This window comes from Pseudophryne corroboree, chromosome 11 (genome assembly GCF_028390025.1).
Source record: "Pseudophryne corroboree isolate aPseCor3 chromosome 11, aPseCor3.hap2, whole genome shotgun sequence".
NCBI classification, from domain to species: Eukaryota; Metazoa; Chordata; class Amphibia; order Anura; family Myobatrachidae; genus Pseudophryne; species Pseudophryne corroboree.
In genome coordinates this window covers 104,431,245-104,503,333 of record NC_086454.1, presented here as the reverse complement: position 1 = coordinate 104,503,333, position 72,089 = coordinate 104,431,245, and the positions used below count along the sequence as shown (strand labels likewise).

The 72,089-nt window shown below is 44.7% G+C and overlaps 3 long non-coding RNA genes across 3 annotated transcripts; 1 reads left to right on the top strand and 2 right to left on the bottom strand.

Moving 5' to 3' along the window:
- Positions 1 to 32,269: 32,269 nt before the first annotated feature.
- LOC134969005 (uncharacterized) lies at positions 32,270 to 33,474 on the bottom strand. The gene is made up of 4 exons (XR_010189371.1): positions 33,417 to 33,474; positions 32,863 to 32,930; positions 32,652 to 32,773; positions 32,270 to 32,485 (listed from the first exon to the last, which is right to left on the bottom strand). It is a non-coding gene; the product is annotated as an uncharacterized LOC134969005 (long non-coding RNA).
- Positions 33,475 to 37,437: 3,963 nt separating this feature from the next.
- On the top strand, positions 37,438 to 39,510 carry LOC134969006 (uncharacterized). Its single transcript, XR_010189372.1, has 3 exons — positions 37,438 to 37,494; positions 38,022 to 38,228; positions 39,298 to 39,510. It is a non-coding gene; the product is annotated as an uncharacterized LOC134969006 (long non-coding RNA).
- Positions 39,511 to 42,035: 2,525 nt separating this feature from the next.
- Positions 42,036 to 54,811, bottom strand: LOC134969004 (uncharacterized). The gene is made up of 2 exons (XR_010189370.1): positions 54,639 to 54,811; positions 42,036 to 43,177 (listed from the first exon to the last, which is right to left on the bottom strand). It is a non-coding gene; the product is annotated as an uncharacterized LOC134969004 (long non-coding RNA).
- Between the last annotated feature and the right edge of the window lie 17,278 nt (positions 54,812 to 72,089).

The window sequence follows — 72,089 nt, the reverse complement described above, 5'->3', positions numbered from 1 at the left end:
GCTGACAGTGTCCAGCAGGTACGTCATTATATAATATATACCTGTCCTGCAGTAGTGATATATATATATATTTTTTATATCATTATCATCCAGTCTATACTAGCAGACGCAGTACGGTAGTCCACGGCTGTAGCTACCTCTGTGTCGGCAGTGCTCGTCCATAATTGTATACCTACCTGTGGTGGTTTTTTTTTTTTCTATCTTCTTCATACTAGTAGTTTAGGAGTCTGCTGCTGACAGTGTCCAGCAGGTCCGTCATTATATAATATATACCTGTCCTGCAGTAGTGATATATATATTTTTTTTATATCATTATCATCCAGTCTATACTAGCAGACGCAGTACGGTAGTCCACGGCTGTAGCTACCTCTGTGTCGGCAGTGCTCGTCCATAATTGTATACCTACCTGTGGTGGTTTTTTTTTTTTCTATCTTCTTCATACTAGTAGTTTAGGAGTCTGCTGCTGACAGTGTCCAGCAGGTCCGTCATTATATAATATATACCTGTCCTGCAGTAGTGATATATATATATTTTTTATATCATTATCATCCAGTCTATACTAGCAGACGCAGTACGGTAGTTCACGGCTGTAGCTACCTCTGTGTCGGCAGTCACTCGTCATCCACAAGTATACTAGTATCCATCCATCTCCATTGTTTACCTGAGGTGCCTTTTAGTTGTGCCTATTAAAATATGGAGAACAAAAATGTTGAGGTTCCAAAAATAGGGAAAGATCAAGATCGACTTCCACCTCGTGCTGAAGCTGCTGCCACTAGTCATGGCCGAGACAATGAAATGCCATCAACGTCGTCTGCCAAGGCCAATGCCCAATGTCATAGTACAGAGCATGTAAAATCCAAAACACCAAATATCAGTAAAAAAAGGACTCAAAAATCTAAAATAAAATCGTCGGAGGAGAAGCGTAAACTTGCCAATATGCCATTTACCACACGGAGTGGCAAGGAACGGCTGAGGCCCTGGCCTATGTTCATGGCTAGTGGTTCAGCTTCACATGAGGATGGAAGCACAGCCTCTCGCTAGAAAAATGAAAAGACTTAAGCTGGCAAAAGCACAGCAAAGAACTGTGCGTTCTTCGAAATCACAAATCCACAAGGAGAGTCCAATTGTGTCGGTTGCGATGCCTGACCTTCCCAACACTGGACGTGAAGAGCATGCGCCTTCCACCATTTGCACGCCCCCTGCAAGGGCTGGAAGGAGCACCCGCAGTCCAGTTCCTGATAGTCAGATTGAAGATGTCAGTGTTGAAGTACACCAGGATGAGGAGGATATGGGTGTTGCTGGCGCTGGGGAGGAAATTGACCAGGAGGATTCTGATGGTGAGGTGGTTTGTTTAAGTCAGGCACCCGGGGAGACACCTGTTGTCCGTGGGAGGAATATGGCCATTGACATGCCTGGTGAAAATACCAAAAAAATCAGCTCTTCGGTGTGGAAGTATTTAAACAGAAATGCGGACAACATTTGTCAAGCCGTGTGTTGCCTTTGTCAAGCTGTAATAAGTAGGGGTAAGGACGTTAACCACCTTGGAACATCCTCCCTTATACGTCACCTGCAGCGCATTCATCATAAGTCAGTGACAAGTTCAAAAACTTTGGGCGACAGCGGAAGCAGTCCACTGACCAGTAAATCCCTTCCTCTTGTAACCAAGCTCACGCAAACCACCCCACCAACTCCCTCAGTGTCAATTTCCTCCTTCCCCAGGAATGCCAATAGTCCTGCAGGCCATGTCACTGGCAATTCTGACGAGTCCTCTCCTGCCTGGGATTCCTCCGATGCATCCTTGCGTGTAACGCCTACTGCTGCTGGTGCTGCTGTTGTTGCTGCTGGGAGTCGATGGTCATCCCAGAGGGGAAGTCGTAAGACCACTTTTACTACTTCCACCAAGCAATTGACTGTCCAACAGTCCTTTGCGAGGAAGATGAAATATCACAGCAGTCATCCTGCTGCAAAGCGGATAACTGAGGCCATGGCATCCTGGGCGGTGAGAACCATGGTTCCGGTATCCATCATTACTGCAGAGCCAACTATAGACTTGTTTGAGGTACTGTGTCCCCGGTACCAAATACCATCTAGGTTCCATTTCTCTAGGCAGGCGATACCGAAAATGTACACAGACCTCAGAAAAAGACTCGCCAGTGTCCTAAAAAATGCAGTTGTACCCAATGTCCACTTAACCACGGACATGTGGACAAGTGGAGCAGGGCAGACTCAGGACTATATGACTGTGACAGCCCACTGGGTAGATGTATGGACTCCCGCCGCAAGAACAGCAGCGGCGGCACCAGTAGCAGCATCTCGCAAACGCCAACTCTTTCCTAGGCAGGCTACGCTTTGTATCACCGCTTTCCAGAATACGCACACAGCTAAAAACCTCTTACGGCAACTGAGGAAGATCATCGCAGAATGGCTTACCCCAATTGGACTCTCCTGTGGATTTGTGGCATCGGACAACGCCAGCAATATTGTGTGTGCATTAAATATGGGCAAATTCCAGCACGTCCCATGTTTTGCACATACCTTGAATTTGGTGGTGCAGAATTATTTAAAAAACGAGAGGGGCGTGCAAGAGATGCTGTCGGTGGCCAGAAGAATCGCGGGACACTTTCGGCGTACAGGCACCACGTACAGAAGACTGGAGCAACACCAAAAACGCCTGAACCTGCCCTGCCATCATCTGAAGCAAGAAGTGGTAACGAGGTGGAATTCAACCCTCTATATGCTTCAGAGGTTGGAGGAGCAGCAAAAGGCCATTCAAGCCTATACAACTGAGCACGATATAGGAGGTGGAATGCACCTGTCTCAAGCGCAGTGGAGAATGATTTCAACGTTGTGCAAGGTTCTGCAACCTTTTGAACTTGCCACACGTGAAGTCAGTTCAGACACTGCCAGCCTGAGTCAGGTCATTCCCCTCATCAGGCTTTTGCAGAAGAAGCTGGAGACATTGAAGGAGGAGCTAACACAGAGCGATTCCGCTAGGCATGTGGGACTTGTGGATGGAGCCCTTAATTCGCTTAACAAGGATTCACAGGTGGTCAATCTGTTGAAATCAGAGCACTACATTTTGGCCACCGTGCTCGATCCTAGATTTAAAACCTACCTTGGATCTCTCTTTCCGGCAGACACAAGTCTGCAGGGGTTCAAAGAACTGCTGGTGAGAAAATTGTCAAGTCAAGCGGAACGCGACCTGTCAACATCTCCTCCTTCACATTCTCCCGCAACTGGGGGTGCGAGGAAAAGGCTCAGAATTCCGAGCCCACCCGCTGGCGGTGATGCAGGGCAGTCTGGAGCGACTGCTGATGCTGACATCTGGTCCGGACTGAAGGACCTGCCAACGATTACGGACATGTCGTCTACTGTCACTGCATATGATTCTCTCCCCATTGAAAGAATGGTGGAGGATTATATGAGTGACCGCATCCAAGTAGGCACGTCAGACAGTCCGTACGTATACTGGCAGGAAAAAGAGGCAATTTGGAGGCCCTTGCACAAACTGGCTTTATTCTACCTAAGTTACCCTCCCACAAGTGTGTACTCCGAAAGAGTGTTTAGTGCCGCCGCTCACCTTGTCAGCAATCGGCGTACGAGGTTACTTCCAGAAAATGTGGAGAAGATGATGTTCATTAAAATGAATTATAATCAATTCCTCCATGGAGACATTCACCAGCAGCAATTGCCTCCACAAAGTACACAGGGAGCTGTGATGGTGGATTCCAGTGGGGACGAATTGATAACCTGTGAGGAGGGGGATGTACACGGTGATGAATCGGAGGATGATGATGAGGTGGACATCTTGCCTCTGTAGAGCCAGTTTGTGCAAGGAGAGATTAATTGCTTCTTTTTTGGTGGGGGTCCAAACCAACCCGTCATTTCAGTCACAGTCGTGTGGCAAACCCTGTCACTGAAATGATGGGTTGGTTAAAGTGTGCATGTCCTGTTTATACAACATAAGGGTGGGTGGGAGGGCCCAAGGACAATTCCATCTTGCACCTCTTTTTTCTTTCATTTTTCTTTGCGTCATGTGCTGTTTGGGGAGTGTTTTTTGGAAGGGCCAGCCTGCGTGACACTGCAGTGCCACTCCTAGATGGGCCAGGTGTTTGTGTCGGCCACTAGGGTCGCTTAGCTTACTCACACAGCTACCTCATTGCGCCTCTTTTTTTCTTTGCGTCATGTGCTGTTTGGGGAGTGTTTTTTTGAAGGGCCATCCTGCGTGACACTGCTGTGCCACTCCTAGATGGGCCAGGTGTTTGTGTCGGCCACTTGGGTCACTGAGCTTAGTCATCCAGCGACCTTGGTGCAAATTTTAGGACTAAAAATAATATTGTGAGGTGTGAGGTGTTCAGAATAGACTGAAAATGAGTGGAAATTATGGTTATTGAGGTTAATAATACTTTGGGATCAAAATGACCCCCAAATTCTATGATTTAAGCTGTTTTTTAGGGTTTTTTGAAAAAAACACCCGAATCCAAAACACACCCGAATCCGACAAAAAAAATTTGGTGAGGTTTTGCCAAAACGCGTTCGAACCCAAAACACGGCCGCGGAACCGAACCCAAAACCAAAACACAAAACCCGAAAAATTTCCGGTGCACATCTCTAGTTGCTACAATGCACTTCCCTTGTGTACATGCTTGTAAATATGCAAGGATTGAGACTCCCACTGTCAGTGCCTACAGATACTGTAATCATGCTTTGTGTGTTTTTAAATGCTATGCTAGGTGCAGATCATCCAAGTATGACCTCCATTGTGTGTGATTCAGCATTTCTGTAAACAACCACTATCAGCAACATGCCCATACTACATTACCTTTTGTGTCTGGATATCAAACCCTTTTCTAAACGCCCAGGGAATTCCAACACATTTCTAATACATTTCTTGATGCATGCATCTGAATCCGTGACTCTGTACGAACAGCATCAGGACGCATGTGTGGTGCAACACAAATGCATGCACAGACTAAAAACACATTGGCCCCACAGAAAAAAAGCGCATTGGCACCCACAGAGAACAAAAAAAGTCTCCCACAGAGAACAATAAAAAAAAAACATTGCCCCCCACAGGAAATTAAACAAACATTATCCCCCACATTGGCCTCCACAGAAAAAAATCCACTGACCCCCACAGAAACCCCCCAAAACATTGGCCCATACAGAAAACAATAAAACACATTGGCCCCCACAAGAAAAATGTAAAACACATTAGCCCCCACAGGTTTACCCACACACACTGTTACGTGGACTACAGTGTGCAATAGGCTTTCCAATGGTTCTGGCTGGTGCTCATGCAATTACCCTTGCCCAGCAGTCTTTTAGCCTCCTGCAGCCAAAGACTGCCTATAGCAGCCGCCTCTCCAGGGCAGATTAGGTCCACCCCGTACGCAGATGCCCCCAGGTTTTATGTATAGACACGTTCTCACATGAGCAGACTGGTTCTCACGCGGGCTGACAGGTTCTCACAAAAGCAGGAACTATCACCAGTGTTTTGTAGAGATGTGCACCGGAAATTTTTCGGGTTTTGTGTTTTGGTTTTGGGTTCGGTTCCGCGGCCGTGTTTTGGGTTCGAACGCGTTTTGGCAAAACCTCACCGAATTTTTTTTGTCGGATTCGGGTGTGTTTTGTATTCGGGTGTTTTTTTCAAAAAACCCTAAAAAACAGCTTAAATCATAGAATTTGGCGGTCATTTTGATCCCAAAGTATTATTAACCTCAATAACCATAATTTCCACTCATTTTCAGTCTATTCTGAACACCTCACAATATAATTTTTAGTCCTAAAATTTGCACCGAGGTCGCTGGATGACTAAGCTCAGCGACCCAAGTGGCCAACACAAACACCTGGCCCATCTAGGAGTGGCACTGCAGTGTCACGCAGGATGGCCCTTCCAAAAAACACTCCCCAAACAGCACATGACGCAAAGAAAAAAAGAGGCGCAATGAGGTAGCTGTGTGACTAAGCTCAGCGACCCAAGTGGCCGACACAAACACCTGGCCCATCTAGGAGTGGCACTGCAGTGTCAGGCAGGATGGCCCTTCCAAAAAATACTCCCCAAACAGCACATGATGCAAAGAAGAAAAAAAAGAGGCGCAATGAGGTAGCTGTGTGACTAAGCTCAGCGACCCTAGTGGCCGACACAAACACCTGGCCCATCTAGGAGTGGCACTGCAGTGTCAGGCAGGATGGCCCTTCCAAAAAACACTCCCCAAACAGCCCATGATGCAAAGAAGAAAAAAAAGAGGCGCAATGAGGTAGCTGTGTGAGTAAGCTCAGCGACCCTAGTGGCCGACACAAACACCTGGCCCATCTAGGAGTGGCACTGCAGTGTCACGCAGGATGGCCCTTCAAAAAAACACTCCCCAAACAGCACATGACGCAAAGAAAAAAAGAGGCGCAATGAGGTAGCTGTGTGAGTAAGCTAAGCGACCCTAGTGGCCGACACAAACACCTGGCCCATCTAGGAGTGGCACTGCAGTGTCACGCAGGATGGCCCTTCAAAAAAACACTCCCCAAACAGCACATGACGCAAAGAAAAAAAGAGGCACAATGAGGTAGCTGTGTGACTAAGCTCAGCGACCCAAGTGGCCGACACAAACACCTGGCCCATCTAGGAGTGGCACTGCAGTGTCAGGCAGGATGGCCCTTCCAAAAAATACTCCCCAAACAGCACATGACGCAAAGAAAAAAAGAGGCGCAATGAGGTAGCTGTGTGAGTAAGCTAAGCGACCTTCGTGGCCGACACAAACACCTGGCCCATCTAGGAGTGGCACTGCAGTGTCACGCAGGCTGGCCCTTCCAAAAAACACTCCCCAAACAGCACATGACGCAAAGAAAAAAAGAGGCGCAATGAGGTAGCTGTGTGAGTAAGCTAAGCGACCCTAGTGGCCGACACAAACACCTGGCCCATCTAGGAGTGGCACTGCAGTGTCACGCAGGCTGGCCCTTCCAAAAAACACTCCCCAAACAGCACATGACGCAAAGAAAAATGAAAGAAAAAAGAGGTGCAAGATGGAATTGTCCTTGGGCCCTCCCACCCACCCTTATGTTGTATAAACAGGACATGCACACTTTAACCAACCCATCATTTCAGTGACAGGGTCTGCCACACGACTGTGACTGAAATGACGGGTTGGTTTGGACCCCCACCAAAAAAGAAGCAATTAATCTCTCCTTGCACAAACTGGCTCTACAGAGGCAAGATGTCCACCTCATCATCATCCTCCGATTCATCACCGTGTACATCCCCCTCCTCACAGATTATCAATTCGTCCCCACTGGAATCCACCATCACAGCTCCCTGTGTACTTTGTGGAGGCAATTGCTGCTGGTGAATGTCTCCATGGAGGAATTGATTATAATTCATTTTAATGAACATCATCTTCTCCACATTTTCTGGAAGTAACCTCGTACGCCGATTGCTGACAAGGTGAGCGGCGGCACTAAACACTCTTTCGGAGTACACACTTGTGGGAGGGCAACTTAGGTAGAATAAAGCCAGTTTGTGCAAGGGCCTCCAAATTGCCTCTTTTTCCTGCCAGTATACGTACGGACTGTCTGACGTGCCTACTTGGATAAAGAGTAGGAACTGGCGCTAGGTGTTTCCCCAATAATAAAAACTGTGGATGAATTTCAATAAAATAACATACAATTTATTAATGAACTAGACATCACATGCTAAAAGCAGGAATGAATTCCAATAAACACATTCAGTTAAGGGCATTGATGGAGCTCAAAAAAATATTCAATAATGGCTGCTAGTGAGTGTCCACAAAGGATCCCGGACTGAAATATTAGGCAGAGTTCCCTGGGGAGAAGAAATGCAAACAGCTGGTGTTACCCTTTTCGATGGAGGCTTCCAGAGAATTGAAATTGCCAGCAGGCAAGCTGTGCTGTTAGTGTGAGCACTAGGTCTCTCCAATCGGTGCTGTATAAAAGGAATCCCACAGAGGAAACTTTTCAAAGTAGCTTGTTCAAAAGTCCATATCTGGATCCATTTGAAGAACAGGACACTGATGTGGTAGCAGCATACACACTTAACGCGTTTCCCTAGGCTCGGTCACCTAGCTTCATCAGAAGTACTTCTGATGAAGCTAGGTGACCGAGACCCAGTGCTCACACTAACAGCACAGCTTGCCTGCTGGCAATTTCAATTCTCTGGAAGCCTCCATCGAAAAGTTTGCATTTCTTCTCCCCAGGGAACTCTGCCTAATATTTCAGTCCGGGATCCTTTGTGGACACTCACTAGCAGCCATTATTGAATTTTTTTTTTGAGCTCCATCAATGCCCTTAACTGCATGTGTTTATTGGCATTCATTCCTGCTTTTAGCATGTGATGTCTAGTTCATTAATAAATTGTATGTTATTTTATTGAAATTCATCCACAGTTTTTATTATTGGGGAAACACCTAGCGCCAGTTCCTACTCTTTCTTCACAATTTTTATTGGGATTGACAATCCCTACTGGCAGCTGTGACAGCGCGTCTGGGCTTGTCTCTTTGTTGTGCCTACTTGGATGCGGTCACTCATATAATCCTCCACCATTCTTTCAATGGGGAGAGAATCATATGCAGTGACAGTAGACGACATGTCCGTAATCGTTGGCAGGTCCTTCAGTCCGGACCAGATGTCAGCATCAGCAGTCGCTCCAGACTGCCCTGCATCACCGCCAGCGGGTGGGCTCGGAATTCTGAGCCTTTTCCTCGCACCCCCAGTTGCGGGAGAATGTGAAGGAGGAGATGTTGACAGGTCGCGTTCCGCTTGACTTGACAATTTTCTCACCAGCAGTTCTTTGAACCCCTGCAGACTTGTGTCTGCCGGAAAGAGAGATCCAAGGTAGGTTAAATCTAGGATCGAGCACGGTGGCCAAAATGTAGTGCTCTGATTTCAACAGATTGACCACCCGTGAATCCTTGTTAAGCGAATTAAGGGCTCCATCCACAAGTCCCACATGCCTAGCGGAATCGCTCTGTGTTAGCTCCTCCTTCAATGTCTCCAGCTTCTTCTGCAAAAGCCTGATGAGGGGAATGACCTGACTCAGGCTGGCAGTGTCTGAACTGACTTCACGTGTGGCAAGTTCAAAAGGTTGCAGAACCTTGCACAACGTTGAAATCATTCTCCACTGCGCTTGAGACAGGTGCATTCCACCTCCTATATCGTGCTCAGTTGTATAGGCTTGAATGGCCTTTTGCTGCTCCTCCAACCTCTGAAGCATATAGAGGGTTGAATTCCACCTCGTTACCACTTCTTGCTTCAGATGATGGCAGGGCAGGTTCAGGCGTTTTTGGTGGTGCTCCAGTCTTCTGTACGTGGTGCCTGTACGCCGAAAGTGTCCCGCAATTCTTCTGGCCACCGACAGCATCTCTTGCACGCCCCTCTCGTTTTTTAAATAATTCTGCACCACCAAATTCAAGGTATGTGCAAAACATGGGACGTGCTGGAATTTGCCCATATTTAATGCACACACAATATTGCTGGCGTTGTCCGATGCCACAAATCCACAGGAGAGTCCAATTGGGGTAAGCCATTCTGCGATGATCTTCCTCAGTTGCCGTAAGAGGTTTTTAGCTGTGTGCGTATTCTGGAAAGCGGTGATACAAAGCGTAGCCTGCCTAGGAAAGAGTTGGCGTTTGCGAGATGCTGCTACTGGTGCCGCCGCTGCTGTTCTTGCGGCGGGAGTCCATACATCTACCCAGTGGGCTGTCACAGTCATATAGTCCTGAGTCTGCCCTGCTCCACTTGTCCACATGTCCGTGGTTAAGTGGACATTGGGTACAACTGCATTTTTTAGGACACTGGCGAGTCTTTTTCTGAGGTCTGTGTACATTTTCGGTATCGCCTGCCTAGAGAAATGGAACCTAGATGGTATTTGGTACCGGGGACACAGTACCTCAAACAAGTCTATAGTTGGCTCTGCAGTAATGATGGATACCGGAACCACGTTTCTCACCGCCCAGGATGCCAAGGCCTCAGTTATCCGCTTTGCAGCAGGATGACTGCTGTGATATTTCATCTTCCTCGCAAAGGACTGTTGGACAGTCAATTGCTTGGTGGAAGTAGTAAAAGTGGTCTTACGACTTCCCCTCTGGGATGACCATCGACTCCCAGCAGCAACAACAGCAGCGCCAGCAGCAGTAGGCGTTACACTCAAGGATGCATCGGAGGAATCCCAGGCAGGAGAGGACTCGTCAGAATTGCCAGTGACATGGCCTGCAGGACTATTGGCATTCCTGGGGAAGGAGGAAATTGACACTGAGGGAGTTGGTGGGGTGGTTTGCGTGAGCTTGGTTACAAGAGGAAGGGATTTACTGGTCAGTGGACTGCTTTTGCTGTCGCCCAAAGTTTTTGAACTTGTCACTGACTTATGATGAATGCGCTGCAGGTGACGTATAAGGGAGGATGTTCCAAGGTGGTTAACGTCCTTACCCCTACTTATTACAGCTTGACAAAGGCAACACACGGTTTGACAAATGTTGTCAGCATTTCTGTTGAAATACTTCTACACCGAAGAGCTGATTTTTTTTGGTATTTTCACCAGGCATGTCAATGGCCATATTCCTCCCACGGACAACAGGTGTCTCCCCGGGTGCCTGACTTAAACAAACCACCTCACCATCAGAATCCTCCTGGTCAATTTCCTCCCCAGCGCCAGCAACACCCATATCCTCCTCATCCTGGTGTACTTCAACACTGACATCTTCAATCTGACTATCAGGAACTGGACTGCGGGTGCTCCTTCCAGCACTTGCAGGGGGCGTCCAAATGGTGGAAGGCGCATGCTCTTCACGTCCAGTGTTGGGAAGGTCAGGCATCGCAACCGACACAATTGGACTCTCCTTGTGGATTTGTGATTTCGAAGAACGCACAGTTCTTTGCTGTGCTTTTGCCAGCTTAAGTCTTTTCATTTTTCTAGCGAGAGGCTGAGTGCTTCCATCCTCATGTGAAGCTGAACCACTAGCCATGAACATAGGCCAGGGCCTCAGCCGTTCCTTGCCACTCCGTGTGGTAAATGGCATATTGGCAAGTTTACGCTTCTCCTCCGACGATTTTATTTTAGATTTTTGAGTCCTTTTTTTACTGATATTTGGTGTTTTGGATTTTACATGCTCTGTACTATGACATTGGGCATCGGCCTTGGCAGACGACGTTGATGGCATTTCATCGTCTCGGCCATGACTAGTGGCAGCAGCTTCAGCACGAGGTGGAAGTCGATCTTGATCTTTTCCTATTTTTGGAACCTCAACATTTTTGTTCTCCATATTTTAATAGGCACAACTAAAAGGCACCTCAGGTAAACAATGGAGATGAATGGATACTAGTATACTTATGGATGATGAGTGACTGCCGACACAGAGGTAGCTACAGCCGTGGACTACCGTACTGCGTCTGCTAGTATAGACTGGATGATAATGATATAAAAAAATATATATATATCACTACTGCAGGACAGGTATATATTATATAATGACGGACCTGCTGGACACTGTCAGCAGCAGACTCCTAAACTACTAGTATGATGAAGATAGAAAAAAAAACCCCACCACAGGTAGGTATACAATTATGGACGAGCACTGCCGACACAGAGGTAGCTACAGCCGTGGACTACCGTACTGCGTCTGCTAGTATAGACTGGATGATAATGATATAAAAAATATATATATATCACTACTGCAGGACAGGTATATATTATATAATGACGGACCTGCTGGACACTGTCAGCAGCAGACTCCTAAACTACTAGTATGAAGAAGATAGAAAAAAAAAAAACCACCACAGGTAGGTATACAATTATGGACGAGCCCTGCCGACACAGAGGTAGCTACAGCCGTGGACTACCGTACTGCGTCTGCTAGTATAGACTGGATGATAATGATATAAAAAATATATATATATATCACTACTGCATGACAGGTATATATTATATAATGACGGACCTGCTGGACACTGTCAGCAGCAGACTCCTAAACTACTAGTATGAAGAAGATAGAAAAAAAAAACCCCACCACAGGTAGGTATACAATTATGGACGAGCACTGCCGACACAGAGGTAGCTACAGCCGTGGACTACCGTACTGCGTCTGCTAGTATAGACTGGATGATAATGATATAAAATATATATATATATCACTACTGCAGGTATATATTATAATATAATGAATGACGGACCTGCTGGACACTGTCTGTCAGCAGAATGCGTTTATAGAATAAAAAAAAAAACACCACACGAGTGTTTAACTTTTTCAGGCAGACAATATACTGGTGGTCACTGGTCAGTCACACTGGCAGCAAAAGTGTGCACTGTTATGTACTCCTGCTATAACTGCTCCCCAGTCTCCCCCACAATTAAGCTGTGTGAGCAGTGAGCACTCAGCACAGTCAGATATACATAGATGATATTATCATGCAGCACACTGAGGCTGAGCACAGATATGGTATGTGACTGTGTATCGTTTTTTTTCAGGCAGAGAACGGATTTTAAATAATAAATAAAACTGGTGGTCACTAGTATAACTATCAGCAAAACTCTGCACTCTCTGAGTACTCCTAATGCTCCCCAAAATTACTAAAATTAAATTACTAGTAAATCAAGTGTCTCACTCTCCATCTAAACGGAGAGGACGCCAGCCACGTCCTCTCCCTATCAATCTCAATGCACGTGTGAAAATGGCGGCGACGCTCGGCTCCTTATATAGAATCCGAGTCTCGCGATAGAATACGAGCCTCGCGAGAATCCGACAGCGAGATGATGATGTTCGGGCGCGCTCGGGTTAGCCGAGCAAGGCGGGAAGATCCGAGTCTGCCTCGGACCCGTGTAAAAAGGCTGAAGTTCGGGGGGGTTCGGATTCCGAGGAACCGAACCCGCTCATCTTTAGTGTTTTGGGAGTGTACTGGGGAAGAATATAAATTATACTGCACCAATTACTGCTAGATTGCACAGTCCCGGCTCCTAAGCAATGCCCAGGATGCGTGCCTCTTGGTGCTAACACACACACTGGCCCTACAGAAAAAAAAACACATTGGCCAACACAGGAACAAAAATATGGTGGATAGTGTATGTCCCTGGGTTGGAAGAGAGTATTGTGTCTACAGGGGCTGACTCACAGACGCTGCCACACTGGCCCACACAGTAATAAAAACACATTGACCCTCATATAAAAAAACATTGAAACCCACAGAAAAAAATATTGCCCCCCACAGGGAAAAAAACACATATGGACACCCACAGAAAAATACAAGACATATTGGCGCCACACAGAAAAAAAACACATTGACCCTGGACAGGAAAAATAAAAAACTATCCCCCACAGGAAAAAAATAAAACACATTGGCTCCCACAGATAAAAAAATAAAAACATTGGCCCTCACATGGAAAAATAAAAACACATTGAGCTCCACAATAAAAATTTGGTGGATAGTGTACATACTTGGGTTGCAGGGGTGGGGTGGGATGGGGACACTGATGCTGACACACAGACTGATGCTGACACACTGATGCTGACACACTGATGCTGACACACTGATGCGGACACACAAACAGATGCTGACACACTGACACAAATGTATATATAGACAAGAGCACAGTTTAGGAGGCTCATAGCAGGAACCCCTGACACCCACTTAAGCACATACACCCCCCCTGTGCAGTAGACACCAGCAGGCCCCTCTCTCCCTCCAGCAGTGAATAGCAAACACCCTCTCTGACACCCCACAGCAGCCAGCAATCCCTTTGTGCCCCCCACTGTGGCTCTCTCCCCCTGCAGCAGCTATCATGCCCCCCTCTCTGCCCCCAGCAGTGTCTCTCTCCCTCCACAGTGTCCAGCAGCCTCCCTCTCTCCCCCCTCTTCCACCAATGAGTCTTAGTGCCCACTTATGGGCAGACTGGGGCACAATATATGAATTGGCCAGGAATGGGGGAAGCACAGCCAGTAAGGAGAGGGTGGGGCCTGGGAGAGGGTAGGGCCATGGGGCCAAGCCCACCAGCAAACCATTCCATTATCCCCATGGGCCAATCCAACCCTGCTGAAGGAACACATGCAAGGCACTCATACACCAATTGTAGTGTAATCATGCAAGTGGTTCATCCCAAAATCTTTAGTCTCGTGCAATAAGCTGTCCAGTAACAGCTAACAGCAGCATGGTTGCATTCCTCATGCAATCTTCTCTGCCAGCACTCTTATCACTACTAGCCTCCGAAAATAAGCCATACATCAGACCAACTTTCCTCCAGCCATCCAACTGACCAACTGGTCTATACAACTGAAAATGGTGCTTCACACATCTAACCAAATTTCTCATCCGAGTAGCCAACTAGAAAACGTTATTATTAAACCAGCCAACTTACCTCCAACTTGTGATGTCACAGAAGTAGACAGATAGGGGTATATTTACTAAGGTCCCGATTTTGACCGAGATGACGTTTTTTCTTCAAAGTGTCATCTCGGGAATTTACTAAGCAAAAATCTCGGCAGTGATGAGGTGATGAGTGATGAGTGATGAGGCAGTGATGAGCGGTGAGGTTACTTTCGGTCAACCGCTGACCATAAAGTTCCCACCATTGGTTATAATGGAGCGCATAGGCGCTACATTGTAACATTGCCGGGTGCTGCCTGTCATACAGTACAGGAGCACACAGCCAATCAGGAGGGTGCCACAATGTGGCGCTCCCTGATTGGCTGATGGAACCCTCTTAGACATAAGTCAGAGGGGGTTTCTGGCATTCGGGGAAAGGGGTCCCATGTGAAAACATGGGGCCCCTTTCAGTGCGAGGTCGGGTGTTCGTTTTGTTATTTTGCCAAGTACCTGGATTACAAATGGATTACAAGAGGAGCCTTCTACACTGGATTTTGTGAGTATAATTTTTTCAACAGGTACACCATGGATTCTACATGGAGAAGAGGACCGACCCTCATGTGAACATAGGTAAGTATGTGTATATGGAGGTGTGGATGTATGCATTAAAGTTTTACTTTCAAGGTGTGTGTCTTATGTTTTTATTGGGGTATTTTTTTAGTAGTAGTACTACAGGTACCAGCGGGCCCGGTTTTCCTCCGCATGCTGGTACTTGTGGTTCTCCAAGTACCAGCTTGCGGGGGAGGCTTGCTGGGACTTGTAGTACTGCTACTAAAAACAATATTCATTTTTTTACAAAAAGGCTATCAGCCTCCCATCCGCAGCCCTTGGATGGGGGGGACAGCCTCGGGCTTCACCCCTGGCCCTTGGGTGGCTGGAGGGGGGGACCCCTTGATTGAAGGGGTCCCCACTCCTCCAGGGTACCCCGGCAAGGGGTGACTAGTTGGTTATGTAATGCCAGGGCCGCCGGGACCTATATAAAAGTGTCCCCCGGCTGTAGCATTATGTATCTGGCTAGTGGAGCCCGATGCTGGTTTCAGAAATACGGGGGACCCCTACGCTTTTTGTCCCCCGTATTTTTGGAACCAGGACCAGGCGCAGAGCCCGGTGCTGGTTGTTTAAATATGGGGGAACCTCTGACATTTTTCCCCCCATATTTTTGCAACCAGGACCGGCTCAAAGAGCCCGAGGCTGGTTTTGCTTAGGAGGGGGGACCCCACGCAATTTTTTTTAGGATTTTAACACTGTGCACCTTTTAAAAAAATTAAATCAATGAAGCCCAGCACGGATCTCTCAGGACCGGCCGAGATTCATTGTATTAAAGTCGGCAGTGTTTTACAAGACACTCACGTAAAACACTGCCAAAAAACCCGAATGACATCGGCATCGGGAAAAGCGAAAATGCAGAATACGGCAGCTTAGTAAATTAAACGTACTAAATTCAAAAAGTTGCAAATTTACACTTTCGATGTCATTCGTGATTGAACTTTGACCTCAGACGGGAAAATACGAATTTTAGTAAATATACCCAATAGTGTCTGCCTACTTCTGCATGTTTTGAATAAATATTTTTTTTATTTCAATATGTGTGATTTTATTTTAATTTTACCAATTATATTTTTTATTATACCAATGTATCACAGCTTATTCTGTATTGTGTGTTTTGACTTAGCTGCAAAAATGTATAAGAACAGCACTTTGTATCTCACAATGTAAATGTAGCACAATGTAGCTGTAACACAATATAGATGTAAAACCAACCATGCTGAATATAATGGGCAACAAAAGACAGTATGTGTGTGTGTGTGTGTGTGTGTGTGTGTGTGTGTGTGTGTGTGTATACATATATATATATATATATATATATATATATAAAATATAATATAATATAATTTTTATAGTCTGCCGCACACAATTATAGTCCATGGTAAGAGTGCTGGTCACATAATCAGTTACAGTAGTCTCAATAAAAGAAACCAGCACCTCCAATTAATGCATAATAAATCCTTTATCAAAATATATGTGTTAATTGAATTAAACAGCAAAGGCATCAAAAAGGAGTATCAGAACAAGCACATGGGATACCTGCTGGAAGCAAACTGCATAGCTCCGCAGTGTAGCAGCTGATCCAGGATGAAGGTGCCTTTTTGAGCTCCGAAATGGCTGTTGACTCACTAACCTACTGTCACCGGAGGCTTGCATCATGATCAGCTGCTACACTGCGGAGCTATGCAGTTTGCTTCCAGCAGGTACCCCATGTGCTTGTTCTGATACTGCTCTTTGATGCCTTTGGTGTTTTATTCATTCAACACATGTTTTTTGATAAAGGATTTATTATGCATTAATTGGAGGTGCTGGTTTCTTTTTTAGAGAATATATATAGTCTTTATTTATTTATATATCACCGGCTGACTTATAGGGGTGTGGATTATAGGGCTGACAGTAACTAGGTCGACAGTCATTAGGTTGACCACTATTGCTCGACAGTGACTAGGTTGACACAGTAATTAGGTCGACCTGGAAAAGGTCGACATTAGTTGTTGTTGTTTTTTTTTTTGGGGGGGGGTTGTTTTCTTTGTAAAGTGACCGGGAACCTCAATTAGTGCCCCGTGGGCCTAATTAATACATGATCGTTAGTGTGTTTTTTTTTCATGCCTGCGATCAGGTAATCGTCGCCTACAGCGGGGGGAATTCTCTGTGCAGATGTGCGATCGCATGTGCGGAGAGCTGCACAAACAAAAGTTTGTGCAGTCTCTGTATAGCCCAGGACTTACTCAGCTGCTGCGATGATCGGGGTCGGAGCTGACGTCAGAAACCCTTCTTCCAAATGCCTGGATCCTCCTGTGTTTTTCCGGACACTCCTCTAATATGGTCAGTTACCACCCACAAATAGCCTCTTCCTGTCAGTCACCTTGCGATCGCCCATGCGATTACTTTGTTTGCACCATCTTGCCGGGCGATCCCCGTCACTGCGGACCGACGCACCTGCGCATTGAGGCAGTGGCGTAAGTTCGTCCCAGTTGCCCGGAGGCAAGATAAATATTAGCGCCCCCCCCCCCCCCCTATTTCCTATATTAAGATAAATAAATGTATGTATGTGGGCGTGCGTATATGTATGTGTGTGTGGTCTGAAAAAAATGTATATACTGTATTTATTCATTTAATTGCCTTTTATTTTAAATCACACAATTCTTAGCAGTCATACCCAGGATTAGAACCCATGACCTGTTACACTGACAGCAGACACTTTACTGATGGAGCTATTTGCTCCAGTACGGGAAGTGTGAGAATTTTCACTATATGAAGTTACATGTAATTGTCAGAGAAGTATCTTCATATAGTTAAAATTCTCATATTTCCTATACAGGAGCAAACAGCTTCATCAGTAAGGTGTCTGCTTCCAGTGTAATAGGTTGTGTTTTCTAATTCTGGGTGTGATACTTGTAAAATGTGTATATTCAGTATAATAAAGAGGATGTGACTTGTAAGGTGCAGGGACCAGTGAGGAAGTTGGCCACTGAAAAGACAGTGACAGATATCAATTAACTTAATTCAATGTTATCACAGAATGGGAGGAGAGGTGCCCCCTTCAGAGCAGGAGCCCGGCGGCAGATGACTCCATTGCCTCCCAGAGTTCTGCCTCTGCATTGAGGTGCATGCGCAGTTCAGACCCGATTGCCCACTGTGGGAAAATGCACAGCAGTAATCGGGTCTGAATTACACCCCGTGTCTCCTTGCATGGTTTGCTTTGCTCACCGTGCTTCGGGTTATTATTCCCAAATGTAGTTCACGTGGATCATAAAGTATGACAAAGTAAAAAAAAAATGAAGAAAAAAATGTGAAAAACTCATGTTGACCTTTTCATGTGTCGACCTTTGCCATGTCAACCTGATGCATGTTGACTAATAGTGGTCAACCTATTGAGTGTTGACCTAAGTGTTGTGGACCCAAAGACCGGACACCAACTTATAGAGAGGCTAGGTGACAAGTACTGGTTGTCTAAAGGGGGGATTGTACAGTGCTGGCTGCTCTGGGGTAGTGATAACTAGGTGCTATCACTGCTGCTGGGGGCTGTACTGGGGAGGGCAGTGTATGGTGCTGGCTGCTCTGGGGTAGAGATAACTAGGTGCTATCGCTGCTGCTGGTGGCTGTACTGGGGAGGGTAGTGTATGGTGCTGGCTGCTCTGGGGTAGTGATAACTAGGTGCTATCACTGCTGCTGGGGGCTGTACTGGGGAGGGCAGTGTATGGTGCTGGCTGCTCTGGGGTAGTGATAACTAGGTGCTATCACTGCTGCTGGTGGCTGTACTGGGGAGGGCAGTGTATGGTGCTGGCTGCTCTAGGGTAGTGATAACTAGGTGCTATCACTGCTGCTGGTGGCTGTACTGGGGAGGGTAGTGTATGGTGCTGGCTGCTCTGGGGTAGTGATAACTAGGTGCTATCACTGCTGCTGGTGGCTGTACTGGGGAGGGTAGTGTATGGTGTTGGCTGCTCTGGGGTAGTGATAACTAGGTGCTATCGCTGCTGCTGGTGGCTGTACTGGGGAGGGCAGTGTATGGTGCTGGCTGCTCTGGGGTAGTGATAACTAGGTGCTATCACTGCTGCTGGTGGCTGTACTGGGGAGGGTAGTGTATGGTGCTGGCTGCTCTGGGGTAGTGATAACTAGGTGCTATCGCTGCTGCTGGTGGCTGTACTGGGGAGGGTAGTGTATGGTGCTGGCTGCTCTGGGGTAGTGATAACTAGGTGCTATCGCTGCTGCTGGGGGCTGTACTGGGGAGGGTAGTGTATGGTGCTGGCTGCTCTGGGGTAGTGATAACTAGGTGCTATCACTGCTGCTGGGGGCTGTGCTGGGGAGGGTAGTGTATGGTGCTGGCTGCTCTGGGGTAGTGATAACTAGGTGCTATCACTGCTGCTGGGGGCTGTACTGGGGAGGGTAGTGTATGGTGCTGGCTGCTCTGGGGTAGTGATAACTAGGTGCTATCACTGCTGCTGGGGGCTGTACTGGGGAGGGCAGTGTATGGTGCTGGCTGCTCTGGGGTAGTGATAACTAGGTGCTATCACTGCTGCTGGTGGCTGTACTGGGGAGGGCAGTGTATGGTGCTGGCTGCTCTAGGGTAGTGATAACTAGGTGCTATCACTGCTGCTGGTGGCTGTACTGGGGAGGGTAGTGTATGGTGCTGGCTGCTCTGGGGTAGTGATAACTAGGTGCTATCGCTGCTGCTGGTGGCTGTACTGGGGAGGGTAGTGTATGGTGCTGGCTGCTCTGGGGTAGTGATAACTAGGTGCTATCGCTGCTGCTGGTGGCTGTACTGGGGAGGGCAGTGTATGGTGCTGGCTGCTCTGGGGTAGTGATAACTAGGTGCTATCGCTGCTGCTGGTGGCTGTACTGGGGAGGGTAGTGTATGGTGCTGGCTGCTCTGGGGTAGTGATAACTAGGTGCTATCGCTGCTGCTGGGGGCTGTACTGGGGAGGGTAGTGTATGGTGCTGGCTGCTCTGGGGTAGTGATAACTAGGTGCTATCACTGCTGCTGGGGGCTGTGCTGGGGAGGGTAGTGTATGGTGCTGGCTGCTCTGGGGTAGTGATAACTAGGTGCTATCACTGCTGCTGGGGGCTGTGCTGGGGAGGGTAGTGTATGGTGCTGGCTGCTCTGGGGTAGTGATAACTAGGTGCTATCACTGCTGCTGGGGGCTGTACTGGGGAGGGTAGTGTATGGTGCTGGATGCTCTGGGGTAGTGATAACTAGGTGCTATCGCTGCTGCTGGTGGCTGTACTGGGGAGGGTAGTGCATGGTGCTGGCTGCTCTGGGGTAGTGATAACTAGGTGCTATCGCTGCTGCTGGTGGCTGTACTGGGGAGGGTAGTGTATGGTGCTGGCTGCTCTGGGGTAGTGATAACTAGGTGCTATCGCTGCTGCTGGTGGCTGTACTGGGGAGGGTAGTGTATGGTGCTGGCTGCTCTGGGGTAGTGATAACTAGGTGCTATCGCTGCTGCTGGTGGCTGTACTGGGGAGGGTAGTGTATGGTGCTGGCTGCTCTGGGGTAGTGATAACTAGGTGCTATCGCTGCTGCTGGGGGGCTGTACTGGGGAGGGTAGTGTATGGTGCTGGCTGCTCTATGGGTAGTGATAACTAGGTGCTATCACTGCTGCTGGTGGCTGTACTGGGGAGGGTAGTGTATGGTGCTGGCTGCTCTATGGGTAGTGATAACTAGGTGCTATCACTGCTGCTGGGGGCTGTACTGGGGAGGGTAGTGTATGGTGCTGGCTGCTCTAGGGGTGGGTCAGTGTCCACCTACTTATCTTTCAGTTAGAGGGAAAGTTCCCCCTATACTAGAATGATTAGTTGAGAAAAATCAAACCGGTGTAAGTTTCCTGACTAGTTGGCCAGACCGTTTTCTACCTTATTTTTTTCACTTGGCAGCAAATGGCTGGTTATCATTTGTTCCTATGCACTGCCAGATTATCGTTTGGAATGATATTGTTCTGATGTATGGCTAGCATTAAGAACAGTAAGTAATCCTGTATCATGATCAAATGCAATCAGATCCATAAATAACAGAAAATAAGAAAGTATTACAGCAAGTAGAAAAACACTTTATGCAGGGTTGGTGCAGTCATTTTGGGTAATACAGTCTATGGGTTATATATTCAATCCAAGAAAGGTACCAGGAGAGGCAGTCATGTTGGGTGCACCCGGGGTAGAATCAGTCACACCTAGAAGAGATGACACAAAATGGGGTGATTGCAGTGACCTAATGCTAGGATCCCAACATAACCATCTGTTACATGTATTTTTTATCCCATCCACAAACATACCAGGTGAGGGGAAGCAGTTAGCTTTCCAACAGATGGGATCCCGGCGATTGATATACAGATGCCGGGATCCCAGAAGTAGGAGGCAATGCCGACATTGAGATACCGATGCTGCACTGGATGCTGGTGTCACATTACTGACAGCTGGCATTCCAATTGCACTGCCGCAGAGGGTTAGGTTTAGACAGAAGAAGGGGGTTAGGCTGCAGGGCCAGGAAAGTTAGGGTTAGGGACCGGGGAGGGTAGGTTATGCACATATAAGGGAAGGTTAGGGTTAGGGACCGGGGAGGGGAGGGTTAGGCACATAGAAGGAGAGGTTAGGGTTAGGGACCGGGGAGGGGAGGGTTAGGCACATAGAAGGGGAGGTTAGGGTTAGGTATCAAGCAGGGAGGGTTAGGATTAGGCAGCAGGGAAGGGAGGGTTAGGCACAAAGCAGGGAGGGTTAGGCACAAAGCAGGGAGGGTTAGGGTAGGGGGCAGATGAGGGATAGGGGATTTACTGGTGGGCTGTCGGGATTATGATGGATGGGATGCTGCTGTCAGTATTCTAACCACCGGCGTCCCGTCCATCGCAAATCATAGTGATCACCAGGTGAGCCAGCACATTGTAAAGGTTACTTTGTGGGAGGGATTAGACAGGACTTACTTCCACCTGGCAATTCACTGGGCAGAAAAGGCCATGCCTGGAATTGATGACACATAATGGAGGAGTGTAAAATGAAAACACTGCGCTGTGAGGTATCTATTTGTTATTTCAATAAACCAACTATAAACAATCTAAATATGTAAACATATATAGTGGCTGTATATATATCAGAGATGAGGTCGGAAGACTTCCGTAATTAGCACATAAATACATTTATTTCATAATACATTTTAAAAACAAAAACTAAAATCCTAATGTAATATGCATGCATAGCTTTCAAATCAAGAACAAGAGGAGATTTTCCTGATCAGCATGTGAATAAATATATTGTTAATTTATTATTGATTTAAACTCGAGGACATATACTGAAACTGGAGGGAGGCAGGTTCAGGGGATATTTAAGGAAAAATGACTTCACAGAAAGGGTAGTGGATAAGTGGAATAGCCTCCCATCAGAGGTGGTAGAGGCTAAGACGGCAGAGCAATTTAAACATGCAAGGGAAGCGATTTCCTAAAGGATAAAAAAAGGGGGCAGACTAGATGGGCCAAGTGGTTCTTATCTGCCGTCAAATTCTATGTTTCTATGTAAATTAACAATATATTTATTCACATTAGGATTTTAGTTTTTGTTTTTAACATGTATAATGAAATGTATTTATGTGCTAATTACGGAAGTCTCCCGACCTCATCTCTGATATATATACAGCCACTATATATGTTTACATATTTAGATCGTTTATATTTGGTTTATTGAAATAACAAATAGATACCTCACAGCGCGGTGTTTTCATTTTACACTTTACCTATACATGCTGAAGACACTAACCAAGTCTTGAAACACACGCTGCAGTGTATTGTATCTATTTGTATTATTCTATAATTAATTTTAAAATTAGCGCCAGGAGGGTGGAATTGGCATACCACCAGAGAACTAGTTCTCTATAAACTTTTTTCTGCATAATGGAGAAGATCAAATGCTTGGCATGATCCTTGCAAGTTCATCCAAACCATACATTTTTTATTCTACACAGAGCACCAGATGAGGAAGCCATGTTGTTTACACTATGTTACATAGAAACATAGAATTTGACGGCAGATAAGAACCACTTGGCCCATCTAGTCTGCCCCCTTTTTTTTATCCTTTAGGAAATCGCTTCCCTTTTTGAATCTTAATTCTTTGTAAGGATATTCATATGCCTATCCCAAGCATGTTTAAATTGCTCTACCGTCTTAGCCTCTACCACCCCTGATGGGAGGCTATTCCACTTATCCACTACCCTTTCTGTGAAGTAATTTTTCCTTAAATTTCCCCTGAACCTGCCTACCTCCAGTTTCAGTATATGTCCTCGAGTTCTAATACTTCTCTTCCTTTGAAGAATGTTTCCCTCCTGAACTTTGTTAAGAACCTTGGTATATTTGAAAGTTTCAATCATGTCCCCCCTTTCCCTTCTCGCCTCCAAACTATACATGTTAAGATCTTTTAGCCTTTCTGGGTAAGTTTTGTGATGTAGGCCATGCACCATTTTAGTTGCCCTTCTTTGTACACTCTCTAATGTATTTATATCCTTCTGGAGATATGGCCTCCAGAACTGGACACAGTATTCCAGATGGGGGCCGTACCAATGACCTATACAGTGGCATTATTACTTCTTTTTTCCTGCTACTGATTCCTCTCCCTATGCAACCAAGCATCTGACTTGCCTTTCTCATTGCTTTGTTGCATTGCTTTCCTGCCTTTAAGTCACTTGAAATTGTGACTCCTAAATCCCTTTCCTCCTCAGTAGTTTCCATTATAGTACCCTTGATGCTATATTTAGCCTTTGGGTATTTGAGACCCAAGTGCATGATTTGGAATTGTTTAGCATTAAACTGTAGTTGCCACATTCTTGACCATTTCTCAAGCCTACCTAGGTCATCAATCATTTGTTTTACCCCTCCTGGCATGTCTTCCCTGTTGCATATCTTTGTATCATCTGCAAAAAGGCATACTTTCCCTTTAATACCATTTGCAATGTAACCAACAAAGTTATTAAAGAGAACTGGTCCAAGTAGAGTTCCCTACGGTACTCCACTGGTAACATTTCCCTCCATAGATTGCACTCCATTTACTACAACTGTCTGTTTCCTATCCTGCAACCAGGTTCTTAACCATTTAACTGTTTTATAATCCACCCCTATGCTTTCAAGTTTATTTAGTAGTCTGCTATGTGAGACAGTGTCAAATGCCTTACTAAAGTCTAGATATGCTACATCTACAGCTACCCCTTGATCTATTATTTTCGTCACAGAGTCAAAAAAGTCAATAAGATTTGTTTGGCATGATCTTCCACCAGTAAATCCATGCTGTTTTGGATCCTGTAAGTTGTTTGATTTAAGATATTCCACAACTCTTTCTTTTAATAGTTTTTCCATTATTTTCCCTACTACTGATGTAAGGCTTCCTGGTATGTAGTTACTTGTTTCTACCTTGCTACCACTTTTGTGCTACATTGCTCTTTTCCAGTCCTTTGGAATGGCACCTGCATTTAGTGACTGGTTAAATAATTCTGTTAAAGGTGTCACCAGCACATCTTTTAGCTCTTTTACTATCCTTGGGTGTATCCCATCTGGCCCCATTGATTTATCCACTTTTTTTAGTTTTGAAAGTTCTGTTAGGACCTTCTCCTCTGTAAATGTACTTTCATCTACCTTATTTTTATGAATGTCCTTGCAACTTAACTGTGGCCCCTTCCGTTCTCCTTCTGTAGTAAATACTGAACAAAAATAATTATTTAGGTGATCTGCTATTGCCTTGTCTCCCTCCACCAAATGCTCACTCTCTGTCTTAAGTCTTATTATTCCTCCATTTGATTTTCTCCTTTCACTTATATACTTAAAAAAAAAGTTTTGCCCCCTTTATCTACTGACTGGGCCATTTTCTCCTCAGCTTCTGCCTTTGCACGTCTGATCACTTTCTTAGCATCCTTCCGTCTATCAAGATACACCTCTTTGTCGTTATTCTTTTGAGTCTGTTTGTATTTCCTAAAAGCCATTTTTTTTGCTTTCACAGTAGTTGATACTACTTTTGTGAACCACATTGGCTTCCTTTTCCTGGTGCTTTTCCTAACCCTTTTGATACAAAGGTCTGTTGCCCTTAGTATTGCACTTTTTAGTTTTTCCCATATCTCCTGCACTCCTTCCAAGTTCCTCCAGTCTGCCAATGAATCACTTAAACATCTCCTCATTTCTAAAATTCAACACCTTGGTTTTTGTGTGACAGGAGTTGGATCCTGTCTTTATACTATACCATACTGCTTGATGATCACTGGATCCCAGGTGCTCACCCACATATATGTCTGATATCCTGTCACCATATGTAAGAATTAAATCTAATATTAAGTCTTTGCGAGTGGGCTCCCTCACCAATTGCTTGAGAGAAGCTTCCTGTAAGGAATTTAGAAACTTGCCACTTGTAGCTGAACTTGCAAAAGACCTCTCCCAATTAACATCAGGTAAATTAAAGTCTCCCATGATTATGACTTCTCCCTTTAAAGCCATTTTAGTGCTGTCCAACAATAGGTTCCTGTCCAAATCCTGCCCCTAGCCTAGTGGTCTATAGATCACCCCAATGCGAATAATGTTCTTCTCTCCAGTTTCTATGGGGACCCAAAGGGCCTCAAATTTGTATTCAATTTTTTGTATTAAAGTAGCATTTATGCTTTTTTTCACATACATTGCTACCCCTCCTGCTATTCTTCTCATTTTATCCTTCCTAAATAAATTGTATCCTGGTATAGCTATGTCAAAGTCTTGATTCTCATTGCACCATGACTCTGTAATTGCCACAGTATCCAGGTTATCCCTTGTCATTATCACAATTAACTCTGGAATTTAGTCTCCTAAGCTCCTAGCATTTGCACACATAGCTTTAAGAATTTTGTCTGTGCATCTGTTATTAGTAGCCATGTCCAGACAGCAGGGCCAGTGCAAGGTCTCTCTGCACCCTAGGCAAAGCTTCAGCCTGGCACCCCCTAACCTGCAAAAAAAAAAAAAAAAAAACACCACCACCTCTCGGAGGGTAGATGCAGGTTGCGACTAGGTGGGCTGGGGTGAATTGCATCATTATACATATACAGAGGAAAGGGACAACACTCAAGGACTTTTAAGGTGAAAAAGTATATTGTAATCAAAGTCACAACATTTTGTGACTTTGTACGCATGTATACTTTTACTTTCAAATCCTTGAATGGCGACCATTTTTTCTGCCTATGTATACAAACTATCCGGCATGTTAAGGATTGTATAATACACTGATGCCAATTTCACATTTTTCTAAATGCTGAGATATGCATCCGCATATGTGGTCTGGTGGGGATATTTAATTATATGTGTATACATACACACACACAGATACATATAGTTGTTTGCTCCTTATTGTGTTCCATTCCCCATATGTAAGTTCATTACTGATCCCCCTACCTCCACATATACTGCATTGTGCCCCAGTGCCTGTGTTTTCCCTATTATGCTGTTTACAGGTGCAAACCACCCATCAGGCTGTAAGATCTGCACTGTCTGTGGTCCCGCAGAACCCCCATGAGTTACTTACCTAAAAGTTGTTTGCTTGTTTTCCCTGATAATTGGTTCCTCTTACAGGCGGCAGCAGCATTACAGCAATGCTGCTGGGAGCTGACATGTAGTCAATTGCTGCTTGCTGATGGAGAGCCGGGATCTAGGGGCCTGGAGGAGGTAGGTACATCAGGGCTATGAGAAGTGGCCGTAGAGGTGCCCCCCCGGATCCACAGTTACATCCTCCCCTATGTGCCTTCACATGACTTTATGTTACACATGTCAGCACAGAGGAAACGATGAGACATTATGTGGTACAGCCTGATAGTGGTGGCTGTACCTGACTAGACCCACAGCAGTGGCCAGCGCAGTGTAAAAGGAGGAGGTCACTTTCATATCATTCAGTTTTTTGTTAGATGAATTCAGTGGCGCCCTCCAATGGAAGGCAGCCCTAGGAAGCAGCCTAAATCTGCCTAATGGTAGAGCCGGCCCTGCCAGACAGTATAAGATAAATGACACGTTTAAAGTTGAAATTACCTGTTTGGTGATGTTGCTCAGTGTTTGGTATTTCTTTTCTTTTACTAATCAGGAATCAGACTCTGTCATATACACCATGACTACACCTCACTAAATGTAAAGATATAGTACACCTGACCATAAATGGCAAGACGATCAAAGGAGGTAAACACCAGACAGCATGCAATAATAAACTATGTTTCACTGAGCAACTTCTCCACACATGCAATGCCAATTACAAGCAAAGCATTACATCAAAAAACATACATGAGTTGCAAGCAAATCATGATATAACAACTGTTCTTAGACTGCATGAGGATGTGAGAAACATATGTACATATGTTTAAATGGACTGATGAGTTTGCATGAGGTTGAAAGGCCTGTTGGTTGCAGTGTTCAAATAAGAAATACATGGAACTGGTAAATATAAGGATAAAGTGAAAAGTGGACTAATGGGATAATCACTGCATAAAATTTCCATGAGTCGATCATCCTGCCCTTGACAGTACCAGGTGAGGCGGTTACAGTGGGCAGGGTGAGTGATATATAAAGGTGTAACATATAGTACGGAATTCCAGAGAAAGAAAGACAGTTGAGTTGGAGTCCATGATGCAGCAGATAGGAGAGAAGGTAGGTAGGACATCAGCATAGGGCAAACAAAATTCAACTAAATTTAAACAGAAGTAATTAATAGCTGTAGAATTTGCAAGCTTGATAATTCAGCAATACATTTTGGAAAATAAATTCTGTGGGAGCAGGGATGTGTGTGTTACAACGTGTGTAGTATGGTATGCCGGTGGCCGGGCTCCCGGCGGATAGCATACAACCACCAGCATACCGACCGCTGGCATGCCAACAGCTGGGCGAGTGCAAATGAGCCCCTTGCGGGCTCGCTGCGGGCACGGTGGTGTGCTACATGCGCCATGCTATACTGTGCACCGGGATCCCGACAGCCGGCAAAATTAAGACCACCCATTACAACATTATTAGAGTTATACATGAGTTAAACAAATGGGAAACAGCAAGATAAAAGTAGGCCTGAAATTTCTACTTCTCTAAAGCTACTTTGAAGGAACTGCTTTGGCTTCTCTCTAATTCAAACACCTGCTTTCTACATATCCTGGACACTACTTTCTGGGCACCCTGCTTGGACATTGCAAGGAGATGAGGCTTGCTACACCTCTGATAGTTTTAGGTTTTTCCCTATAGCTTCCGCTCTTCACCCTGGACCTGTTGGGTTTGTGTGACTGGCAGTCGGGAGACCACCGGTCACCATGCCAACGCCACTCAGAGGATTCAGTGGCTCGCTGCACATGCCACAGGTTCTATTCCCACTCTGAGTGTCGTGGACACCCACAAGTGGGAATAGTCCTTGTAGGTCAGCATGCCAACCAGTGGGCTATGCATTGTTCAGGATCCTGGTATCTTGACCGGCGGTCTCCCAACTGCCAGTCACATAACCGCATCCCCCCCCCGGACACTCCCCAGCTGAATCTCAGTGACCTAGCCATGAGTATCTGTCCACATACCCTCTCACCCTTATACTGTAACCCTCACCCTTAATCCTAACATTAATATCATAACCCTTAATCCAGTGGTTCTCAAACTGTGTGCCGTGTCACCCTGAGGTGCCTTGGGACACTCGCAGGGGTGCCCTGAGTTGGTGGTCCAGGACCAATTCAAATTATTTATGCCAATTTTAATAGACAAAACAAGTGCTGGTGGCTTCCAATCATAAAATATGTGGACAAATATAAGCAAGTCCTGTCCATCACTACATAACTGAACCTAAGGATGACATATAAACACAATTTACTGAATTTAATATTTCTTTCTAAATTTCTCAACAAGAAACGTTTGGCCTAGGGGTGCTGTGAAAAAAATTATGATGCTCTAGGGCGCTGTGATTCAAAAAAGTTTGGGAACCACTTCCTTAATCCTATTTCTCTAACACTAATACCCTAATCCTTACCCTTAATCCTAACATTATTATCCTAACCCTCACAATTCTGATTTTTATCCCCCCCTCCAGAAACTGCTTAGATATTGTCTTTTTTTTTTTTTTCATTGAAAAAAGTTTAAAATATATTTAGAAAAATACATTGAAATATTTTGTTAAAAAATAAGTACTTAGTGGGTGTTTTTTAACACACCACCGTGTCCATAGGCCCTTATTGTAAAATACTTCTTTCCCCCAAGAAGAAATTGTACATCCAGTAGCAAAATAATTCCCAGCATTATAACCACCACACCCTACTGGTAACAGATCCCCCATACCCTCACTCCCATGTTCCAATTTATAGAATATATATATATATATATATATATATATATATATATATATATATATAAATAATCAGCCAAAAAATTGGGGAGCATCACCCCCCCGCTCCTTACCCCACGCCCAGTGCCAAAAGATGTTCCCCCCCCCAATTCCCCCCACTTCTGTGGAAGCCAGTCCCCCTAATCTCTTTGCAGAGTGCAGCATAAACTGGGCAGAGCCAGACATACACTGTAGGTATTATAGGCAAATGCCTATCATTTGGAATGCCTAGGGGCATCCCTACTCTAGGACCAGCCTGTCTCTCACTGGTGGCAAAGTGTATTAAAAAGTTTTTTTTATTTTTTCATGAACAATTGCAGTGTAGCCTTTGGCTGATGCAGGAGTGGAACGGGGGTAGAGTAGGCACTGTGACTGATCACCTGCTCACCCAATTAATTACTTTGACATACTGATTTGACCACCATGGTGACCAGTGTGTGGATGCCGGGGCATGGCGTGGGTGGAGCAAGAGCTAATGAGGAGTGAGGGCAGGCTCCAGCAGTCATGGAGAACACTGTTCCTTTTACCTGCTGCAGGCCAATGGAGAAATAATGGAGGTTGAGCCTATGGGAGTGCCGGTAAGGACCCACATCTGTGAACAAGCTGCATCCTCTGGTCTGAGCTTCACCAGTGTGTACTCAATTTAGTCTTAGCAATGCTGCTTACTATATCAATGTAGCTGTCTCTTCTTTCCTCCAGGCTCCAGTAAACTGTATGTGTCACCATGTTGACCTCCCTAACAGCTACAGTGTGCGTGTGTGTCTTATGTGTGTCATTTTGTACCCTACAAGGCCACAGTGTGTATGTAACCATGTTCCTCCCCAAACTAGTGTGTGTCATTTTGTACCCAACAAATTCCCACTGTGTATGTATCCATGCCCCCCAACCAAGATACAGTGTGTGCCATATTGTACTGTCTTTGGTCACAATGTAGAGTAACCATTCCCCCCTGTTTCTGCCCCCCAATCTCCAGTGTGCCACCTTGCAACCACTCCCCAATATGTATGTCTTCATATCCCTGTCCAGGCTCCATTATGTATGCCACCATGTCCTACCAGACCCCATGGTGTATGTCATCGTGCACAAGCCCCAGTGTGTATGTCACCATATCCCCACCAGGCGCCTGTATATATGTCACTATTCCCCCCCACAGGCCCCAGTGTATGTCACCATTCTCCCACCAAATCCCAAGTATGTGTGTCACCATATACACCCAGGCCCCAGCATATGTCCCATGCCCCCATGCTCCTAGTGGGTATGGCAACATGCCCCCAGGCCCCAATATGTATGTCACCATGTCCTCCAAGACCCCAGTATGTACATATGTCACCATGCCAAGGTCACAGTGTCACCATGGCCTCAGGGTGTATGACAATATATCTTCCCAGGCACCAGTGACCCTCCTCCAGGCCCCAGTGTGTATGTCACCGTGCACCCCCATCCAGGCTGCAGTGTGTGTCACCATAGCCCTCCATGGTACTGTATGTATGTCATCATGCCCCCCCCCCCCTGGTTCTAGGGTGTATGTCAACATGCCACCCTATCTACATATAAACACTAAGGTTTGTGGTGGGATTATCTGCTAGGGGGCATTAGCCAAAGTCTTGAAGTCTTGCCAAATCGGTTAGGGCCATGTCTGAGTGTGGGTCATGGGCAGGACTGATCATCAGTACCCCCTGCTGTAGCGGATCTCTGCATATGCAGTGATCAGCATAATCGTGCTGGGAGGGGAGAAATGTTCCCATCATCACATGTTTACTTCCGGTGTATGATCCCCACTTTGAATTCTGGGGCATGATTTTGGGAGTGATGCCGGTGGTGAGAGACTGCCGCATCACTCCCAGGGGTGGCTACAGCAGGATGAAGTCTATTATATTGCCCCTCCAGGTCCACTGGGATGGTAAAGTATGAACAAGTCTGTTTTTGAGCAAAAAATTTTTAAAAACGTATGTTGGCATTTTGAACATGTTGGTGTAATGAATGTCTGTATTTTGACCATGTCCGTATTTTGAATGTTGATCAATGGCTGTTGGGATTATGACCATTGTTATTGTGTCTGTCTTTATATCAACTGCTACCCATCATATGTGCTATGACCTTGTCAAGTAATGCACTATTGGCTGCGGTCATATCACATACATTATTGCCAGTTAAGTGGTGAATCCAAACCTTGATCCTAACAATAATGCTCTAACCAAAACTTTAACCCAAACCCCTAATCCAACTGTACCCCTAACCCTAATAACCACACCCTAGAAAGATAGACAAGATGGCCAAATGGTTCTTACCTGCCTTCAAATTCTATGTTTCTATGACATAATGCAACCCGGGTGGAAAAAAAATAAACTTTTAATGTGTTGCCTGCCAGTCTCCCTCTTTCTGCCTGCGCCCTGCTGAATACAGCACAGTATGTGATCTGGAATACCAAGAATCTTGGAGCCCAGTACAATTGTCTTCCATGAACTCCCCTGTTGCCGGGCCAGCGTAGTGCTTTTGAATACCCTTGGACTCTCCTCTAGGTTGTTCTTTGAACTCTGTGGGCCTAATTCGGACCTTATTGCAGCAGTAAAATTGTTCTCCAATGGGCAAAACCATGTGCTCTGCAGGTGGGGCAGATATAACATGTGCAGAGAGAGTTCAATTTGGGTGGGGTGTGTTCAAACTGTAATCTAAATTGCAGTGTAAAAATAAAGCAGCCATTATCAGTGGCAAATGCAGGATTTGCATGGGGGGTGGGGGGGTTTCCAGAACTGGGAGTAGCCAAGCACGGGAGGTGACCCAGTATATGCTGGGTCCGTAAAACTAGTGTGTGTGTGTGTGTGTATGTGTATATATATATATATATATATATATATATACACACACATACACACACTTGTGTGTGTATATATATATATATATATATATATATATATATATATATATATATATATATATATATATATACACACACACACACACACACACACACACACACACACACCAATAGAAGAATTGGCGCCAGGGGGTCGCATCAGCTCCCACTATTCCAACCCCTAATTGTTAATACTTTTTTAAAAAAAATAATAACATGTTCCATCATAAAACATTTATTAAAAACATATTCAAATTAATACACAGGAGATATATTATTCCACACTTTAAGATGTATGACTCTTAGCGCTGAATACAAATGTTGAAGGATCACAACAATCTCCTCCTTCTCCTTATAGTTGGTTCGGAGTTAGCTTCACAACACAGACAACCCAACACGTTTCGTCTTATACAAAAGACTTCATCAGGGGTATCTCTACAATTGTAAAAAATCTTATCAGAACTAAAAATAATTGTTCCTTAATAAAAATGCATAATACATTCAATCAAAATATATGAGGAACATATCATAATAGAACAAGGATATATCAGAGCAGACAGAATGAAAAGGAAGAAAATTACAATTGAATCTTGGGTCCTACCTCAAGCAGCTGAGAAGTACAGTAGTTTATACAAACAGTATAATGCGACAAAACTTGTTCATACATGCATGATGGAAACTTCAATATAACACCGAGGCTTTCTGATGAACAATCAGTGTGGCCTAATTGGAAAAATATTGTCCTCATCATATATACTGAGTTTTCATTTTATATATGTAATAAAAATATATCATAATGTCCCCTCACATACCTTGTGGTGAGATAACTTGTACAAAAATTCGGAAACCAAGGTACTGAAGGGTCACTTAGAAAGGAAACCTAATAAAATCATATTTAGGGCAAATTAGTGAATGGTCATTATCGGATATTTAATTAGTCAATGATATCAGTTTTGACTTAGGATAATTGATGCATTTTATAATGAAACCGTATTTAAAGAACAACCTCCCTTTTTAGGTATAACATTTATTGGAGGTTTTTAAGACAAAAAACTCTATTGCTGATCACTACTACCATTCTGGCCCATAGCAATTAAATACTCTAATGAGTCCAGCTGTTTCATTAATTGACATAATGAAAGTGCTGACCTTTAAACCCAGACTCTAAAAAGTGCTGGAATGAATTATCAAAGAATACACTTTTAATTACATACTGTCACATAATCAAAAGAGATGTGAAAGTGAATATATCCAACCATTGAAAGCACTAAAGTGCAATATTGCAAATATACATGAATAAAATATACATAGTGACATTTACATATTTAAACAGAGCTTTGTTCAGAATGATGCCATATTCCCTCACCTTCTATATATCTGCAGTGGACGCTCAGTACCTGTGCAATGAAGCACCAGACTAAATGTTACCCCTTATAAAGGGAAAGGTGATGATGTCATCACATATACTATTTTGATTGGTGCACAAATAAAGGCTAATTATGGCCTGATTATTAATGGTATAAACTAACCAACCTATGAATTTTATCCTCTTATCATTAGGATTGATTCACTATAATAATCCTCACCCTTATATCCACCCAATATAAGTAAAAGTTTAAATGTTATATGACCCACAATGCATTGCAGTGTGAGTCTCATTGAAAGCTGCTTTTGTGAATGAATTACAGTATTAGTAGCCAATCACTGTGTAATAGGGGCGGGTACTTTAGCCTCTGATATTAGAATATCTGTGTATATCTATAAATAAACATATTGTGAGCACTTAAGAGACACTGCTGTGGGGAAAGTGCTTCCCTTCAGCCCCCTCCACCACCTCTGATCGTTAAAACGAACGGTCCAGGATGCTGCACGCGTCCGCTATAGCTGGACCTTATGCGTTCCAGCGCCATCTTTGTTTTGCGTTCCACCAGCCCCGTCCGGCGCTTCCCGTCATCTGACCTGATCACAGGTTATAGGCGGCCAATAAGGAGACTCTCTACCGATTACAGAAGCTAGAATACCGAATGACCGTTCAATAGATAGCCACTTGTACATACTTTAACCCCCGCTTGAATCAATCATTAGTGTCTCATCTGACAATAAATTCCATACCTACGGGGTATACTTATTTCTATTCCATACATTAGAGGAGAAATGAGAGGTCAGAACCCATCATATCCCATATAGTGTACTTATATGAACTATACAGATAGCCTCAGGCCCTATTTAAAAACAGGACTAGGACCCTCGTATAGTTCACAACTCCTATGAGCCCGTTTTGTGGGAAATGCATATCCCACATACGTTTCCCGTATAACGGAAAATTTCATTTGAATTGATTTATACTTCGACGGGACCACTAGTATACCCATCTTCTAAATAGTATTTGATTTAAATGGGTCGTGAATTCTTCCACTACCAGTGTAAAACCTTATAAACAGTCATGTTCAATATATTATTAAATTGTGCTACATATGATCAATTGATGCCCATACACATTCTTATAAGTGAAATCTCGTAGCTACTACACTAACGTGATATCATCTTTACCTCATAAATTAGTGATATATTATTACAACCCACACCCTTTACAACGCTATATATCAATTGATACTTTATTGTATATGAATCAACTCGTAAAAACTAATGGTTGATTCAGATTAATTTAAAACTTTAAATATAGAACCTAAGGTTCTGTTATACTATACTATCACCTAATGTGCTATACGTGTTACTTGAATCCATATTAACTCTATACTATCCTCCCTACAGCTTGAAGTGATGTACAGTATACGGACACCCCTATGAACAAAGCTCCATCTTTACAATAGTATAGTCATATAAACATAAATACACATACTGACAATTTATTAAATTACATCCTACTCTTATGGCCTAAAATACCTTCTTAGTTTGAACCGGTGGAAGGTATAAGCTAATAACTGAACCTGTCACTGAGCAAGCATAGTCAATACATCAAAGGAGGGTTTGTCTCCCTTAATGGAAGACTGCCATGTCTATGCTCTCGTTCAATCCATTCGGAATGAGGGTATTTAGGGTATAGATCCAATAAGACTCTTTTTTGGTTAACTGTTTATCTCTATCACCTCCTCTCTTATCTTCCTGTATATGTTCAATCACTGTAAATGTCAAGCCCTGAACATCTGAATCATGTTTTTCCTGAAAGTGGCGGGGGAGGCTATGATTCTGAACTTTATTTCTAATATTCCGCAGGTATTCCTGTATCCTTATTTTAAGGCTTCTCTTGGTTTTGCCTATATATGATAACTTGCAACTACATTCGATCTTGTATACCACATAGTTAGTATTGCAGGTAACCACTGACTTTAAGCTGTGTGTTTTATTATCCTCATCCTTCCAATGTATTGCGTGATGAATGGTCTCTCCGACTGACGTTTACTATTTGTGCGACCTTGACTATTCAAAATACTTTTTCTATCGATCTTTGAAGCTCGGACCTGATCTTTACGTAGTTCTACCTCTTTGTATCCCCTTTCGGTAAATTGTTCCACTAGAATGGATGATTGTTCCCAATAACTGTCCATGTTGTTACAGTTTTTCCTCATTCGCACAAACTGTGAATACGGAACAGTTGTCTTCCATCTGGTCAGATGACAGCTATCAGATGGTATGAAGCTGTTGGCGTCAGTTTCTTTAAAAAAAGTTTTAGTGTTGAGAGTGCCCCCATCATCAATGCTTAAAAGGATGTCAAGATAGTCCATAGTCAATGGATCTTGTTTGTGTGTAAATTTGAGATTAAAAGAGTTATCTTGGAGCCCGGAAATGAATCTCTCAAGGGAGTCAATCTCACCTTCCCAAATAAAGATCAGGTCATCTATATATCTCTTATGGTGAATTTACTTGTCCCAATATCAAACTAAGAAGGTATTTTAGGCCATAAGAGTAGGATGTAATTTAATAAATTGTCAGTATGTGTATTTATGTTTATATGACTATACTATTGTAAAGATGGAGCTTTGTTCATAGGGGTGTCCGTATACTGTACATCACTTCAAACTGTAGGGAGGATAGTATAGAGTTAATATGGATTCAAGTAACACGTATAGCACATTAGGTGATTGTATAGTATAACAGAACCTTAGGTTCTATATTTAAAGTTTTAAATTAATCTGAATCAACCATTAGTTTTTACGAGTTGATTCATATACAATAAAGTATCAATTCATATATAGCGTTGTAAAGGGTGTGGGTTGTAATAATATATCACTAATTTATGAGGTAAAGATGATATCACGTTAATGTAGTAGCTACGAGATTTCACTTATAAGAATGTGTATGGGCATCAATTGATCATATGTAGCACAATTTAATAATATATTGAACATGACTGTTTATAAGGTTTTACACTGGTAGTGGAAGAATTCACGACCCATTTAAATCAAATACTATTTAGAAGATGGGTATACTAGTGGTCCTGTCGAAGTATAAATCAATTCAAATGAAATTTTACGTTATACGAGAAACGTATGTGGGATATGCATTTCCCACAAAACGGGCTCATAGGAGTTGTGAACTATACGAGGGTCCTAGTCCTGTTTTTAAATAGGGCCTGAGGCTATCTGTATAGTTCATATAGGTACACTATATGGGATATGATGGGTTCTGATCTCTCATTTCTCCTCTAATGTATGGAATAGAAATAAGTATGCCCCGTAGGTATGGAATTTATTGTCAGATGAGACACTAATGATTGATTCAAGCGGGGGTTAAAGTATGTACAAGTGGCTATCTATTGAACGGTCATTCGGTATTCTAGCTTCTGTAATTGGTAGAGAGTCTCCTTATTGGCCGCCTATAACCTGTGATCAGGTCAGATGACGGGAAGCGCCGGACGGGGCTGGTGGAACGCAAAACAAAGATGGCGCTGGAACGCATAAGGTCCAGCTATAGCGGACGCGTGCAGCATCCTGGACCGTTCGTTTTAACGATCAGAGGTGGTGGAGGGGGCTGAAGGGAAGCACTTTCCCCTCAGCAGTGTCTCTTAAGTGCTCACAATATGTTTATTTATAGATATACACAGATATTCTAATATCAGAGGCTAAAGTACCCGCCCCTATTACACAGTAATTGGCTACTAATACTGTAATTCATTCACAAAAGCAGCTTTCAATGAGACTCACACTGCAATGCATTGTGGGTCATATAACAATTAAACTTTTACTTATATTGGGTGGATATAAGGGTGAGGATTATTATAGTGAATCATTCCTAATGATAAGAGGATAAAATTCATAGGTTGGTTAGTTTATACCATTAATAATCAGGCCATAATTAGCCTTTATTTGTGCACCAATCAAAATAGTATATGTGATGACATCATCACCTTTCCCTTTATAAGGGGTAACATTTAGTCTGGTGCTTCATTGCACAGGTACTGAGCGTCCACTGCAGATATATAGAAGGTGAGGGAATATGGCATCATTCTGAACAAAGCTCTGTTTAAATATGTAAATGTCACTATGTATATTTTATTCATGTATATTTGCAATATTGCACTTTAGTGCTTTCAATGGTAGGATATATTCACTTTCACATCTCTTTTGATTATGTGACAGTATGTAATTAAAAGTTTATTCTTTGATAATTCATTCCAGCACTTTTTAGAGTCTGGGTTTAAAGGTCAGCACTTTCATTATGTCAATTAATGAAACAGCTGGACTCATTAGAGTATTTAATTGCTATGGGCCAGAATGGTAGTAGTGATCAGCAATAGAGTTTTTTGTCTTAAAAACCTCCAATAAATGTTATACCTAAAAAGGGAGGTTGTTCTTTAAATACAGTTTCATTATAAAATGCATCAATTATCCTAAGTCAAAACTGATATCATTGACTAATTAAATATCTGATAATGACCATTCACTAATTTGCCCTAAATATGAATTTATTAGGTTTCCTTTTTAAGTGGTAAATGTGCATTTACTTCTCCCAGAGGAAGGCCTTGAAAAGGCTGAAACGCGTTGGAGTCAACTACATACAGACATTGGAGTTCTGCAGAATCGCATCTAAGCACCAGAGACAGCGATCGCTAGACCAACAAGACCCGGTCACGTGATCGGGAGAACCCGGAAGCTGACCAGGTTGCCGAGCAACAGAGGACAGAGAAGCCGGTGACGGAGCCCGGCAGACACAGGAGAAGGTAGGAAGCGAGTCTCCGTGTGCGGCGAAAGTCACTCAGCAAGCAGCTCCGTAGAGCGCTATCTGAGTTTCTCCTCCGCCCAAGACGGGATTACCAGTGCGGCACTTCGGCTCTCAGGGGACGTCTGCACCAAGACGCACCACGAGCAGCTGAGTCCGGCTGGTAATACCAGTCCGGAGCCTCCCTATCACACCCCCCATGTGCACTTGCTAATGCCCACACCGTGAAGATTGAACAAGACACGCAATTTGTTATATACAGATAAAGCGCTATATGAGAGACTTTACAGATTTTCAAGTGCACTTAAATAGAGACTGTAAAAACCATAGGTGCGGGACGCCGCAACCTGGACTGATTTCCTAACCAAGAGTGACACTTATATTATCAGTGCCATCAAGTACTCATCCTTACAATGGCATTTCCATAGCCAGCCTGATCTTAATAAAGTGGTACAGCAGTACCTATTTACTATATAAGTATTATTTGTCTCCATAACATTGCATTTGTCGAACATAGGACCACTAGTCATCCACTTGTTCCATACATTTATTTATCACATCCACATTTACTTAAATTAAGGGTTCATTAAGCTAACTAATCAATTAATTAGATCAAGACATCTGGATTGAGCGCAACACCACTCCCACCATTTCCTTTCTAAGTGACCCTTCAGTTGTCTCACCACAAGGTATGTGAGGGGACATTATGATATATTTTTATTACATATATAATATGAACACTCAGTATATATGATGAGGTCAATATTTTTCCAATTAGGCCACACTGATTGTTCATCAGAAAGCCTCGGTGTTATATTGAAGTTTCCATCATGCATGTATGAACAAGTTTTGTCACATTATACTGTTTGTATAAACTACTGTACTTCTCAGCTGCTTGAGGAAGGACCCAAGATTCAATTGTAATTTTCTTCCTTTTCATTCTGTCTGCTCTGACATATCCTTGTTCTATTATAATTATATGTTCCTCATATATTTTGATTGAATGTATTATGCATTTTTATTAAGGAACAATTATTTTTAGTTCTGATAAGATTTTTTTACAATTGTAGAGATACCCCTGATGAAGTCTTTTGTATAAGACGAAACGCGTTGGGTTGTCTGTGTTGTGAAGCTATCTCCGAACCAACTATAAGGAGAAGGAGATTGTTGTGATCCTTCAACATTTGTATTCAGCGCTAAGAGTCATACATCTTAAAGTGTGGAATAATATATCTCCTCTGTATTAATTTGAATATGTTTTTAATAAATGTTTTATGATGGAACATGTTGTTATTATTTAGAAAAAAAGTATTAACCAATTAGGGGTTGGAATAGTGTGAGTTGATGCGACCCCCTGGCGCCAATTCTTCTATTGTTGTATATTCCTTATTTCCAGTCCCTTCTAACAGGGGACTTAGTTGAATCAGGCTGCCTATACCAAATAGTTTACATACGTATTTATTCAGGGTGACAGGTTTTACAAATTAGCGCAAAGGGAGAGTATTTGTTTGATATATATATATATATATATATATATATATATATATACATATACACATAGCATATTAAACATGCATATATATATATATATATATATATATATATATACACACACACACACACACACACACACACACACACACACACACAGTACACGTGTATATATACACATGTATATACTGGTTGAGTATCTCATATCCAAATATTCCGAAATATAGACTTTTTTGAGTGAGACTGAGATAGTGAAACCTTTCTTTTTGATGGCTCAATGTTCACAAACTTTGTTTAATACTCAAAGTTATTAAAAATATTGTATTAAATGACCTTCAGGCTGTGTGCATAAGGTGTGTATATGAAACATAAATGATTTGTGTGAATGTACACACATTTTGTTTAATGCAGAAAGTTATAAAAATATTGGCTAAAATTACCTTCAGGCTGTGTGTATAAGGTGTATATGTAACATAAATGCATTCTGTGCTTAGATTTAGGTTCCATCACCATAATATCTCATTATGGTATGCAATTATTCCAAAATACGGAAAAATCCGATATCCAAAATTCCTCTGGTCCCAAGCATTTTGGATAAGGGATACTCCGCCTGTATATCATATGTGTGTGTGTGTGTGTGTGTGTGTTTATATGTATGTGTAATTAAAATAAAGTAAACTTTTATTAAGCACTTACAAGTGCCACCAGGAAGACAGCAGGCTGCAGAGGACACTAGACAGCCATTAATAATACTCGGCTCGCAAAATGCAGCAAAAAAAGAAATAAAAATAAGAAATACATTTTGGGGTGGTGGGGGGGGGGGTTCTGGGTGCTCGAAAACCCCCCCTGCATGTGCCACTGAATATTTACCTTGCACAGAAACAAAATAACCAACCCAAATCTAACTCACTCCGCACATGTTATATTTGCCCCAACTGCAGTGCATATAGCTTTGCCCGTTGGACAACAATTTTGCTGCAGCGATAAGGTCTGAATTAGGCTCTTGATTTGTTCCTCAGCCTCAGTGCTATTTCAGAGATGGATGATACGTGTGTTTGGGAAGTGACATTACTACTACTAGTGAGAAAATGGTGCATGGGAGGCTGTACTTAATGTCGGTTGACCACTCATGTACAGTAGGGCGACCAGCCCCCACTGCATGAAATACATAGATGACATTACTTTTGCGCATCACACAGATGGGCTCCTTTGGCATCTCCTGGCTGTGCCTGCAGGTGTTCTTTCACACATCCCAGTGGTACATAATTTCTAAGTGATACGAAATTATAATTATCAAGTCTAAAACCTGATAATTAACCACTTAACTGGCATGGTCAGTTCACATGTGACTGCGCCGGCCCACTGTCTCCCCGAGTTTTTGACGAGGAGATCCGTTCTGCAGATGTGCATAATATAATATTTAAATATTTTAAAAAAAAATGTTTTAAACTATATTAAATAAAATGTAAACAAACCCCCCCCCCCAATGTTATAAACTGTTTTGAAGGGAAAAATCGTCAGTTAAGTGGTTTTAATAAATAGACCTCAAAATGAGGGACTGTTACCTTGCAATAAAAATAGTTATTTTGTCTGTGTTTTAACATTAGGATTATTCTAATCCAGCATGGTCTATCACCAACACAAACCTGGTTTTATGCCTCTGCTATAGAATCTATGATATTGGATCTCACCTGACTATAACACTTCACAATATAAAGATATATCTTATAAATAAATACAATAAACTATAATATAAAGCTATAAAACCTTTCATATTTTGAAGAGTGTTAACTGTCAAAATACCATTGAGTGTCCCACATTTGTTTGCAATTTCCTAGCAGGGACGTGCGGTGAGCTAAATAGCTCAGATGGCACTGGGTAGCCCCAGAGCCAGATTTACATGCAATATATGAGCCAAAGGGTACATCTGGGCATTATACACAGGTAAAGCAGTGTAAACTACTGGAAATTTGGTAAGTTTTGAACAGAGATGTGCGGAAAAGATAGGCAGGTGAGGCACTGCCTCCCCTGCCATAGACTTTTTACTCCAGAGTTTTGGCTATAAAATTATTAGAATAATGCAAAGAAGATATTTCTAACATATTCTTTGTATTTTTTATATACTTTATACAGTCAAAACTCTGGTGCAAACGTTAGTATGACAGTAAAGACTCTGCCTCACCCCACCGCACGTCAGTGTTTCCTAGGTACTCTGTGATACTGCAGTACTAGAATGCAAACAGTTTAAGTAGAAATAAAGGAAAAGGTGTACTGGCGCTAGTAGAAGTTTCTCCAATATTAATAACAAAAACGTGGATGAATTGAAACAAGTAAATAATTTATTCACTAAACAGTTAAAATGTCACTTAAAAACAAATAAGATTGGGCATAGATTGAAGCTGAGGATCAAAATAAGAATAGCTGCTAGTATGCATCCACATGTGATCCCGGACTGAGAAATAAAGTTCCCTGGGGAATAGTGTTGTTTAAATACAGCTGGTGTTACCCATGGTGATGGAGTCCTCCAAGAGCTTGGAAAATAACAGCAGGCAAGCTGAGATGTTTTATGCAGAGGCTGATTAACTCCAATCAGTGCTGTAATGATGCAGTCCCACAGAGAAATTTCCAAGGCAGGAATATTTGTGTTAAAAGTCCATATCTGGATCCTCACAGGATGGAATGCATATGTTGGTGGCAGCTTGTCACTTAACGCGTTTCCCTAGGCACGGTCACCTAGCTTCATCAGAAGTAAGAAATAAGTTTGAACAAGATTATTTTGCAGCAGGTTGGGGGTGTATAAATTCACTGACAAATACCACAGTAGTACCCTGATTTTTTGCAGCTTGCTAGGTAATATGTAAATAATGGCTGCTTATGTGTGTAGTCCACAAGTGTTGGGCAGCTGTATTATTACACTGTAATTTAGATCTGAGTTTTGGCACGCCCCTTGTTACATCTAAATCTTTCTGCACAATTTACATCTGCCCCAACTGCAGTGCATTCCCAACTTCAAATCAGGCCCTTTGTTACAAATAAACCTTATGCAGATAGGTGTAGGTTTCTTTCTTTATTAGAAAACAAACTGTTACATTGTTATACAAATAGTCTCCAACCCCCCAGAATCCCTTTTCCCTTTATATCCACAGACCCTATTAGTCCTATACTGTAATTCCAGGTTATTAAAAACCAAATTGTTACATTTTTATACAAATACTCCCCAGAACCAATCTTCCCTCTATATCCCTAAACCCCCTTGTTCCTATACTGGAGATCCAGAAAATTGGCCTTGGTTATCATGAAAATATGCAGCAAATTGGTCTTGCTCTCCATGAATATCTGTGGATGAGCCTTGGTCTGCAAAATAGTTTCCAGAAGAATCGCCTTGGTCACGTGCCATAAAGGTGTTGCCTTGTTCCTGTGTGATGATTGGATCTACTCCTGATCCCTTGTCTTCATTATCTACAAAAATAAAGATATGGTTGCAGTCAGTGGTCTATCTGAGCGTAGGAAGGTTTCTATTACATAAAATCTACATCAGCCATTATCCAGTGAAGCATTGGGCCTGCACTTTGTGACTATTCTAAAGGCCCATATAGACGGGCCGATGTGGGAGAGATGTGTGCTGAGCGAACCGCTCAGCACACATCTCTCCCCCCGCTCAGCACAGCGCGATGTGTGCTGAGCGTGCGGGGGGAGATGGGGGGCCGCTCACTTCACTCAGCGGGTGAAGTGAGCGACCCGCTAGATTGGCCTGCATGCGATGCGTGGGGTTGCGCATCGCTATCGCTGTAAGGGGTACACACGGAGCGATAGTGCTTAAATTCTAAGTAATTAGTCAGATTGCTTAGAATATCGCTCTGTGAGTACCCACCTTTACTATACCACATGGTGCAGAGATGACAATGTTCCTCCACTGTAAAATGATACTTAGAGGTTGATTCAGTTAGTGGTGATGTGCACCAGGGTTCATCTGAGAACATATCCGTGATGTGTGCAGCTCCAGAATGGCACATTGCAGTCTATCTGATAAGTGGTCAGTGTATAACCATTTGCTACAAATGGGTATTCTGGGATTTTAGGCCTTGGAGAAAATATTACTGATCAATTTTATTAAAAGTGAATGAATTGGACCATTTCATCTGAACTTTTACCTGGGCAACAATGTAAATCTAAAGAATGACATATAAGAACTAGAGATGAGCGGGTTCGGTTTCTCTGAATCCGAACCCGCACGAACTTCATGTTTTTTTCACGGGTCCGAGCAGACTCGGATCCTCCCGCCTTGCTCGGTTAACCCGAGCGCGCCCGAACGTCATCATGACGCTGTCGGATTCTCGCGAGACTCGGATTCTATATAAGGAGCCGCGCGTCGCCGCCATTTTCACACGTGCATTGAGATTGATAGGGAGAGGACGTGGCTGGCGTCCTCTCCATTTAGATTAGGGTTGAGAGAGAGAGAGAGAGATTGACCTGAGGCTGTGATACTGTAGAAGAGAGTGCAGAGTTTAGTGACTGACGACCACAGTGACCACCAGACAGTGCAGTTGTTTGTTTTATTTAATATATCCGTTCTCTGCCTGAAAAAAACGATACACACAGTGACTCAGTCACATACCATATCTGTGTGCACTGCTCAGCCCAGTGTGCTGCATCAATGTATATATATATCTGACTGTGCTCAGCTCACACAGCTTATAATTGTGGGGGAGACTGGGGAGCACTGCAGTGCCAGTTATAGGTTATAGCAGGAGCCAGGAGTACATAATATTATATTAAAATTAAACAGTGCACACTTTTGCTGCAGGAGTGCCACTGCCAGTGTGACTAGTGACCAGTGACCTGACCACCAGTATATATAATATTAGTAGTATACTATCTCTTTATCAACCAGTCTATATTAGCAGCAGACACAGTACAGTGCGGTAGTTCACGGCTGTGGCTACCTCTGTGTCGGCACTCGGCAGCCCGTCCATAATTGTATATACCACCTAACCGTGGTTTTTTTTTCTTTCTTTATAGTCATACTAGTTACGAGTATACTATCTCTTTATCAACCAGTCTATATTAGCAGCAGACACAGTACAGTGCGGTAGTTCACGGCTGTGGCTACCTCTGTGTCGGCACTCGGCAGCCCGTCCATAATTGTATATACCACCTAACCGTGGTTTTTTTTTTCTTTCTTTATACATACATACTAGGTACGAGTATACTATCTCTTTATCAACCAGTCTATATTAGCAGCAGACACAGTACAGTGCGGTAGTTCACGGCTGTGGCTACCTCTGTGTCGGCACTCGGCAGCCCGTCCATAATTGTATATACCACCTAACCGTGGTTTTTTTTTCTTTCTTTATACATACATACTAGTTACGAGTATACTATCTCTTTATCAACCAGTCTATATATTAGCAGCAGACACAGTACAGTGCGGTAGTTCACGGCTGTGGCTACCTCTGTGTCGGCACTCGGCAGCCCGTCCATAATTGTATATACCACCTAACCGTGGTTTTTTTTTCTTTCTTTATACATACATACTAGTTACGAGTATACTATCTCTTTATCAACCAGTCTATATTAGCAGCAGACACAGTACAGTGCGGTAGTTCACGGCTGTGGCTACCTCTGTGTCGGCACTCGGCAGCCCGTCCATAATTGTATATACCACCTAACCGTGGTTTTTTTTTCTTTCTTTATACATACATACTAGTTACGAGTATACTATCTCTTTATCAACCAGTCTATATATTAGCAGCAGACACAGTACAGTGCGGTAGTTCACGGCTGTGGCTACCTCTGTGTCGGCACTCGGCAGCCCGTCCATAATTGTATATACCACCTAACCGTGGTTTTTTTTTCTTTCTTTATACATACATACTAGTTACAAGTATACTATCTCTTTATCAACCAGTCTATATATTAGCAGCAGACACAGTACAGTGCGGTAGTTCACGGCTGTGGCTACCTCTGTGTCGGCACTCGGCAGCCCGTCCATAATTGTATATACCACCTAACCGTGGTTTTTTTTTCTTTCTTTATACATACATACTAGTTACGAGTATACTATCTCTTTATCAACCAGTCTATATTAGCAGCAGACACAGTACAGTGCGGTAGTTCACGGCTGTGGCTACTTCTGTGTCGGCACTCGGCAGCCCGTCCATAATTGTATATACCACCTAACCGTGTTTTTTTTTTCTTTCTTTATACATACATACTAGTTACGAGTATACTATCTCTTTATCAACCAGTCTATATATTAGCAGCAGACACAGTACAGTGCGGTAGTTCACGGCTGTGGCTACCTCTGTGTCGGCACTCGGCAGCCCGTCCATAATTGTATATACCACCTAACCGTGGTTTTTTTTTCTTTCTTTATAGTCATACTAGTTACGAGTATACTATCTCTTTATCAACCAGTCTATATTAGCAGCAGACACAGTACAGTGCGGTAGTTCACGGCTGTGGCTACCTCTGTGTCGGCACTCGGCAGCCCGTCCATAATTGTATATACCACCTAACCGTGGTTTTTTTTTTCTTTCTTTATACATACATACATACTAGTTACGAGTATACTATCTCTTTATCAACCAGTCTATATATTAGCAGCAGACACAGTACAGTGCGGTAGTTCACGGCTGTGGCTACCTCTGTGTCGGCACTCGGCAGCCCGTCCATAATTGTATATACCACCTAACCGTGGTTTTTTTTTCTTCTTTATACATACATACTACTACGACATCTCTTTATCAACCAGTCTATATTAGCAGCAGACACAGTACAGTACGGTAGTTCACGGCTGTGGCTACCTCTGTGTCTGCACTCGGCAGGCAGTCCGTCCATAATTGTATACCACCTAACCGTGGTTTTTTTTTCTTTCTTCTTTATACATACATAGTTACATAGACATCTCTTTATCAACCAGTCTATATTAGCAGCAGACACAGTACAGTACGGTAGTTCACGGCTGTGGCTACCTCTGTGTCTGCACTCGGCAGGCAGTCCATAATTGTATACTAGTATCCATCTCCATTGTTTACCTGAGGTGCCTTTTAGTTGTGCCTATTAAAATATGGAGAACAAAAATGTTGAGGTTCCAAAATTAGGGAAAGATCAAGATCCACTTCCACCTCGTGCTGAAGCTGCTGCCACTAGTCATGGCCGAGACGATGAAATGCCAGCAACGTCGTCTGCCAAGGCCGATGCCCAATGTCATAGTACAGAGCATGTCAAATCCAAAACACCAAATATCAGAAAAAAAAGGACTCCAAAACCTAAAATAAAATTGTCGGAGGAGAAGCGTAAACTTGCCAATATGCCATTTACGACACGGAGTGGCAAGGAACGGCTGAGGCCCTGGCCTATGTTCATGGCTAGTGGTTCAGCTTCACATGAGGATGGAAGCACTCAGCCTCTCGCTAGAAAAATGAAAAGACTCAAGCTGGCAAAAGCAGCACAGCAAAGAACTGTGCATTCTTCGAAATCCCAAATCCACAAGGAGAGTCCAATTGTGTCGGTTGCGATGCCTGACCTTCCCAACACTGGACGTGAAGAGCATGCGCCTTCCACCATTTGCACGCCCCCTGCAAGTGCTGGAAGGAGCACCCGCAGTCCAGTTCCTGATAGTCAGATTGAAGATGTCAGTGTTGAAGTACACCAGGATGAGGAGGATATGGGTGTTGCTGGCGCTGGGGAGGAAATTGACCAGGAGGATTCTGATGGTGAGGTGGTTTGTTTAAGTCAGGCACCCGGGGAGACACCTGTTGTCCGTGGGAGGAATATGGCCGTTGACATGCCAGGTGAAAATACCAAAAAAATCAGCTCTTCAGTGTGGAGGTATTTCACCAGAAATGCGGACAACAGGTGTCAAGCCGTGTGTTCCCTTTGTCAAGCTGTAATAAGTAGGGGTAAGGACGTTAACCACCTCGGAACATCCTCCCTTATACGTCACCTGCAGCGCATTCATAATAAGTCAGTGACAAGTTCAAAAACTTTGGGTGACAGCGGAAGCAGTCCACTGACCAGTAAATCCCTTCCTCTTGTAACCAAGCTCACGCAAACCACCCCACCAACTCCCTCAGTGTCAATTTCCTCCTTCCCCAGGAATGCCAATAGTCCTGCAGGCCATGTCACTGGCAATTCTGACGATTCCTCTCCTGCCTGGGATTCCTCCGATGCATCCTTGCGTGTAACGCCTACTGCTGCTGGCGCTGCTGTTGTTGCTGCTGGGAGTCGATGGTCATCCCAGAGGGGAAGTCGTAAGCCCACTTGTACTACTTCCAGTAAGCAATTGACTGTTCAACAGTCCTTTGCGAGGAAGATGAAATATCACAGCAGTCATCCTGCTGCAAAGCGGATAACTGAGGCCTTGACAACTATGTTGGTGTTAGACGTGCGTCCGGTATCCGCCGTTAGTTCACAGGGAACTAGACAATTTATTGAGGCAGTGTGCCCCCGTTACCAAATACCATCTAGGTTCCACTTCTCTAGGCAGGCGATACCGAGAATGTACACGGACGTCAGAAAAAGACTCACCAGTGTCCTAAAAAATGCAGTTGTACCCAATGTCCACTTAACCACGGACATGTGGACAAGTGGAGCAGGGCAGGGTCAGGACTATATGACTGTGACAGCCCACTGGGTAGATGTATGGACTCCCGCCGCAAGAACAGCAGCGGCGGCACCAGTAGCAGCATCTCGCAAACGCCAACTCTTTCCTAGGCAGGCTACGCTTTGTATCACCGCTTTCCAGAATACGCACACAGCTGAAAACCTCTTACGGCAACTGAGGAAGATCATCGCGGAATGGCTTACCCCAATTGGACTCTCCTGTGGATTTGTGGCATCGGACAACGCCAGCAATATTGTGTGTGCATTAAATATGGGCAAATTCCAGCACGTCCCATGTTTTGCACATACCTTGAATTTGGTGGTGCAGAATTTTTTAAAAAACGACAGGGGCGTGCAAGAGATGCTGTCGGTGGCCAGAAGAATTGCGGGACACTTTCGGCATACAGGCACCATGTACAGAAGACTGGAGCACCACCAAAAACTACTGAACCTGCCCTGCCATCATCTGAAGCAAGAAGTGGTAACGAGGTGGAATTCAACCCCCTATATGCTTCAGAGGTTGGAGGAGCAGCAAAAGGCCATTCAAGCCTATACAATTGAGCACGATATAGTAGGTGGAATGCACCTGTCTCAGGCGCAGTGGAGAATGATTTCAACGTTGTGCAAGGTTCTGATGCCCTTTGAACTTGCCACACGTGAAGTCAGTTCAGACACTGCCAGCCTGAGTCAGGTCATTCCCCTCATCAGGCTTTTGCAGAAGAAGCTGGAGACATTGAAGGAGGAGCTAACACGGAGCGATTCCGCTAGGCATGTGGGACTTGTGGATGGAGCCCTTAATTCGCTTAACAAGGATTCACGGGTGGTCAATCTGTTGAAATCAGAGCACTACATTTTGGCCACCGTGCTCGATCCTAGATTTAAAGCCTACCTTGGATCTCTCTTTCCGGCAGACACAAGTCTGCTGGGGTTGAAAGACCTGCTGGTGACAAAATTGTCAAGTCAAGCGGAACGCGACCTGTCAACATCTCCTCCTTCACATTCTCCCGCAACTGGGGGTGCGAGGAAAAGGCTCAGAATTCCGAGCCCACCCGCTGGCGGTGATGCAGGGCAGTCTGGAGCGACTGCTGATGCTGACATCTGGTCCGGACTGAAGGACCTGACAACGATTACGGACATGTCGTCTACTGTCACTGCATATGATTCTCTCAACATTGATAGAATGGTGGAGGATTATATGAGTGACCGCATCCAAGTAGGCACGTCACACAGTCCGTACTTATACTGGCAGGAAAAAGAGGCAATTTGGAGGCCCTTGCACAAACTGGCTTTATTCTACCTAAGTTGCCCTCCCACAAGTGTGTACTCCGAAAGAGTGTTTAGTGCCGCCGCTCACCTTGTCAGCAATCGGCGTACGAGGTTACATCCAGAAAATGTGGAGAAGATGATGTTCATTAAAATGAATTATAATCAATTCCTCCGCAGAGACATTGACCAGCAGCAATTGCCTCCACAAAGTACACAGGGAGCTGAGATGGTGGATTCCAGTGGGGACGAATTGATAATCTGTGAGGAGATGGATGTACACGGTGATATATCGGAGGGTGATGATGAGGTGGACATCTTGCCTCTGTAGAGCCAGTTTGTGCAAGGAGAGATTAATTGCTTCTTTTTTGGGGGGGGTCCAAACCAACCCGTCATATCAGTCACAGTCGTGTGGCAGACCCTGTCACTGAAATGATGGGTTGGTTAAAGTGTGCATGTCCTGTTTTGTTTATACAACATAAGGGTGGGTGGGAGGGCCCAAGGACAATTCCATCTTGCACCTCTTTTTTCTTTTCTTTTTCTTTGCATCATGTGCTGATTGGGGAGGGTTTTTTGGAAGGGACATCCTGCGTGACACTGCAGTGCCACTCCTAAATGGGCCCGGTGTTTGTGTCGGCCACTAGGGTCGCTAATCTTACTCACACAGTCAGCTACCTCATTGCGCCTCTTTTTTTCTTTGCGTCATGTGCTGTTTGGGGAGGGTTTTTTGGAAGGGACATCCTGCGTGACACTGCAGTGCCACTCCTAGATGGGCCCGGTGTTTGTGTCGGCCACTAGGGTCGCTAATCTTACTCACACAGCTACCTCATTGCGCCTCTTTTTTTCTTTGCGTCATGTGCTGTTTGGGGAGGGTTTTTTGGAAGGGACATCCTGCGTGACACTGCAGTGCCACTCCTAGATGGGCCCGGTGTTTGTGTCGGCCACTAGGGTCGCTAATCTTACTCACACAGCTACCTCATTGCGCCTCTTTTTTTCTTTGCGTCATGTGCTGTTTGGGGAGGGTTTTTTGGAAGGGCCATCCTGCGTGACACTGCAGTGCCACTCCTAAATGGGCCCGGTGTTTGTGTCGGCCACTAGGGTCGCTAATCTTACTCACACAGTCAGCTACCTCATTGCGCCTCTTTTTTTCTTTGCGTCATGTGCTGTTTGGGGAGGGTTTTTTGGAAGGGACATCCTGCGTGACACTGCAGTGCCACTCCTAGATGGGCTCGGTGTTTGTGTCGGCCACTAGGGTCGCTAATCTTACTCACACAGCTACCTCATTGCGCCTCTTTTTTTCTTTGCGTCATGTGCTGTTTGGGGAGGGATTTTTGGAAGGGACATCCTGCGTGACACTGCAGTGCCACTCCTAGATGGGCCCGGTGTTTGTGTCGGCCACTAGGGTCGCTAATCTTACTCACACAGCTACCTCATTGCGCCTCTTTTTTTCTTTGCGTCATGTGCTGTTTGGGGAGGGTTTTTTGGAAGGGCCATCCTGCGTGACACTGCAGTGCCACTCCTAGATGGGCCCGGTGTTTGTGTCGGCCACTAGGGTCGCTAATCTTACTCACACAGCTACCTCATTGCGCCTCTTTTTTTCTTTGCGTCATGTGCTGTTTGGGGAGGGTTTTTTGGAAGGGACATCCTGCGTGACACTGCAGTGCCACTCCTAGATGGGCCCGGTGTTTGTGTCGGCCACTAGGGTCGCTTATCTTACTCACACAGCGACCTCGGTGCAAATTTTAGGACTAAAAATAATATTGTGAGGTGTGAGGTATTCAGAATAGACTGAAAATGAGTGTAAATTATGGTTTTTGAGGTTAATAATACTTTGGGATCAAAATGACCCCCAAATTCTATGATTTAAGCTGTTTTTTAGTGTTTTTTGAAAAAAACACCCGAATCCAAAACACACCCGAATCCGACAAAAAAAATTCGGTGAGGTTTTGCCAAAACGCGTTCGAACCCAAAACACGGCCGCGGAACCGAACCCAAAACCAAAACACAAAACCCGAAAAATTTCAGGCGCTCATCTCTAATAAGAACAGTAATTGTTTATGAAGTACAATGCAAACAACTCCATCTAAGAGTGCTAATTTGTTTATTAACAGTTTCTTATATAATGCAGCATATTCCATAGCGCTTTATAATTCACACTAGCTATTAAAAAAACAAGTGTAATAATATTCTTATAAAAGACCCCTGGCTGCTGTCTTTTCTTACTGCCTAGATATCAGTTATTTATTAGTATATATGGGCTAATTTGCCTTGTTAGAAATAATTATCTGCATTATAAAAATACATTATATCAATCAATCAATCAATCAATCAATCAATCAATCAATCCGCTTAGAGACCTATCAGTAGTGGTGCAGAGGAGAGAGGGTACAACTTACCTGGGCCCAGGTCTGATAGAGGGGACAAGTAGGGGCCTTGGTCCCCCTTACCTGGCAGCAGCTGCAGCTCTTCCCCTCAGCCCGGCACACGCTGCTGTGTGGCCATGGAGGCGCTTAAAATACCATTTTTTTCAGTATTTTTCTCTAAGGGAGCATGACCACACCTCCTGTGATTAAGCCACGCCTCTTGAAAAGCACCTGGGCCCAGCCAGGCTCTGTACTGCCCTGCTTATCAGGACTCTCTCATTGCTCTCAGTGTATCTTTTATTTAGTGAGATTAGATTTATCACTTCCACAAATACTGTATCTCCTCTATTATACAGCTGCAAGTATTTATAACTTTATTGCCATTCAGCTATTCCCTCTATAATAATTATAGAGGTGTAATCCTACTATGCATCATTGTTATTAAGCAATTAATCTAATAATTCCCTTAATGAGTGATATTAAATATTATAGTGATCTTATAAGGGCTGAGCACAGGTTATCTCCAAATTGCTAATACACTCATACTGCTAATTTCTGTAGTTAAAAGGGGTTCACTACGATATCCCGGCGGTCGGGCTCCCGGCGACCAGCATACCGGCGCCAGGAGCCTGAACGCCGGCTTACCGACAGTGTGGCGAGTGCAAATGAGCCCCTTGCGGGCTCCCCACGCTACGGGCACGGTGGCGCGATACGCGCGCCACGCTATTTCATTCTCCCTCCAGGGGGGTCGTGGACCCCCACAAGGGAGAATAAGTGTTGGTATGCCGGCTGTCGGGATTCCGGCGCCGGTATACTGTGTGCCAGTATCCCGTCAGTCGGCATACTTAAGACCACCCGTCGTGTGGGTTATATTTTTCTGTGCATGGTAAATACTGCTGCTTTATTTTACACTGCAATTTAGATCTCAGTTTGAACACACTCCATCCAAATCTAAAGGGGGGGGGGGGGGGTGTACTCAGAGCGATCACTGCTTTAAACATAAGGAATCTGACTAGATTGCTTAGATTTTAAGCAGTGATCTCTCCGTGTTTACCCCCACAGTGATAGCGATGTGCAGCCCCGCGCATCGCTATCGCTAGTGCTAGATTGGCCTGCATACACGCTCAGTCTAGCAGTTCGTGGCCCCCCGTCTCCCCCTGCACACTCGCACTGTGCTGTGTGAGGGAAGAGATGTGTGCTGAGCAGTTCGCTCATCACACATCTCTCCCCAAATTGGGCCGTGAATACGGCCCTTAACTCTGGCCCCAAATCTTCATCTGGCCCCAAATGACAATGAAAGGAGATGGATTAGTTATGGGTAGTCTAGTGCAAGTGCAGTGACTGGGGAAAGATTGTTCTGTAGTTGCTGGGGGCTCCCACACGTCTGTTCCCACTGTCATCACTTCAATAAGAAAGTCTTTGTAATTGTATCTACTGTATGTGGAGTTATCATGTAAACTACATATAAATGTGCTTTACTATCGCAGTATATACAAGACAAACATGTCTGTATACCTGATGCATCTTTCAAACATCACAGCCAGGAATGTGCTGGATCTTGCACCCGGCAATTTCCAGGGTCTCCGCCCCGATCCTGCTAAAGAGCAGGTTGGGTACTTAGTCTCAGGTAGCTTGCATTCACACACAAACATCCCAGGTTGATGTGTATTCATGTGTAAAAACCCAGGACTTTTGTGCTAGTGTGAAAGGGGTATAAGTAGATTAATCCTAGATATTAATTCCCATATACATGCAGGTTGTTTTATTTGCAATGGTCACACTCTTAAAAATATATTACAGTATATTACAGTATAATGAGCAACACAATATTACATTTATGTACTGATGGTGTAATGGATAGCATTACTGCCTCACAGCACTGAGGTCATGGGTTTGATTCCCATCATGGCCCTATCTGTGTGGACTTTGTATATTCTCCCCATACTTGCATGGGTTTCCTCTGGGTTCTCCCGTTTCCTCCCACAATCCAAAAATATACTGGTAGGTTAATTGGTTCCCAACAAAATTAACCCTAGCATGAATGTGTGGGTTTGTACATGTGATAGGGTGTATAGAATGTAAGCTCCACTAGGGCATGAACTAATGTGAATGGCCAAATAATCTCTGTAAAGTGCTGCGGAATATGTGTGCTCTATATAAATAACTGGTAATAAATAAATGAGCATGCAAATAACTAATTCATATATCATTACACTGATAGAGCTTAGGATACCATAGATCAGTTTCCCCAAATCTGTCATTACAGTGCAGGTTTTAGGAATATCTATAATTGAGCACAGGTGACTTAATACCTCAGTCATTATGTTTTAACCATCTGGACTCTAGCATGGATATCCTTAAAACCTGGACTGTTATGTCGGCATTTGGGAAACTCGGCTGTAGAACATACAGTAGGCTCCCAAACTCAGTCCACAGGACCCCAAACAGTTCATGTTTTCCAGGTCACCTAGAAGCTGCACAGGTGTAGTCATTACTCACTGACACATAAAAGATCTACTTGCAATGCTATGCAGAGCCCCAGAAAACATGAATTGTATGTAGTTCTGAGGACTGAGTTTGAGAACTTTTGCTACAGATGTGATAATGACAGAACTACAGTAAGTAGATATATTATATACACTCATGCACATATATATAGCAATACAACTATTGGGAGCATGACTTACCTGGTAATGACAGGATGCTGGTAAAGCAGCAGAGGGTGAGTATGAGTGCTAGCTGCATTGTGAGCCACAGATCTGAGTCAGTACAGAGTATAAGGAGAGTGAGTGAGGAGTGGAGGTGAGAGGAGTCTTTATATAGGAGTCCCATCCTACTCTCCTACTGTATGTTGGAGGTCTGTGTATTCTGGGAGGGGCCACACTGAACAATACAGACTCCATGTCTACAGTCACATAACAATGTTATCACACTACAAGTTACATTACAGGGTCACACAGCTACATGGTATCTCTAGTTATTAGTCTTATCTGCTTACATTTTATATAGCAAACTTTACATCTCTTTCTCACCTAAATTGTTTCTGTTACACATTCAGTCATTCATCTTCTAATGTTTCTGTTATTACTGATAGATGTACTGTTCATGTTATTTCCCAACATTATAATTGTTCTGTGTTCCGTAATGCAACATATTTTATTGTTACACACATAACATTTATACTTCACCCATTATAAACTGGTGAGTGAGGGCTGCAAAGGGGACCATTCTAAAAAACGGGGGATATGTTACCCCCATGTTGTAGGAGTGCCAGGCTCTGCGTGTTTGGATGCAGATTTCCTGGCCCCACAGCAGGAGTTCCGGTTTCCAGCCTGAGTATGCTGGGACTGCGATTGATGGTGATCTGATGCTGTATCATCAGACGCAGTACTCGGGTCAGTGCTGCATGCAGGAGGCGTCTTTTTCCTCAGGAATATTTGAGCATCGCTGCTGTGACCAAAAATGCAGCATTAATGCTCACTGCCTGCATCTCTGAATCAGGGCCAATGTCCACAATAAAGTCAAACCTACCATCTGTGTTATATTGTATGTTGTGACATATACAATATTGTGTATATTGTATCTTATATAAATTGATTACTTATTGTATAACACAGAGGTTTCAATAGACACCAACCAGTCATTGTTCCACAGTTACAATGATAGAAATAGGGGTGTCAAGTAAAGAACCATGTTGTCGACAATTTCTAAATGAGGCCATAGTCACTTACAATGCCCATGCCAGACCCAGCTCTGAATACAGCCCAAGGCTGCACACACTTCACAGGAAGAAGTTTTATTTAGCTAAAGGCTCACAGAACTTATACTGTAGTTAAGTATTCAATTTAGGCAATGACAGCGAGGTACTGCACTACCAATGGATTCTTTGTCATCTTGCAACCACCAGCATTGCCGATTTTACTATATTCTGAATAGGTCAGATCTCATGTTACCCTGGTGGCAGCTCAGTGTGAATGGGTCCTTGAAAAACATCCTGGGTCAAGTGCCCTGGCATTTCAAGTTAAATAGCAGGGTTGAACATGGGAGAAACCCAGGTTACCTGGCAGTGTGAATGGGAAAACCGGGTCATTTAACGTCCGTCCCGTTCAAATCCCATGGAGAGCCGACTCTCTAACACTTGAAGATAATATACTCTTTAAACATTGGTAGAATCAGAGGTGGATTTAAATTTTAAATCCACCTCTGCCCTCCACCCCTACCTATCCTCCAGCGGTATGGGTGGAGGGCAGCTTTGATGTCACATGGGCATTAAGGGGTGTTCTATCTTCCACTCAGCATGTAGTACCTGGAGCAGTAATTTCTGCTAATTACGCCTTTACTGCACAGATGGTGGGAGATGGGGCAGGAGGGTAAACACTGAACTGTAAAAGGGGGCATTGGGAATGAAGAGGCTCCTGTACATGACTTCAAGGATGGTAGGGGATGTTTAATATGCAGGAGAGGGATGGATAGTGGAGTGGGTTTAATATTCCTCATTTTCCGGTCGGAGAGCATCTTGCTTGACTCCAGAATCCAGTTCCTGGATATAGATTTCTTAGCTTTCAATTAGATAAAACGCTAAAGAGTCCCACCTTTTAGGAGGTACTGGGGACTTGGGGATCAAAGTTCAGGAAGCCAATGAAATCCATCAGAACATATAAAACTGCATACCAGGCGTGTGGAGCTGAATCAGGCTGAAGGCTGGAAGGCTGATATCTCTGGTTCTGGGCATAGCAGTGACAAGCTTCCAGTCTCCACCGAGGGAGAGTCCCAACTTTTGGAATATTCCCTCAGAAACCAGACAGAACCTGTGATATCTGGCTGGGAAGAGCCATTAAAAGGCTCAGATGGGGACCACTACTTTGAAGTCTGATTATTCCGGTTCCCCATTGCCAATTTTCAAAAATCTGGTACCCCTGTAAAAAGGGGACCCACAGCTATCAGCCTAGGGCCCTTAGACTCCTTGGCCCATGGGCAAGTGCCCATTGAGCCCATTCGAAAAGATGGCCCTTAATACACCACTTCCCTCACTGAATGTATCAGGTCCCCATACCACATTATTATACCCTCACTCACTGACAGCATTGTATATGAGTGACCCAAGCTTACTGATTATAGCAGGCCCCATCACCTAAAATACTCATTATTATCCCCCCTCACTCACTGACTGCATTTCTAACAACATTTTATAATATCCATTATTACACCCCTTCGTCATTGTCTGTATTCATTATATAGTATATCAGTGCTTCACTCACTGATTGTAGTGCCTAAAGGCACTGATATATAACACAATAAAGTCACTGATTGAGAAGTGCAGTAATGGGTATTATAAAGGATGGGGTATATATAGTACAATCAGTAGGGGTGGTACTGATAGATAATGCAGGCACCCATACCTTATATTAATTATTATTACAACCAATGACATTAGTGGCTCCCCCTTACTGATTGTAGCAGCCTAGCAGGTCACCCATCCCTTATAATACCCATTATTACACCCCTTAGTCAGTGTGACTGTACTGATTATATATCAGCACCCCTTATAGCATATGGCAATGCCCCTTAGGAGGCCCCAGTGATTGCATTTCTCTGGTGGGCCCTTCATGCCCCAGTCCGACACTGTAGCTACACATACACACAAACACATGGGGCCAGCCGAGTGAGACAGCCAGATATCGGAGATTCCGGATGGGCTCGTATGTTTTTTTTTTAAAGTGGCAATCATTTATAAGGCAAAGCCAGGTTGGTTTTACCTTGTAAATAATTGCCACTTTAAAAAAAGTACAAGGTCGGACAGAATCTTGGAGCTTCAGCCACCTCGCACTTCATTACAGCCTATGAAGAGGAATAGGGCTAATTTGGAAGTAGAATAGAACAGGAAGAGCTTAGGTCATGATAGGGATAGTCTTTCAAACTGTCAGTTTTAATTGAATATATGCAAATAAAACAGCTCAATGTAGCTTAATATTCTTTGGTGACATATTACAGAGTGCCTGTTATTATATTTTGCACTGCACTTTCATTTAGAATTCATCTGAATAAAGGGGCTAATTCAGACCTGATCACTGCTGTGCGTTTTTGCACAGCGTGTGATCAGGTCTAAACTGCACATGCGTAGGCGCCGCAGTGTGCCTGCACATGCCAGAGATGTGATAGGTATTTCAGCCCAGCGATTGCCTCTGCCTGATTGACAGGCAGAGGCGTTCGCTAGGCGGGAAGGGGTGGGCCGGCGGCATAGGGCTGCCACTTTGGAGGCGCGGTCCGGCAACGCAGGTGTGCCCGGACCATGCGGGGGCAGGCTGCAGTGGCTGCGTGATATCATATGCAGCTGCTGCAACCCAGAGAGCAATGGATAACTCCCTGCCAGTGTGCAGGAGCTGCGCTGGTAGGGAGCTACTCTTCAGGTACAAAAGCATCACTGCCGTGCAATGCTTTTGTACTTGTGCAGGGGGGGGGGCAGAGCCAGACATGTGGGTGAACTAGCCCGGTGCTGGGCGTCCCCCCACATGTCTGTGAAAGTGATCGTGGATGTTCTAAATTTAGCACATATATGATCAAGTCTGAATTACCCCCAATATCAGGTGTTTATCTAATCCTTATAGCGTATGAAAGTAGCCACAGCCGCAGTGATCTATTGTTTCATGTAACTGCAGATATATCATAGAACTAGTGATGTGCACCGGAAATTTTTCGGGTTTTGTGTTTTGGTTTTGGGTTCGGTTCCACGGACGCGTTTTGGCAAAACCTCACCGAAATTTTTTTGTCGGATTCGGGTGTGTTTTGGATTCGGGTGTTTTTTTCAAAAACCCTAAAAAACAGCTTAAATCATAGAATTTGGGGGTCATTTTGATTCCATAGTATTATTAACCTCAATAACCATAATTTCCACTCATTTCCAGTCTATTCTGAACACTTCACAATATTATTTTTAGTCCTAAAATTTGCACCGAGGTCGCTGGATGGCTAAGCTAAGCGACACAAGTGGCCGACACAAACACCTGGCCCATCTAGGAGTGGCACTGCAGTGTCAGGCAGGATGGCCCTTCAAAAAAATAGTCCCCAAACAGCACATGACGCAAAGAAAAAAGAGGCGCACCAAGGTCGCTGTGTGACTAAGCTAAGTGACACAAGTGGCCGATACAAACACCTGGCCCATCTAGGAGTGGCACTGCAGTGTCAGGCAGGATGGCCCTTCAAAAAAATAGTCCCCAAACAGCACATGATGCAAAGAAAAAAAGAGGCGCACCAAGGTCGCTGTGTGACTAAGCTAAGCGACACAAGTGGCTGACACAAACACCTGGCCCATCTAGGAGTGGCACTGCAGTGTCAGGCAGGATGGCCCTTCAAAAAAATTGTCCCCAAACAGCACATGATGCAAAGAAAAAAAGAGGCGCACCACAGGTATAGAATGTAGATGGATAGTATACTTAATGACGACACAGAGGTAGGCACAGCAGTGGCCTTCTGTATCGTACTGCTATATATAGTATACTGGTGGACACTGTGTCGGCAAACTGCAAAACTAAAATGCACCACAGGTATAGAATGTAGATGGATAGTATACTTAATGACGACACAGAGGTAGGCACAGCAGTGGCCTTCCGTATCGTACTGCTATATATAGTATACTGGTGGACACTGTCGGCAAACTGCAAAACTAAAATGCACCACAGGTATAGAATGTAGATGGATAGTATACTTAATGACGACACAGAGGTAGGCACAGCAGTGGCCTTCCGTATCGTACTGCTATATATAGTATACTGGTGGACACTGTGTCGGCAAACTGCAAAACTAAAATGCACCACAGGTATAGAATGTAGATGGATAGTATACTTAATGGATGACGACACAGAGGTAGGTACAGCAGTGCACTCTGCACTGTACTCCTCCTATATAATATTAATTACTGGTGGTCCCCAGTCCCCACAATAATAAAGCAGCACACTGAGCACAGATATGGAGTGTTTTTCAGGCAGACAACGTATACTGGTGGTCACTGTCAGCAAAACTCTGCACTGTACTCCTGCTATAGCTGCTCCCCAGTCCCCACAATTAAGCAGTGTGAGCACTCAGCACAGATATATTATGCAGCACACTGAGCACAGATTTGGTATGGAGCGTTTTTTTCAGGCAGAGAACGGATAAAAACTGGTGGTCACTTATCAGCAAAACTCTGCACTGTACTCCTCCTAACAGCTGCTCCTCAATCCTCCCCACAATTAAGCAAAAGCAATAAACCAATCAACTTCTAGTTCTACAATAAACGGAGAGGACGCCAGCCACGTCCTCTCCCTATCATCTCCAATGCACGAGTGAGAAAATGGCGGCGACGCGCGGCTGCTTATATTGAATCCGAATCTCGCGAGAATACGACAGCGGGATGATGACGTTCGGGCGCGCTCGGGTTAGCCGAGCAAGGCGGGAAGGTTCGAACCTGCCTTGGACCCGTGTAAAATGGGTGAAGTTCGGTTTCCGAGAAACCGAACCCGCTCATCACTACATAGAACACAATTACTTATTTGCAGTCTTATATCCCTTTCGCACCAATAACCGGGTCCAACCTGCGTTATTGAACATGGTTTCAAGCTGAGTCCAGCTTCTTGAAATCGTGTTTGCAATGCAGGCTGGACCCGGGTTATTGCTGGGTTATCTCTTTGCTGGCGCATGGAGATGACATCATCTCTAATTGCCGGTAATCCAGCTCTGTGCATACTAATAGCTTGACTCTTTACCACATTTTCAAGATCAGTCCCGGGTTTAACCTTGGTCACAGTCCAGGCGCTGAACCTGGGCAGTCCCTTTCACACAAAGCCAGGACACAGGTTGCCCAGGCAGTATAAAATATGTTTTTGGTCCAATTCAGCCCCAGCCCCATAATGTTTCTAGGAAAATGTAATATAAGCAGGATGTGACCTTAGCAGTGGTTATTAATATCACCTCATTCAATCTACATCTCATAGGAGTATTGGATGTATATGTACTCCCATCTGACATAACTGTACAACCGGTCTGATAAGCACAATACTCAGCACTATAGAGCAGAAGAAGAGACTATTTCTACCATTACAATCCATACAGTTTGTGTCAACTGTAATAAATTAAAAGGTAACTGTGTTATTCCTTATTGTCTGATAAGAGCTCTTTGATCTGCGATGATGTCTGTCGGTGGGTATCAGACAATTCAAATACAGATTAGTCTGTTTAAACATATTCAAACTTTGCTGTGATTGAATTAACAAAGAAGCGCTAAATTATCTAATCATCAGCAAACAGGCCCAGACATCAGATGAGATTTCCAGTCAAATGCAGAACAACTTACTTTATTATATTGAATCCCAAACTCAGCAACAAAGGTCAATTGTATTTAATTTGTAGCACTCAATACAATTTGTGATTTATCTATAATATCTTCTTTGCACTGCTGAGGTCCATCATGTTATCACCTCTGCTCTCTGCTGCATTTTCATGATGCTATTGTGACTTTAATATGTAATTGCATGAAGCGCCATAATGATGAGACCGGAGGTGGGGCCAACACTATGCCGCAGTCTACTCACAGATCTGGGCCCTCTACTCACTGAGGGGTAAATTTACTAAAGCTTCATATAATGAAAAGTGGGAATGTTGCCTATAGCAACCAAGCAGATTCTGTATGTCATTTCTCTATTGCAACCTAGAAAATGATAGAATCTGGTTGCTATGGGCAACATCACCACTTTTCATTTTTAGAAGCTTTAGCAAATTTACCCCATAGGGTCATAATTATCAGATTACAGTAATTTACCAGTTCTCAGAAAATTGACTTTTTTATGTAATGTTGATATTTATCAGGATACTGCAGCAGAAATCAGAGCTATCTATTGTGGTCCCTCATTTATCATTCACAAAAACTGTCACCATAGCTGTGTATAGGGACTGTGATTACGGCAAATTTACCAAGATCCAATAAGCTAAGGTTATGTACACATCAGTGGGAGTGGCAGAGGTGGGAGGAGCAGGGCCATGCTGCATTTGGTAGGTCCATCACATGATGCAGCACATGACCAGCGGGAGTGCGCCTCAAACCCAATATTGAGCATACATACTATACAATATCATAAGCCAATAGCAGCCGGATCGTATGCAATATTGCATAGTGTGTACACACCCTTAGCTTCAGATGGAGTTAGTCCATAGTAGCCTATGCGCTAATGTTCAACATTTCTTATTGGAAAGGGATCCTTTGGATATCAATCCTTTAGCCTATACTGGAGCATTAGCCTCTGTAGGAAGCGATCGCTTTACTTCCAACTATTCACTGGGCTATCATCAGTGTCTGTGCCCCAACATGGGACTGTTGCTAAATACCACATTTATATTATTTCTTATTGTTGTTTCTATATGCAGAAATGATATTTAATTGGGCAAAATTCATAATATTATTAAAATAAACTCTAGATCATGGATCTCAGCAATGTACAAGATGGCTGTTCCAGGGTAAAGACCATGACACAGCAGGTTATTTATTAAACTATTTCTAAACAGGGCTACATAGTGTGCCCAACATGCCAAAAATGACTGCAGCAACCCTGCATTATGTGTTTTTCTACTTGCTGTAATACAAAGGGCAGATTTGGCTATGAGTGATGTTCTCGTTGTCACTCGTTGCTGTTCATGAGTGCTGCTCCTGCCAGCCAGCTCCCAACTGTCACTTTTACCATTTGGGATTGGCTGTGATGTCTATAAAGTGCCTTGAGTCCTATGGGAGAAAAAGCACTATATAACGTTGTGCTGTCAGATCGCAGAGAAACTGCAAAGAGAAGCAGCTGGCAGCAGTAGGTAAGTGTGGCTATAGATGGAGAGACACAAGGGGGTATGCGAGGGTTGGTAAGGCTGGTGATGCAGTGGCTTGGAAGGATAATGCTGACGCTTTGGGGAATGTAGTGCAGAGGTACAGGGGTTGGACAAGACCAATGGACACAGTGGGATGATGCTGAGATACACAGCAGGGAATAAGGCTGGGAAACACAGAAGAGAAGAGTCAATGGCTGGAGATGTTGAGACCCAGAGCAGAGGGTGCTGGAGAGACATAGGGGAGATGTGAATGTAAACACCATGGTGGTGCTGGAGAAACAGAGCATGGATGTTGCTGTAGAGACACAGGCAAGGATGAGGCTTGCAAGACATTGGGGAAAATGAAGCTGGAGGACAGGGGCGGATTGGGATGGAAAACCAGCCCAGGAAATTGATGGAGCCCTAATGGTTAAAGGGGTAGAGTCTGTCAAGCAGGGTGGGTCTCTCCTTATGTGGCCTGACTTACATCTTTTGCTGCAGTTGTGTCTGTGAATTTATAGTAATGTTGCTACAATGCACTTCCCTTGTGTACATGCTTGTAAATATGCAAGGACTGAGACTCCCACTGTCAGTGCCTACAGATGCTGTAATCATGCTTTGTGTGTTTTTAAATGCTATGCTAGGTGCAGATCATCCAAGTATGGCCTCCATTGTGTGTGATTCAGCATTTCTGTAAACAACCACTATCAGCAACATGCCCATACGGGTTCACTACGGGTGGCCGGCGGTCGGGCTCCCGGCGACCAGCATCCCGGCGCCGGGAGCCCGACCGCCGGCTTACCGACAGCTTGGCGAGCGCAAATGAGCCCCTTGCGGGCTCGCTGCGCTCGCCACGCTACGGGCACGGTGGCGCGCTACGCGCGCCACACTATTTTATTCTCCCTCTATGGGGGTCGTGGACCCCCACGAGGGAAAATAAGTGTCGGTAAGCCGGCGGTCGGGCTCCCGGCGCCGGTATACTGAGCGCCGGGAGCCCGACCGCCGGCAAACAGAAGACCACCCGCCCATACTACATTACCTTTTGTGTCTGGATATCAAACCCTTTTCTAAACGCCCAGGGAATTCCAACACATTTTTAATACATTTCTTGATGCATGCATCTGAATCCGTGACTCTGTACGAACAGCATCAGGACGCATGTGTGGTGCAACACAAATGCATGCACAGACTAAAAACACATTGGCCCCACAAAAAAAAAGCACATTAGCCCCCACAGAGAACAAAAAAAGTCTCCCACAGAGAACAATAAAAAAAATCATTGCCCCCCACAGGAAATTAAACAAACATTATCCTTCACATTGGCCTCCACAGAAAAAAATCCACTGACCCCCACAGAAACCCCCCAAAACATTGGCCCATACAGAAAACAATAAAACACATTGGCCCCCACAAGAAAAATGTAAAACACATTGGCCCCCACAGGTTTACCCACACACACTGTTACGTGGACTACAGTGTGCAATAGGCTTTCCAATGGTTGTGGCTGGTGCTCATGCAATTACCCTTGCCCAGCAGTCTTTTAGCCTCTTGCAGCCAAAGACTTTGCCTATAGCAGCCGCCTCTCCAGGGCAGATTAGGTCCACCCCGTACGCAGATGCCCCCAAGTTTTATGTATAGACACGTTCTCACATGAGCAGACTGGTTCTCACGCGAGCTGACAGGTTCTCACAAAAGCAGGAACTATCACCAGTGTTTTGGGAGTGTACTGGGGAAGAATATAAATGATGCTGCACCAATCACTGCTAGATTGCACAGTCCCGGCTCCTAAGCAATGCCCATGAATGCGTGCCTCTTGGTGCTAACACACACACTGGCCCTACAGAAAAAAAAACACATTGGCCAACACAGGAACAAAAATATGGTGTATAGTGTATGTCCCTGGGTTGGAAGGGAGTATTGTGTCTACAGGGGCTGACACACAGACGCTGCCACACTGGCCCACACAGTAATAAAAACACATTGACCCTCATATAAAAAACATTGAAACCCACAGAAAAAAATATTGCCCCCACAGGGAAAAAAACACATACGGACACCCACAGAAAAATACAAAACATATTGGCGCCACACAGAAAAAAACACATTGACCCTGGACAGGAAAAGTAAAAAACTATCCCCCACTGGAAAAAAATAAAACACATTGGCTCCCACAGATAAAAAAATAAAAACATTGGCCCTCACATGGAAAAAAAACACATTGAGATCCACAATAAAAAATTTGGTGGATAGTGTACATCCTTGGGTTGCAGGGGTGGGGTGGGATGGGGACACTGATGCTGACACACTGATGCTGACACAGATGCTGATACACTGATGCGGACACACAAACAGATGCTGACACACTGACACAAATGTAAATATAGACATGAGCACAGTTTAGGAGGCTCATAGCAGGGACCCCTGACACCCACTTAAGCACATACACACACCCCTGTGCAGTAGACACCAGCAGGCCCCTCTCTCCCTCCAGCAGTGAATAGCAAACACCCTCTCTGTCACCCCACAGCAGCCAGCAATCCCTTTGTGCCCCCCACTGTGGCTCTCTCCCCCTGCAGCAGCTATCATGCCCCCCTCTCTGCCCCCGTCAGTGGCTCTCTCCCCCCCACAGTGTCCAGCAGCCTCCCTCTCTCCCCCCTCTTCCACCAATGAGTCTTAGTGCCCACTTATGGGCAGACTGGGGCACAATATATGAATTGGCCAGGAATGGGGGAAGCACAGCCAGTAAGGAGAGGGTGGGGCCATGGGGCCAAGCCCACCAGCAAACCATTCCAGTATTCCCATGGGCCAATCCAACCCTGCTGAAGGAACACAGGCAAGGCACTCATACACCAATTGTAGTGTAATCATGCAAGTTGTTCATCCCAAAATCTTTAGTTTCGTGCAATAAGCTGTCCAGTAACAGCTAACAGCAGCATGGTGGCATTCCTCATGCAATCTTCTCTGCCAGCTCCCTTATCACTACTAGCCTCCGAAAATAAGCCATACATCAGACCAACTTTCCTCCAGCCATCCAACTGACCAACTGGTCTATACAACTGAAAATGGTGCTTCACACATCTAACCAAATTTCTCATCAGAGTAGCCAACTAGAAAACGTTATTATTAAACCAGCCAACTAACCTCCAACTTGTGATGTCACAGAAGTAGACAGATAGTGTCTGCCTACTTCTGCATGTTTTGAATAAATATTTTTTTTATTTTATTTCAATATGTGATTTAATTTTAATTTTACCAATTATATTTTTTATTATACCAATGTATCACAGCTTATTCTGTATTGTGTGTTTTGACTTAGCTGCAAAAATGTATAAGAACAGCACTTTGTATCTCACAATGTAAATGTAGCACAATGTAGCTGTAACACAATATAGATGTAAAACCAACCATGCTGAATATAATGGGCAACAAAAGACAGTATGTGTGTGTGTGTGTATGTGTGTGTGTATGTGTATGTGTATGTGTATGTGTATGTGTATGTGTATGTGTGTGTGTATATGTGTGTGTATATATATATATATATATATATATATATATGTATATGTGTGTGTATATGTATATGTATATATATATATATATATATATATATATATATATATATATATATATATATATATATATATATATATATATATATATATATATATATATATAATTTTTATAGTCTGCCGCACACAATCATAGTCCATGGTAAGAGTGCTGGTCACATAATCAGTTGCAGTAGTCTCAATAAAAGAAACCAGCACCTCCAATTAATGCATAATAAATCCTTTATCAAAATATATGTGCTAATTGAATTAAACAGCAAAGGCATCAAAAAGGAGTATCAGAACAAGCACATGGGATACCTGCAGGGCCGGTTCTACCCCTTGTGGCGCCCCCCCCCTCCCCCCTATGGCAAAACAGTTAGTGTGCGGGGGTGGGGGGGGGGCTTCATAGGGGAGGGGCGTGGCCAGTTATGCTCCCAGTAGCTGTGCCCCCCAGTTGATTTGCCCCTGTAGATATGCCCCCTCTTTATTTGCCCCCAGTAGTTGTGCCCCCTCTTTTCTGGCCGCCCGCTCCTCTCTATGGGAGAGACGTCATGACGTCTCTCCCATAGCGCCGCACAGACACTAGAGGTCAATAACGACCTCTAGTGTCTGTGCCTGGAGCCGCCTGCAGCGGATGCCCACACAGCCCACGGCGTCTGCTGCAGCCGTGGCGGTGCCTGCAGGGTGACTGCCGCCGCGCCCCCAGGCCGCAGCGCCCCGGGCAAAGGCACTGCTTGCCCGCACCAAGATCCGCTCCTGGATACCTGCTGGAAGCAAACTGCATAGCTCCGCAGTGTAGCAGCTGTTCCAGGATGAAGGTGCCTATTTGAGCACCGAAATGGCTTGATGACTCACTAACCTACTGTCACCGGAGGCTTGCATCATGATCAGCTGCTACACTGCGGAGCTATGCAGTTTGCTTCCAGCAGGTACCCCATGTGCTTGTTCTGATACTGCTCTTTGATGCCTTTGGTGTTTTATTCATTCAACACATGTTTTTTGATAAAGGATTTATTATGCATTAATTGGAGGTGCTGGTTTCATTATTGAGAATATATATAGTCTTTATTTATTTACATATCACCGGCTGACTTATAGGGGTGTGGATTAAAAGGCTGACAGTAACTAGGTCGACAGTCATTAGGTCGACTACTATTGCTCGACAGTGCCTAGGTTGACACCGTAATTAGGTCGACCTGGAAAAGGTCGACATTAGTTTTTTTTATTTTTTGGGGTGTTGTTTTCTTTGTAAAGTGACCGGGAACCTCAATTAGTGCCCCGTGGGCTTAATTAATACATGGTCATTAGTGTGTGTTTTTTTTCATGCCTGCGATCAGGTAATCGTCGCCTACAGTGGGGGGGAATTCTCTGTGCAGGTGTGCGATCGCATGTGCGGAGAGCTGCAAAAACAAAAGTTTGTGCAGTCTCTGTATAGCCCAGGACTTACTCAGCTGCTGCGATGATCGGGGCCGGAGCTGAAGTCAGAAACCCTTCTTCCAAATGCCTGGATCCTCCTGTGTTTTTCCAGACACTCCTCTAATATGGTCAGTTACCACCAACAAATAGCCTCTTCCTGTCAGTCACCTTGCGATCGCCCATGCGATTACTTTGTTTGCACCATCTTGCCGGGCGATCCCCGTCACTGCAGACCGACGCACCTGCGCATTGAGGTGCATGCGCAGTTCAGACCCGATTGCCCACTGTGGGAAAATGCACAGCAGCAATCGGGTCTGAATTACACCCCGTGTCTCCTTGCATGGTTTGCTTCGCTCACCATGCTTTGGGTTATTATTCCCAAATGTAGTTCACGTGGATCATAAAGTATGACAAAGTTCAAAAAAATTAAGAAAAAATGTGAAAAACTGATGTTGACCTTTTCATGTGTCGACCTTTGCCATGTCAACCTGATGCATGTTGACTAATAGTGGTCAACCTATTGAGTGTTGACCTAAGTGTTGTGGAACCAAAGACCGGACACCAACTTATAGAGAGGCTAGGTGACAAGTACTGGTTGTCTAAAGGGGGGATTGTACAGTGCTGGCTGCTCTGGGGTAGTGATAACTAGGTGCTATCACTGCTGCTGGGGGCTGTACTGGGGAGGGTAGTGTATGGTGCTGGCTGCTCTGGGGTAGTGATAACTAGGTGCTATCACTGCTGCTGGGGGCTGTACTGGGGAGGGTAGTGTATGGTGCTGGCTGCTCTGGGGTAGTGATAACTAGGTGCTATCGCTGCTGCTGGTGGCTGTACTGGGGAGGGTAGTGTATGGTGCTGGCTGCTCTAGGGTAGTGATAACTAGGTGCTATCACTGCTGCTGGGAGCTGTACTGGGGAGGGTAGTGTACAGTGCTGGCCGCTCTGGGGTAGTGATAACTAGGTGCTATCCAGGGCCGTCTCTTGCCCTTGTGGCGCCCCGGGCAAAAATGGGGGCGTGGCTTCATATGGGGGCGTGGTCAGTTACGCCCCCATTTGTGCCCCCTGTAGCGCAGCTGAAAAAAATAAATTAAATAAATAAAAGTATACTTACAATCCCCGCTCCTGATTCCAGACCTCCTCCTCCGCCGGCGCCGCTCTTCTCCTGGACTCGGATGGTTGTGTCTGTCCACGGATCTATGGGAGAGACGTCATTACGTCTCTCCCATAGCACAGCATAGACACTAGAGGTCAATTATGACCCCTAGTGTCTCTGCCACTATGCTGTGCGGTGCGCGATGACGTCATCGCGCACCGCACAGCACCGTCCTCTCCATGAAGGGAAACTAGACGCTTAGCGTCTGGTTCCCTTCAAAGCGGGGGACCAGCGGCGGGCACAGCGGGAGGCACTGCAGAGGGCACAGTGGCGGATCTTGCCATGGTGCGGCGCCCTCCGGAAGGCGGCGCCCCGGGCAAAAGTACTGCTTGCCCGTGGCAAGATCCGGTACTGGTGCTATCGCTGCTGCTGGGGGCTGTACAGGGGAGGGTAGTGTATGGTGCTGGCTGCTCTAGGGGTAGTGATAACTAGGTGCTATCGCTGTTTCTGGTGGCTGTACTGGGGAGGTTAGTGTATGGTGCTGGCTGCTCTGGGGTAGTGTTAACTAGGTGCTATCGCTGCTGCTGGGGGCTGTACTGGGGAGGGTAGTGTATGGTGCTGGCTGCTCTGGGGTAGTGTTAACTAGGTGCTATCGCTGCTGCTGGGGGCTGTACTGTGGAGGGCAGTGTATGGTGCTGGCTGCTCTAGGGGTAGTGATAACTAGGTGCTATCGCTGCTGCTGGTGGCTGTACTGGGGAGGGGAGTGTACAGTGCTGGCTGCTCTGGGGTAGTGATAACTAGGTGCTATCGCTGCTGCTGGTGGCTGTACTGGGGAGGGTAGTGTATGGTGCTGGCTGCTCTGGGGTAGTGATAACTAGGTGCTATCGCTGCTGCTGGTGGCTGTACTGGGGAGGGTAGTGTATGGTGCTGGCTGCTCTGGGGTAGTGATAACTAGGTGCTATCGCTGCTGCTGGGGGCTGTACTGGGGAGGGCAGTGTATGGTGCTGGCTGCTCTGGGGTAGTGATAACTAGGTGCTATCGCTGCTGCTGGTGGCTGTACTGGGGAGGGCAGTGTATGGTGCTGGCTGCTCTGGGGTAGTGATAACTAGGTGCTATCGCTGCTGCTGGTGGCTGTACTGGGGAGGGTAGTGTATGGTGCTGGCTGCTCTGGGGTAGTGATAACTAGGTGCTATCACTGCTGCTGGTGGCTGTACTGGGGAGGGTAGTGGTCTTCTGTATACCGGCGGTCGGGCTCCCGGCGCTCAGTACACCGGCGCCGGGAGCCCGACAGCCGGCATACCGACACTTATTTTCCCTCGTGGGGGTCCACGATTCCCATAGAGGGAGAATAAAATAGTGTGGCGCGTGTAGCGTGCCACCGTGCCCGTAGCGTGGCGAGCGCAGCGTGCCCGCAAGGGGCTCATTTGCGCTCGCCACACTGTCGGTAAGCCGGCGGTCGGGCTCCCGGCGCCGGTATGCTGGTCGCCGGGAGCCCGACCGCCGGCCAGCCGTAGTGAACCCGAGAATGGTGCTGGCTGCTCTGTGGTAGTGATAACTAGGTGCTATCGCTGCTGCTGCTGGTGGCTGTACTGGGGAGGGCAGTGTATGGTGCTGGCTGCTCTGGGGTAGTGATAACTAGGTGCTATCGCTGCTGCTGGTGGCTGTACTGGGGAGGGCAGTGTATGGTGCTGGCTGCTCTGGGGTAGTGATAACCAGAGCCGGCCCTAACCAATATGATGCCCTAGGCAAGATTTTGGCTGGTGCCCCCTAGCACCGCCGCTAGTTCTGCAGGAGATGATGGTATGAGTCAGCTGGTAGATCTGCTAATGTCGGACGCCTTTTGTTTATAAAAATGCATCTTATTTGCATTACTATGTGGCTAGGATGCACAAGCAGCTTCTGCTGATTAAAATGATATGCAGCATGCCTATAATCTGTGTGTGACTGCGGCTGTATCTGCATATGAAATGCTACATTACAGTGGTTTCCAGGACTACACTGCAACGTAGCATTTTGTATGCAGATACAGCCGCAGTCACACACAGAATATAGGCATGCCGCATATCATTTTAATCAGCAGAAGCTGCTGGTGCCCCTAAGCATACCAAATGCCCTAGGCAATTGCCTAGTTTGCCTATGCCTAAGGCCGGCTCTGGTGATAACTAGGTGCTATTGCTGCTGCTGGTGGCTGTACTGGGGAGGGTAGTGTACAGTGCTGGCTGCTCTGGGGTAGTGATAACTAGGTGCTATCACTGCTGCTGGTGGCTGTACTGGGGAGGTTAGTGTACAGTGCTGGCTGCTCTGGGGTAGTGATAACTAGGTGCTATCACTGCTGCTGGGGGCTGTACTGGGGAGGGTAGTGTATGGTGCTGGCTGCTCTAGGGGTGGGTCAGTGTCCACCTACTTATCTTTCAGTTAGTGGGAAAGTTCCCCCTATACTAGAATGATTAGTTGAGAAAAATCAAAAAAGTTTAAGTTTCCTGACTAGTTGGCCAGACCGTTTTCTTCCTTATTTTTTTTCACTTGGCAGCAAATGGCTGGTTATCATTTGTTCCTATGCACTGCCAGATTATCGTTTGGAATGATATTGTTCTGATGTATGGCTAGCATTAAGAACAGTAAGTAATCCTGTATCATGATCAAATGCAATCAGATCCATAAATAACAGAAAATAAGAAAGTATTACAGCAAGTAGAAAAACACTTTATGCAGGGTTGGTGCAGTCATTTTGGGTAATACAGTCTATGGGTTATATATTCAATCCAAGAAAGGTACAAGGAGAGGCAGTCATGTTGGGTGCACCCGGGGTAGAATCAGTCACACCTAGAAGAGATGACAGGATCCCAACATAACCATCTGTTACATGTATTTTTTATCCCATCCACAAACATACCAGGTGAGGGGAAGCAGTTAGCTTTCCAACAGATGGGATCCCGGCGGTTGATATACAGATGCCGGGATCCCAGAAGTAGGAGGCAATGCCGACATTGAGATACCGATGCTGCACGGGATGCTGGTGTCACATTACTAACAGCCGGCATTCCAATTGCACTGCCGCATGGGGTTAGGTTTAGACAGAAGAAGGGGGTTAGGCTGCAGGGCCAGGAAGGTTAGGGTTAGGGACCGGGGAGGGGAGGGTTATGCACATATAAGGGAAGGTTAGGGCTAGGGACCGGGGAGGGGAGGGTTAGGCACATAGAAGGGGAGGTTAGGATTAGGTATCAAGCAGGGAGGGTTAGGCACAAAGCAGGGAGGGTTAGGATAGGG